Raw genomic sequence first — 72,089 nt, 5'->3', positions numbered from 1 at the left:
CTCCGAGGTGCGCCATTAGTATGCCTCCGAGGTGCCCCATTAGTATGCCTCCCAGGTGCACCATTAGTATGCCTCCCAGGTGCGCCATTAGTATGCCTCCGAGGTGCGCCATTAGTATGCCTCTCAGGTGTGCCATTAGTATAGCTCATGGTGCGCCACATGTTATACTACCAGCTCTAAAAATATTCAATTATTATCCTCACACCCACAAGAAGGTTCAAGATAAACACATATTACACCACAATGAAAATATGTTTATAAACATGCACATACATTGAACATAAGTTGACAAACAAATTAACCTAGAGGAAGCATAGTTTTGACCATCTTAACAATCATCTAGAACACACAAGTCACAAAAAGATAAGGACTATTGGTTACTATGAGAGACTTGAGATGGTCTAGAACACACAAGTTTGTATCTACATGCACAAAGTGCAAGCTCCAAATAACTTGAAACACCAAGTGGTCTACAAGACAATAAGGTCCATGATTACAGGTTGGTTGGTCCATAAACGCTAGAGAGTCATCATGTTCATGTGCATCAATAGGTTGAGTACCTAAAAACATTTTGCACAAATTTGTCAAGAAAGTGGAACCAGATCAAGTTGTTAAAATCTCATATGCGTATTAAAAATATTCAATCAAAAGATTATCATGATATCATAGTTAACAATATAGTTTCTATAAAAGTTATAATTATCTCACATGCTATTATATAGAACTATGTTCCAGTGCTTGTAGAACTATGCATTGAGCTATGCATTGAGCTATTATATAGAGTGATCTTGAACTATGCACTACAGATATAAATATTATGTGAAGTTGCTTCAGTTTTATTTGTCTTTACATGTGAAATGCATGAATTACATCAGAAAAAGTGTCCATTCATAAAGCAGAGCCATCCTAAAGTATACTGCTCACATAAGTATATTATGTGTTAATATGGAGATCGCACCAGAGTACTTGATGCAACAAATGACGCGCCAAATTTATGTGTGATCTCATTCCAGTCAAGCAACACTTCTTTCTTCTCCCGGTCTGAAATATAACTAAGGACCTACACCGGCTTAGCCCTCTAACAATCTTGCTCGCACTTGTATTGTTTGAGTGCTTGTGCACTTCAATTAAAAATCTCTAGAGAACACAAGTCATTCATAACTTTTTCATAGTAAAAGAAAGCTAGTAACAAACAAGCTCACCCTTATGGTTCAGTTTAATCCTTGATTGGTATGATCAATGGGAAAGAGAACTCAAATGATTTAAAATAGTTTGGTTGCAGATCACTTCTTTAATAAATCTACCTATGAAACATAGTAAGGAAACAATGTTACAGGAAGGAGCACACATGAGACTGGACCATGAAACACAAGGGTAGAAAACCCTAAGGGTGGATTTTTAACATGATAAGTATCAAATATCTATGTACTAAACATCATAGGCAAAAAAAAAGTTGCCATCTTGGTATGCATTCTAGTGCACTCATCATAAGCATGTAGAGCTGTTGGGGCGTACCTGAAAGGAACAATATTGAAAGACAAGCAGATAAACCAGGTGGAAACTGAAAACGAAAGATAAAAGGACACCTAATGTCATCAACCAGATTTGAAGTTGTGAAGGCATACATTTGTCCCGTCGATCCCATACTAAGATGATCTCCCCGATACAATTATCTGAGGATGTCTTTCTTTTCTTCATGGCGTGATGATCTTGTGAGCTTGCCGAGTTGCCATTATGGAGAAAATGAGTTGACCCACTTAGACTACCAACCATTTTCTGCGGTTTGAAGATTCACAATGAAAATCCTGATCTGCTCCAAACTGGACAAATCTGTAGACAAGGACAAAGATTAGAAGCAACAACACTTTTGTGTACACAATGCAATAAAGCAAGGTGGGCGAAACTAAATAAATTATAATGAAAAAAGACTTATAAAGTAACCAGAAAATTGAATGAACGTACTTAGTCAGAGGTCAGCTCGTCCCACCTCTCCATGTCACGAAGAGCGAAATTTCCAACTCTGGTCTGTCCATCTACACTCGTGAAGTAAGTAACATGATACCATAGCAAATATCAGGGTTATCAGCATGGATATAGAACAAGTAGAACAACATAACTAACCATTTGTGCATCATTGTGTTTGGTTCACAACTATGATAGATGAACGTGGACTTGTTCTTCTAGCTTATTGCATCAATGACCATATTGCTACTGAACTCATAGAGATAGAAGCCAGTGTAACATTGTCTTGCCATCCATGGTGGATGCAAAGTTTTTTTTGTAGGGAGTCCATGGATCCAGACACCAAGCTAGCTAGGACAAGATCAGCAATCCATCTCACTACAATTAGTTGGTTCCCTTCTTCAATTTTGCTTACCGTTAAGATCAGCAGATCATATCTACCTACTGAAACAATCATCCAGATTGTTTATAGGAAAGATAACTAACCCTCGATGAAGAACCACCAAGCATACTTGAAGAACCAAGAAACAACTAAAACCATGTTTGACGGAAGCTCGAGGAAGGAATCATTCAAGATCTGCACCATATGTGATAGTAAATGTGTATATCCACAAGGAAATCAGGACCAATAACATAAGAGGAATGAATTGACAGTACCTTCCTTTCAGGATTTTGAATTTTAACGCCATTCGTTGATTGAGCCATGAAACATTGACAAAAACTTGCTCCTCTGCGCCTACGACCACAGCATGCACGTCACACAACACAAGAGGAAACACCAAATCAAGCAGTCAGCAATCCATCTCACTACAATATACACATCCAATCCAATCCAATGGGCGCAACGAAGGATTCAAAACCCACTCTCTATGTCATCGCCATCAAACCTCCGAGAACCATTCGTAGAAGGACTTGCACTCCCAAAGACAGAAAAAGAGAACATCACCTAATTTGTACTTCCTGATTCTTGACTAAAGGTGACATTGATATATGACAACATTTTTTATTAGTAAAAGCAGGAACAACCTGCTGTAAGAGGGAATTGGGCTGCTGGGTTGGAAATAGCTTCTGATTGATGCCCGTTATATGAGAAGCGTTAAGAAGGTTGCCCTGCTGCTGCTGTACTTGTTGCAATCTTTGCAAGTACTTCTCCCTTTGGTCGGTTACCTCAGGTCTTCCACGAAATTAACCTTGAAAATGTGAACAAGTAAATGTCATATAATCCTATAATCCTATGAATATTTTATGACCTCGGTGGTAGATTAACACTCTAAATGAATAAAATCTACAATAGAGAAAACACAGTTATTTAGATGTTTCAGAATGACACTGGATCAAGATGAAACAACAAGAATTTAAGATTGGATGATGAAAATTTTCAAATAAATGCCCGTGTTGTTTGAATCAGTTGGAAGTTGAAAGGACTCAAAAGAACAGCATAAATGCTGAAGAACTCATACATCTGAAATGCCCATAAAGTTCTTATGATCAATAACAACATTTGCAAAAGCATAGTGGAATTCAGAAATAAAACTGGAGCAAAGGTACGTACAGTTTCACTTTGATTTTGGAAACTGGAGCAAACCCTCCACTGAGCCCCAGGAACAACAGGAGAAGAAAATACCCTTCCTCCAAGAACTGCACTTTCACTTGTGTTACTAGAATCAGAGCTAACTACATCGTTAGTCTTCAGAACTGGCTGTTGTTGAATTTTACTACCAAGAGGTGAAACCAACTATTGAGAAAGACCACCACCGTTAACCCTTTCATCAGTATTCGATATGTTTCGTTTGGACAAGTCATTTATTGCAGGAATTGCAGTTATGGACCCATTTCCTAGAACTGGACCTACACTTATAGGAGCAGCTAATGCCTGACTAGTTAACCCATGGGTAATACCCCTGCCAAGACCAATTTAAGTAACTGCGGGAGACGGTCTACGTGGAGGGAAGCTCATGCTTTCCTCATCCTTCACGGCCGTAGATAAGTTTGCAGGAGTTGAAGCAACTGCAGGCATGCTCTCTGGAGCATTTCGAACAGCAGTAGAAGCAGCAAATATTGTGGGTGCTGCAGCGGGAATAATTGGCCTCACTGGGCCTGGGGAACTAATGGCATCCGCCAAAACAGAAACAGCTGCACCAGTGGTACTAATGGAAGTGGGCACGGCTCGCACTGATGGTCCCAGATTTGGGATGGAAAGTTGTTCTGGAAATTTGATTTGCTGTCTTTGGCACCGGAACCCCTTCCGCAGCAAATCCTATTTTATTTCTCATCCAACTCCTACACCGTTGGACTGTACGTGGGGATTTTGTTTTGTTTTGTTTGGTTGATGAAATAGCGTAGGAATTAGATCATACTTTGTTAATTTTCATCTAGAAGTAGCAAATCGGGACTTTTCATTTTTGTAACGTAGTAAGCTCTGTCGAGGAGTGTCATATATTCTTGGGTTACTGAAGAAAAAAAAGGCGGTTTCAGCATTGCAATGTGGTGACATCTGACATGTCCTCAAATTGTTCCATGGAGAGCAAGCAAGCAAGCAAACAGGCAGCAGTGATGATGATGAGGAGCATGAAGGCGGGTGGTACCTGGAAGGCGGTCTCGAAGTACTCGCAGGGCACGGTCTCACAGCTCAGGTAGGCCTTCTTGGCGGCGGCCTCGTTGTAGGCCCCGGGGCACCCCTGAGATGGATGGATCGATCGGAGTTGTATTGCGTCAAGGTCAGAAACTCGAAATTACTCGTCATGGTGACTAGTTTTTGTAGAACAGAGAGAGAGAATGGGAAGAAGAAGAAGAAGCAGAACTGATAGGCGACCTTGAGGCCCTCGCCGCTGGCCTCCCCCATCAGATCCGCGCTGGTCAGCGGCCCTGCATTCGCAAACAAGCACACGCTCGTATTATGACCTGCAGAAGCGCCGCGAGCACCAAACAAACATGAACAGACTATCCCGAGAGGTCTCTGCCGGCCTTACGAGGCAGTGCGATGGCGGCGGCGCGGCAGAAGGGCACGGGCATGCCGGTGCGCCCGTTGGCACGGTCGCCGTCGCCCGGACCCGGCGCCTGCTGCGGGGAGGCGGAGGCGGAGACCGGGGAGCGGCGGGGGCGGACGGAGACGGAGTGGAATGGCAGCCGGAGCGGTCGTGCCCCCGCGGCGGGGTGGTGGGTTGGTGCTGGGATCCGGAGCGAGGAGGAGGAGGAGGCGGTCATGGTGGTGGTGCGGGTCGAGGTGTGCTGGATTGGTGGACCGAGTTGTGGAGCTTGGTGACGGCGGCGGTGGGACTAATGGCGCACTAGCTGTGGTGCGCCATTAGTAACACTGGTTACTAATGGCGCACTAGCTGTGGTGCGCCATTAGTAGTTTGCAAAAAAAAACGAATTTTTTTTTATAGTAGTAGCGCACTACCAAGAGATGCGCCATTAGTAACCCTGGTTACTAATGGCGCACCAGCTGCTGGTGCGCCATTAGTAGTTTTGCAAAAAAATATAAATAAAAAAAACATAGTAGTGGCGCACCGAGTGTGTGGTGCGCCATTAGTGTCCATCACACTAATGGCACACCTCACATGGTGCGCCACTACTATATAGTAGTGGTGCACTGCTTGTGTGGTGCGCCATTAGTAACTATATCATCTATAGCCCTTTTCCTAGTAGTGATGGTGGAATAAACAAGGCCGCTTCTTCATCGACCCCTTGTTGGTGGATCCTTTCATGGACTCTCAAAGTCGTTACCCTCTATGATTTGGTGTGTCCACTAACATGGACGTACGATAGAGCCACCTATGGGAACCACGCCAAAAATCGACGTGTTCATCTTTGTGTTTGTTCTTCCTAAACTCTACTCCTACTGCATGTGCAATGTCATCACATTCCGCTGCCATATATGTTAACTAGCATGTGTAGGGTGCACTAGACTTGTTAAATTACTAAAATCTGCCAATAAACTAATTTGGGAAAAGTCTAGGTTTTTAATTTATGCAAGTACTCTATTCACCCCCCTCTAGACACCCCTTCTAGCAATCCTACATCAACATAGAACAAGAGAAGTGTTGTGTTATTAGGGGTTCGTTTCGACGTATTTGTACATTAACTGAGTTTTCTACGGATTTATGTGCATAATTCAAATTTGAACTACAAGCACATGCTCCGGTGCATATAAATGAGGAACACGAGTGTCTTATTAAAATTTGTAACTTTTTGTGGTTCGTTTGGACATTTGTTATGCATTAACTATGTTTTCTAGGCATTTTATGTGCATAATTCAAATTTTAACTATGGGCACATGCTCTAATACACAAAAATGGGTTCAAAAGTCAAATGTGTGCCCTTGGGTGCATGATTAGGTCCCATGCAATAAATGGGAATGAACTTCAAACACCATGGCACCATGCCTTAGCCACAAACATTGAGATACTTGGTTTTAAAATTCTAGTAAATCCAAAACTTGTCTGAAATTCATGAAACTTGGCATGCTATCATTGAACGACATCAACATCTTGTGGTAAAAATTTTGGTCCCATTTGGGGCTGGTTTGGGTATAAGATTCTCATAAACCAGAGCTTCTCACAACAAGCCTCATGGTTCCAGTAGAATGTGTCTCCTTCGTGGATGAAACGATATTCGTTGCCTCTTCTTGCTTTCAATTATTTTCCTAGTGGCAACATAGAGCAACATGAGCGTCTTGTTAAAATTTGGTACTTTTTGGGATTCATTTGAACATGTTTATACATTAACTGAGTTTTTTAGGCATTTTATGTGCATAATTCAAATTTGAACTAGAGGCACATGCTCAATGCAGAAAAATGGGTCGAAAAATAAAATGTGTGTCCTTGGGTGCATGCTTAGGTCCCATGCAAGTAATGGATGGTGCATCAGCCGCAAACATTGATATACCTTGTTTTAAATTCTAGTTAATCCAGAACTCGTCTCAAATTCATGAAACTTGTCATGCTCTCACGGAATGGCACCTGACATGTTGTGGTATTTTTCATGTCCAATTTGAGAGAAGGCGCACTCGAATCAACAACCAACAAATGCATTTTGAAACAAATAATTATCACCTTATCATCTCAAACGCTTGTATAATTTAAATCGTGGGCGTTCTATTAATCATTCAAGTGATGCCATGTGTCACACTTTTATTGGCTATGAGGTACCATGCGGACAACTCCTTGAGTAGAAGGGAGGATTGCGAGAGAAAATGTGTCGCGCAGGATTTGTGCAGCTGTGTAGGATCAAAAGTATGTCTACGAGGGGGGTGATTAGAATAATTGACAAGATAAAAATTTAGCCTTCTCCCAATTTTAGTTGAGGGACAACTTTGGCAGTTAAGGCAAGTCAAGTACACCCTACACAAGCAGTTCTAAGAGTGTAGCAGCGGAAAGTAAAAACATGCAAGTGTAAAGTAAAGGAGTAAGGTAGGGAGATCAAATGAATGAGATTGACACCGTGATTTTTGGCATGGTTCCAATAGGTGGCGCTATCGTACGTCTATGTTAGTGGAGACTTCGACTCACAGAGGGTAATGGCTGTGAGAGTCCACCGAGGGCTCCACCCACAAAGGTTCCACAAAGAAGCGGCCTTCTCTATTCCACAACAGCTTCCGTCCATGGAGGACTAGCCTTACCCATGGTAGATCTTCACAAAGTAGGCGATCTTCTTGCCCTTACAAACATCTTTGTTCAACTCCACAACACGAAGTAGGAGGCTCCCAAGTGACACCTAACCAATCTAGGAAGCACCACCCTCCAAAAGGTAATATATGTGGTAGAACTATGAACTCCTTGCTCTTGTGCTTCTAAAGATTGTCTGCTCAACACAATATCACTCTCTCACAGAATATGCATGGGTAGGAGAGACTGATTTGGTGGTGAGCAGTTTGGGCAGGCTAGAGATCAACTTTAGTGAAATATCTTGGTCTCAAAACATGAGTACGTGGTTCTCTCTCAAAAAATGGATCTGGAGATGAAGTGTGTATTCTGAGTGCTTTTACCATGAATGTGTTGGAAATATGCCCTAGAGGCAATAATAAATTGGTTATTATTATATTTCCTTGTTCATGATAATCGTTTATTATCCATGCTAGAATTGTATTGATTGGAAACTCAAATACATGTGTGGATGCATAGACAACACACTATCTCGTTGATCAAAGTTGGACAAGGTTTCCTGGCCATAGACAAGTGTTGTCACTTGATGACGGGATCACATCATTAGGATAATGATGTGATGGACAAGATCCAAACTATGAACGTAGCATGGGATCGTGTCAGTTTATTGCTACTGTTTTCTGCATGTCAATGTATCTGTTCCTATGACGATGAGATCATGCAACTCCTGGACACCGGAGGAATACCTTGTGTGTTATCAAACGTCACAACATAACTGGGTGACTATAAAGGTGCTCTACAGGTATCTCCAAAGGTGTCTGTTGGGTTGACATGGATCAAGACTGGGATTTGACACTCCCTGTGACGGAGAGGTATCTCGGGGCCCACTCGGTAATACAACATCACAATAAGCCTTGCAAGCAATGTGACTAAGGAGTTAGCCACGGGATCTTGTATTATGGAACAAGTAAAGAGACTTGCCAGTAACGATATTGAACTAGGTACGGAGATACCGACGATCGAATCACGGGCAAGTAACATGCCGAAGGACAAAAGGAAAAACATACGTGATTAACTGATTCCTTGACATAGAGGTTCAACCGATAGAGATCTTCATAGAATATGTTGGATCCAATATGGACATCCAGGTCCCGCTATAGGTTATTAACCGGAGAGTGTCTCAGGTCATGTCTGCATAGTTCTCGAACCCGCGGGGTCTGCACACTTAAGGTTCGGTGACGTTTCGGTATAGTTAAGTTATATGTGTTGGTGACCGAAGTTTTGTTCGGAGTCCCGGATGAGATCCCGGATGTCACGAGGAGTTCCGGAATGGTCCGAAAATGAAGATTGATATAAAGGAAGTTGGTATTTGGATTCCGGAAGGTTTCTCACATTGCCGACAGTGTACCGGGAGTGACGAATGGGTTCCGGGCGCCCACTGGGTGGGCCCACCACGCCCCAAGGGGTCCACATGATTTTATTGGATGCGCAGTATGGCTTAATGGGCTGACAAATCATCCAAGGAAAGCCCATGAGGAAAAAGGTGGAAAATCCAAAATAGGTGGGCAATTTAGGCAGGAGACCTAATCCAAGTGGGATTGGAGGAGGACTCCTCCATCCTCCACTTCGGCTGATCCAAGAGGCTCTCCTTGAGCCTCAAGGCTAGACCCTCCCTCCTCCTATATATACCAGAGGGTTTAGGGCTTTTTGAGACACAACTTTGCATTGTGCAACCCTAAACCTCTACTTCGTAGTTCTTCCTCTAGATTGGATTTCTGCGGTGCTTAGGCGAAGCCCTGCAGGAATAGATCACCACCACCACGGGAGCACCTTCATGATGCCGGGGAACTCATCTACATCCCCGTCTCTCTTGCTGGATCAAGAAGGCGGAGATCATCATCGAGCTATACGTGTGCGGAACGCGGAGGTGTCGTCCATTCGGCACTTGATCGGGACGGATTGTGGGACGGATCGTGAGACGGTTCATGGGGAGGATCGTGGGACGGTTCGTGGGACAGATCGTGAAGACCTACCACTACATCAACCACGTTTATTAATGCTTCCGCTTAGCGATATACAAGTGTATGTGGATCCGATCTCCCTCTCATAGATGATCATCACCATGATAGGTCTTCGTGTGCGTAGGTAAATTTTTGTTTCACATGCAACGTTCCCCAACAGTGGCATCATGAGCTGGGTTCATGCATAGATGATATCTCGAGTAGAACACAAAAGTGTTTGTGGGCATTGATGTTCAAATTGCTGCCCTCCTTAGTCTTTTCTTGATTCTGTGGTATTGTTGGATTGAAGCGGCCCGGAACAAATTTACTCGTACGCTTACGAGAGACCGGTTTCATCGACTGACATGCAACTTGTTGCATGAAGATGACTGGCGGTGTCTATTTCTTCAACTTTAGTTAAATCGGATTTGACCGAGGCGGTCCTTGGAGAAGGTTAAATAGCAATTTGCATATCAGCGTTGTGGCTTTGTGTAAGTAAGATGCGATCATAATAGATACCCATAGCAGCCACGTAAAACATGCAACAACAAATTAGAGGACGTCTACGTTGTTTTTGCGTGGTATGCATGTGATGTGATATGGCCAAAGACATGATATGATATATTGGATGTATGAGATCATCATGTTGTAATAGTTCAATATCGACTTGCACGTCGATGCTATGGCAACCGGCAGGAGCCATAGGGTTGTCTTTAAACTAACGTTTGTGCTTGCAGATGCGTTTACTATGTTGCTAGGTAGTAGCTTTAGTAGTAATAGCATAGAAAGCACGATAACCTCGATGGAGGCACAATAATGGAGATCATGATGATGTAGATCATGGTGTGGCGCCGGTGACTATGAAGATCATGTCGGTGCTTTGGTGATGGAGATCAAGAAGCACAAGACATGGCCATGTCAAGATAAAATTGTGTTCTCCCCGACTGTGCACCGTTGCGACAGTTCGTTCTGTCGAGACACCACGTGATGATCGGGTGTGATAGACTAAACGTTCACATACAACGGGTGCAAAACAATTGCACACGCGGAACACTCGGGTTAAACTGGACGAGCCTAGCATGTACAGACATGGCCTTGGAACACAAGAGACCGAAAGGTCGAGCATGAGTCATATAGTTGATATGATCAACATGGAGATGTTCACCACTGAAACTATACTCAACTCATGTGATGATCGGAATTGAGTTAGTGGATTTGGATCATGCGCCACTCGACTGAGTAGAGGGATGTCTATTTTGAGTGGGAGTTATTAGTAATATGATTAGTTAAACTCAATCATCATGAACATAGTTAGAAGGTCTTTGCAAATAATGTTGTAGCTTGCGTTGTAGCTCTACTGTTTTTGATACGTTCCTAGAGAAAATTTAGTTGAAAGATGATAGTAGCAACTATGCGGACTGGGTCCGCAAACTGAGGATTGTCCTCATTGTTGCGGAGAAGGCTTATGTCTTTAATGCACCACCCGGTGTGCTGAACCTCGAGCGTTGTCTATGGATGTTGAGAACATTTGGCATACACGTTTTTGATGACTACGTGATAGTTCAGTGTGTAATGCTTAACGGCTTTGAATTGAGGCGCCAAAGATGTTTTGACGTCACGAAAAATATAAGATGTTCCAAGAGATGAAATTGAGATTTCATGCCCGTGCCCTTGTTAATAGGTATGAGACCTCCGACAAGATTCTTTGTCCACAAAGTAAGGGAGAAAAGCTCAATCATTGAGCATGTGCTCAAATTGTCTGAGTGCTACAATCGCTTGAATCGAGTCGGAGTTGATCTTCCAAATGAGATAGTGATGATTCTCCAAAGTCACTACCACCAAGCTACTAGAGCTTCGTGATGAACTATAACATGCCAAGGATAGAACTATAACATGCCAAGGATAGATATGATGATTCTTGAGATATTCGCGATGTTTGACACCGCGGAAGTAGAAATCAAAAGGGAGCATCAATTCTTGATGGTTAGCAAAACTACTAGTTTCAAGAAGGGCAAGGGCAAGAAGGGATAGTTCATGGAATGGCAAACCAGTTGTTGCTCTAGTGAAGAGACCCAAGGTTGATCCCAAACCCGAGACTAAGTGCTTCTGTTATGAGGGGAACGGTTACTAAGGCGGAACTACCATAGATACTTGGTAGATGAGAAGGCTGGCAAAGGCGACAAAAGATATTGGATATACCAGATATTGATGTGTACCTTACTAGTACTCGTAGTAGCACCAGGGTATTAGATATCGGTTCAGTTGTTAAGTGTTAGTAACTCGAAATTATAGCTTCGAATTAAATGGATACTAGCAAGGGTGAGTTGACGATGTGTGTTGGAAGTAATTCTAAGGTTCATGAGATCAAACATCGCACGCTCCCTCTACCATCGGGATTAGTGTTAAACCTAAATAATTGTTATTTGGTGTTTGCGTTGAGCATGAACATGATTAGATCGTGTTTATTGCACTACGATTATTCATTTAAAGATAATAATGGTTATTCTATTTGCTTGAATAAATATCTTCAATGGTTTATTGAATCTCAATCGTAGTTCTACACATGTTCATAATATTGATGCCAAAAGATACAAAGTAGTAATGATAGTACAAAAGATACTTGTGGCACTGCCGCTTAAGTCATGTTGGTACAAAATCATGAAGAAGCTACATGCAGATGGATCGTTTAGACTCACTTGATTTTGAATCACTTGAGACATGCAAATCATACCACATGGGCAAGATGACTGAAGGCCTCGTTTTCCAGAGAGATGGAACTAGAAAGTAACTTATTGGAAGTAATACATTTGGATGTATGAAGTCCAATGAGATGCCGAGGCAAGCAGTGGATATCGGTATGTTCTTACTTCACAGATGACTTGAGTAGATACTAGTGTATTTGCTTGATGAGACACACGTCTGAATTATTGAAAGGTTCAAGTAGTTTCAGAGTGAAGTTGAAGATCGTTGTGACAAGAGGATAACATGTCTACGATATGATCATAGAGATGAATATCTGAGTTGCGAGTTTGGTACATAATTAAGACAAATGTGAAAATTGTTTCACATCTCATGCCACCTAGAACACCATAGTATGATGGTGTGTCCGAACATCATAGCCGTGCCCTATTTGATATGGTGCATACTATGATGTCTCTTATTGAATTACCACTATCGTTTATATGGGTTATGCATTAGAGACAACCGCATTCACTTTAAATAGGGAACCACGGATTTCTGTTGATATGACACCGCATGAACTATGGTTTTGAAAAAACCTAAGCTGTTGTTTCTTAAAAGTTTGGGGTTGCGATGCTTATGTCGAAAAGTTTTAGCATGATAAGCTGGAACCCAAAGCGGATAAATGCATCTTCATAGGACACCCAAAACAGTTGGGTATACCTCCTATCTCAGATCCGGAACCAAAGTGTTTGTTTCAAGAAATGGGTCCTTTCTCGAGGAAAAGTTTCTCTCGAAAGAATTCAGTGGGAGGGTGGTGGAACTTGATGAGGTTATCTAAACGTCACTTCAACCAGTGTGTAGCAGGGCAAAGGAAGTTGTTCCTATGGCGCCTACACCAATTGAAGTGGAAGATGATGATAGTGATCGTGAAGCCTCCGATCAAGTTACTACAAACCTCGTAGGTTGACAAGGTCACGTACTGCTCCAGAATGGTACGGTAACCCTGTCTTGGAGGTCGTGTTGTTGAACAACAATGAACCTACGAGCTATGGAGAAGAGATGGTGGGCCCGGATTCCGACAAATGGCTTGAGGCCATAAAATCCGAGAGAGGATCCATGTATGAAAACAAAGTGTGGACTTTGAAAGAACTACTTGATGGTCGTAAGACTATTAAGTACAGATGGATCTTTAAAAGAAGACAGACAGTGATGGTGGAAGTCACCATTTAAGGAAGGTCGACTTGTTGCAAAGAGGTTTCCGACAAGTTCAAGGAGTTGACTGCAATGAGACTCTCTCACTCGTAGCGATGCGAAAAGTCTGTTGGAATTATGTTAGCAGTTGCTGCATCTTGCAGATGGATGTCAAAGCATTGTTTCCTCGACAGTTTCCTTGAGGAAAGGTTGTATGTGATACAAACAGAAGGTTTTGTCGATCCTAAGGATGTGTCGTGGTTTTGTCACAACAGATGTCCTTGTGAAAGGACTTGAAGATGGAGCCATCGCACCTTGGTGGCGACTCAAAGGGGGTGAGCGAAAGCGACACTCAGATTTACCCAGGTTCGGCCCCTCGTGAGGAGGTAAAAGCCTACGTCCTGCTTTGTGTAGATTGATGATGATTTCGATTACAAGGAGGGCGTAAGTCGCCTGACCTAGCTCTCGATTCTCTCTAACTCGCCTGACCCCTCCCTCGGACTCGCATTTATATACAGGTCGATACCCTAGGGTTTAAAAAGTCCTGCTATCCTACACTTGGTAGTTTTCCTCATCTCTAAGTCAGCGTGCTCCCCACGACCAAGAGCCTCCTTGAGATTCCATCATCCGCACGGTCTTCTTGAACCGCCCCGCAACTCCTGGGCCACTGGACACATTGCCAAAGGTGAGTCGCCCCTTTGGTGACCCGACCCATTAAGGGCGGGTTACCCACAGGTAACATCCCCAACATTAGGCCCCAGATTGTCATGAATTCATTCGTGTCAATAAACTCCCTTCAATCTTGGGGCGACTCTGCTTATTTCCAGCCTTCGGCGAACGATGAGCCGCCATTCGTGGCACTCTAACCTGAGTCGCCATACAACATTAAAGGGTGTTGCCTCATCTCCTTGATTCCAGTTCCCAAACATTGTAACTGTTAGCGAATCTTTCACCCATAATTGTTTATCCCGAAAATCTAGGCGCCATCATTGTGATTACTGACTTGTCGCCTCGATTCCTGCGTTGACAGGCTCGTTTCCCGTTCCCGCTCCTTAAATACCGAGGGAAATGGGGGGAAGAGGAACCTCGTCACCTACCCCATTCTCCCTTCGTCTTCGCCTTCGTTTCCGCGCACCGGCTTCTTGACATAGTCTCTGAGCTCCAGCGTCCCGGCGTCGTCCTCGGCTCCGGCGCCCGGCGTCATCCTCGGCTCCCGGAGTCTTTCTCCATCGATCGCGGCTCTCCCGGCGGCAAGGAACACGAAGGCCTGAGCCTCCTTTCCCGGCGGCGATCCCCTGTTACCAGGTACACTTCTTCCCTTTCTTAGGTGTAGACCAAGAACTCCATGATCATAGCTCTCAACTCAATAGCAGGATGAACACCTTGAGCCATTGTAGATCTGCTCCCCGTTGCCATGATTAGCTTCAGATTGCAATAGGCATCGCCCATTTTAATCTCGACCTCCCACTAGTTCAAACCCATGTCCTGTTTGACCAGCTCAGGAGCGGTACTATATGCGCAGTTCATCGCCATTACCTCGGAAAATATCTTCTTATTTTTTATCTGTCCGTAGATCCATAGCTTTCCGCCTATCTATAGAGACATGTTTTTCACCCATTGAGAATATCTCTAATGACAAGAATGTTTCCAAGAGTCGCCTTTTAGCTTCAACCTTCATTGGCGACTCAGTTTAATTACTGTAGTCAGGACACCCCTTTCTTTCAATCTGGTGGGCGAGTTACCAAACCTTTTTGTGAACACCATAGACCCGCACCAGCGGGTTAGAATACTTCTTAATCTTTGCTAAGTCGCCTTGCACTCTGATTTTTTTATAGTTATGACCATCACGAAGTGTGATTGGTTGCCAACCAAAGTCGATGATGCCACTCTCGAGAAATACATTGAGGCGGGTCTCCTTGACAGTAAAGAGATTATTGGTTGGAGAACCACCTCGGGCAAGTTGATTCCCAACCCGGGGCCAAGAGAAGTGGTGATCTTTACCGACTACCTCGAGCGTGGATTCAAGCCGCCTGGATCAAATTTCTTCTGAGACGTCCTACACTTGCTCAACCTTCATCCTCAAGACCTAGGACCCAATTCCATCACCAATCTATGACAATTCCAGGTTTTCCGCGAAGTGTACTTACAGAAAGAACCCTCGGTCCCTTTGTTCTGGATCTTCTTCCACTTATACTGCCAGACCGAGTTCTCCAACGGTCCCAACCATGAACTCGGAGGAGTCGACGTTCAAAGACACCGCAAGCATGGATTCCCGGCAGTTCTTTTGCCCAGTCTCCCCAAAGGATGTGCTGAGTCATGGTTCTACTTCTAGAACACTGCTCCACCAGGCGAGAACCCTCTTCCGGGTTTCAGAGCAGACCATTTGCCTATGGACTTCAAATTTCCTGACAAGCTTACTGAAGAAGAAGAGTTGGAGTTCATTCCACTCTTTTCAGATCTAAAATTCTTGTACAACAACGGGCTCATCGGGATCGACCTGTTCTGCTGCTGGATAGAGTGGAATATCCTTCCCTTCAGCCGCCGCGACGGGTTGATGTATGATTATGATGGCACTTTAGAGCATCCACACCGCGCCAGTCGCTGCCAACTTTCAGAGAGAGAAATCGTCAGCCATCGAGAGATTAACCGGCGAGCCTCTGGAAGAATGTGCCAAGATCGGTCTCAAAGGCTTCTGCCGTGCCAACTCGGTGCCTCAAGTAAGAATCTAAGTTGCCACTTGTCTTATTTATACTTAGGAACTTTCATGATTAAAGACCTGCCTTCGTTTGTCAGAAAACCAATGTGTTTTGGCGGAGGGGTCACAAAGCCGTCCCCCCAAAGTCCACCAAGGCGCCACCCAAGAAGAAGAAAATAGTGAATAGGAAGAAAACTGCCATCAAAGATTCATCCTTTGTTAGCGACTCTCATGCAGACGAGGCGAATTCAGAAGTAAGGCTTCTTTCTTGTCCCTTCTCTATATGTTCCGACTTAAGTTTATACCATATTTCTTTTCATGTAGGGTGATGATGATGAGAGCAAGAATGATGCAGTCGAGGTAATTTCCATTTCTTCCGACTCACCTTCTTCTTCCCCTAGACTAGCCAGGCGGATCTACGGAAAAGTTCCCATGTCTGATCCTCATGCTTATATGGACCCTGATTTCCTTTTGAAGAAAGAAAGATTCACCCCCTCTCACAAGACCCGCAGTCGCTCTGGCGACTTAGTCACTGGATTGCCTGAAAAGACAACCGGTCGCAAACGAACCAGTGAGGTAGGCCTGTCTTGCTGTATCTTTTGACGTGTGAAATATTTCCCGCCATTTTTGTGACTTTCAAACCTATGTCCTGTCAGACTTCTCCTCCCACATCTGGTGACTCGGCCATCTCTGCTCTCCCGCCGATGGTTCGCGTGCAAGGGTAAGTTTACACTGTTAACCCAGGCTTTTTAAACAATAACATGTGCTTTCAACCTTGGTGCTTTATCGTAGGGCACAAGCAAAGAAAAGGAAAACCGGCGACTCTCCTTCTACACAGCAAACATCTGATGCCTTAGGCGCGGGCACATCTATTCCCGAGGCTGAAGGGGCGCAAAAGGCGGCTTGCGACATTCCTGCAGGCAACATTCCCGATGCCCAAGATGACTCACCCGTCATTTGGAAAGAACCCGCTCGCCAGAGTAACCCGCCAAGCCCTCTCAAGGTGACTGACGATCCATACATTGTGGTTACCGGCTTTGGATACTCTATTCCTCCGGCTGCCATGCTCTCCAAACATACCTCGAAGGGAAGTCACCTTTCCCCTGATGGCGACTCAGAACATCTCCAACTTCCTCAATACGAGAAGCTGGAACTTGACCAGCTATGCTCTGGCTTCACAACTTACCTGGAGAAGGATTTTGAGATGAACAAAAGCCTGCTCCACCTTATGAAGACCAAACACGAGGTATGCAGATATATATTCCTATACTCATTAGCCTCCCAAGGGCCGAGTCATCTTTTTCAAGATGAGCCGGGTCTTTGCAGTAGAAGACTTCAACGTGTAGCCCCCAAGGGCCGGGTCATCTTTTTCAGAAGGTGAGCCGGGTCTTGTAAGAGAAAACTTCAACTTGTAGCCCCCAAGTGCCGGGTCATCTTTTTCATAAGATGAGCCGGGTCTTGTAAGGGAAAACTTAAACTTGTAGCCCCCAAGGGCCGGGTCATCTTTTTCAGAAGATGAGCCGGGTATTGTAAGAGAAAACTTCAACCTGTAGCCCCATGGGCCGGGTCATCTTTTTTGAAGATGAGCCAGGTCTTGTAATAGAAAACTTCAACATGTAGCCCCCAAGGGTCGGGTCATCTTTTTTGAAGATGAGCCGGGTCTTGTAATGGAAAACTTCAACCTGTAGCCCCAAGGGCCGGGTCATCTTTTTCAGAAGATGAGCTGGGTCTTGTATGTGGTATGACTTTTTGACAAAAAATCATACATTAGCCCCCAAGTGTCAGGAGTATTGCTTGCAAAAATTCTGAGACTTGTCTCCCCAAATTATCATATGCAGGAGTCTATTGCCTAGAGTGAGGCGGCGGTAGCCGACTTAAAGAAGAATTTGACTGGTCAACAGAATGCTTACTCTGGGCTGGATGCTAAATTCTGCTTGCTGCAGGCCGAGTTAGAGAAAATGAAGGCTGACCAGGAAATTTTTTAGAAAAAAGCCAACGCCAATCAAGCCGCCATCTTGAAGCGTGCTGAACAAGAGGAAGAAAAATTGGAAGTTGCCCAACAGGAGGTGACTGGCTTGAAAAAGCATGTATCCAACATGACAGTAGACATGTTTGGTAAGTTTGATTGTTGAATGCCTTTTGATTAACCATGTTGGGATCAAAAAATCTCCAAATACTTATGCCCATGTTGCAGGTGCCCAAGCCGTCAAGCTGCCAGACGACTGTATGACTAAATTGAGGGCCATATAGACCTTTGCTGAGCAGCTGTACATAGGAGGCGTGTTATCAAACAAGGCAGTGATGGGCAGTAAGGAGCCAACAATGACCATCAAGCACATGCTCGGCTTCATGTCCACGCTGCCTCCTCAAGTAGAAGAATTAAAGAGATCAGCCGCCCGAATAAGTGTGTTGAACACCCTAAGTCGGTGCCTTGCGTATGTCCCGAAACTCAAAACCGAGGAAATAGTCGCCGGCTACCCTGAGCTGAAGGTTGATGGCTCAGAATTCACCGAAGTGGATTATAAGCAAACCATCATAGAATCGCGCTATGCAGCGACTCAACTAGCGGCGAGTTTTGACCTGAAGAAGTATCAATCCGCCTATGATGAAAACAAAAAGAAAGTGACGCCTCCTTCTTATCAAATTGCCAGCCTGGTTCCCAGCCGCCCCAAGAATCCTTTCAATCTTGATTTGGACCTGTCTGAGTTCCTGGCTGAGGAAGATGAGTTCATCGCCTTATCCAAGTTTAACTGGAAGCTGGGAGATTTATGAATTGAAGGTGGAGAAAGCTCAAGGCAAGGCGACTCGGCGGCGGCTTAACTTGCTCAGGGATTCTTCCTTTGCTGGGGAGTGATAGCCCGTTTGGCCGTGAGAGCCATGTAATTATCTTGCTAGTGTGGGTGAAACACCAAACATGCCATATTGTCTTTTCGACGGAACCATTTGTAGTCGCTGAACCTTTTCGTGACTCGCCTACAACTTTTCATGAACCAAGCAATGGCTCCAAATTTGTCCTGGTCTGTTAGGAAAACAATAGCTTTATTTCAGCAAGTGTATGTCCAGGAATAAACCAGCCCCCGAAATCAGGGCGAGAGAGAAATCAGCCCCCAGGTTAGAAAAACATGAACCAGGGCGAGTTATAATCAAGACCAGTTCAAAAGAAAATTTTATCGACTCAATGAGTTTCTGTAGGATAAGACGAGTCTGCATAACTCTAGTGTTACCCTTAGGAAGCTTTTAAAAAAAAGCTTTGTAATTTTAGACCGGCTGATCAGGCGCGAGTCAAGCTTCTGTGAAGCGGGTTCAATGAACCAATGGTTTCTCTATTTTCCATGTGTGACTCTGGCTGGTACCTTTTATGTTTTAACCAAGACGAGTTCAGGGTCCAAATAACAGATTGACTCGCCTTGAGTACATAGGTCCATGTGGCGACTTGTTCAACACATAGTCGAGTATAACCATTTCTAATGCGGTAACTTTTTGCTAGCCAAGAGGGTATTCAGGCTAAAATCAATGAGTGGAAGCCCCCAAGTGACCTACGGTTTAGGAAGAAACGAGGCATAGGATTACAGAAGCGTATACGCTCTTACTGCAAAATGACTTGGGGACTAGTAGCCCCCAAGTAAGCCGGTTTACTTCTCAAAAAACCATATAAGGCGCCTATGTTTGAACCATGCGACATGGCAACTTTTGGTCCTCTTTGGCTTGCCACCATCCAGTTTTGAAATAAGTGCAGCATGGCGACTTATGCTCTCTGATGCTGATAGCGTCCATGTTTGGGCGAATTATAGAACAATAAAGACTCATGCTTTCAAAAGCTGAAACGACAAAGGACCCCAAAATTCGTGGGTGCCGACTTTATTGCTTTCATAATTCATGGATTACAAAAACTTGATAAAAGAGAAAAAGGGAGTTCATGGCTCTATGTGTAATAAGGCCGCAGATGGGCTATATTCTAGGGGCGAGTAGTCTCAACCTCCGTGGTTGGTCGATCTGGACAAAGATCCATCATATAGTAGGAGTCGTTCCGAAGATTCTTGCTGATGACAAACGGTCCCTCCCATGGAGGTGACAACTTGTGCATACCGGTATGATCTTGAATCAAACGGAGCACTAAGTCGACTTCTTGGAAAGCTCGGGTCTTGACCCGGTGGCTATGATAACGGCGTAAATCCTATTGGTAAATCGCCGACCGTGATGCAGCCAAGTCACGTTCCTCCTCCAAGGCGTGCAGCGAGTCTTGCCGTGCTGACTCGTTGTCCTGCTCCACGTAAGAGGTGACTCACGGAGAATCATGTTTGATGTCGCTTGGTAACACCGCCTCCGCCCCATAGACCAGGAAGAAGGGAGTAAAACCCGTGGAGCGATTTGGAGTCGTCCTGATACTCCATAGAACTGATGGCAATTCCTCTACCCAACATCCTGGCGTGCGTTCCAAGGGCACCATGAGTCGGGGCTTAATCCCTCGTAATATTTCCTGATTCGCCCTCTCTGCCTGTCCATTAGACTGTGGGTGCGCCACCGCAGAAACATGAAGTCCGATATGCTCCCGGGAGCAGAACTCTTGCATTGCACCTTTGGAAAGGTTGGTACCATTATCTGTAATGATACTATGTGGATACCCAAACCGGAAAATTAGCCTTTTCAAGAATTTGACAACTATTTCGGCGTCGCAACTGCTAACAGGTTCTGCGTCCACCCATTTGGTAAACTTGTCAACCGCCACCAACAGATGAGTCTTTTTATTAGACGACATTTTGAAAGAGCCGACCATATCAAGCCCCCAAACTGCAAACGTCCAAGTGATTGGTATCATCCGCAATTCCTGAGCCGGCACATGTGTCTGTCGCCCAAACTTTTGGCAGCCATCACATCGGCGAACGATTTCCTCCGCGTCTGCGTGAGCCATCAACCAATATAACCCATGCCGGAAGGCTTTAAAAACCAAGGATCGGAATCCAGCATGATGACCACAGTCGCCCGCATGAATCTCATTTAGGATCATACAGCCTTCCTCAGAAGAAACACATCTTTGAAACACTCTTGAGGTGCTACGCTTATGGAACTCACCATTATGTAGGATCATAGATTTGCACCGGCGGATAACTTGGCGGGCTAGCAACTCGTCGGCAGGTAACTCGCCTTTGGTGTGATACACCATATAGGGAATCGCCCAATCCGGAGTAGCGCGAAGAGCCGCCACGAGTTGAGATTCAGGGTCTGGTACCGCCAGGTCTTCTTCCGAAGGCAGTTTTACTGACGGGTTATATAATATATCCAAAAAGACATTGGGAGGAACCGGCTTACGCTGTGAACCGAGGCAGGAAAGAGCGTCCGCTTCTTTGTTAAGAAGTCGATCGATGTGATCCACTTGGTAGCCACTGAAATGACTCACCACATCCGACACAGCCCGTCTGTACGCCACCATTAAAGGGTCTCGTGAATCCCAAGTGCAAGAAACCTACTGCGCCACCAGATCGGAATCGCCCAAGCATCTCACTCTCGTGAGGTTCATCTCCTTGGCGAGTCGCAAACCATGAAGCAAAGCTTTGTATTCTGCTGCATTGTTAGTACATGGAAACATGAGTAGGAGGATATAGCAAAACTTGTCACCGTGAGGCGAAGTTATCACCACGCCAGCCCCCGAACCTTCCAACTGTCTGGACCCATCAAAGTAGATGGTCCAATATGTAAGATCTGGTCTTTCCTCAGGGATTTGTAACTCGGTCCAATCATTGATGAAGTCCACGAGCACTTGAGACTTGATAGCCGTCCGAGGTGTATACCGAATCTGATGAGGACCCAGCTCGATGGCCCATTTGGCAATCTGTCCAGTGGCCTCTCGGTTATGTATGATGTCGCCGAGGGGAGCGGAGCTGACAACCGTGACGGGGTGTTCCTGAAAGTAATGCTTCAACTTTCGACTCGCCATGAACACCCCAAAAGCCAGCTTTTGCCAATGCGGGTAATGTTGCTTGGAGAGGGTAAGGACTTCGCTGATGAAATACACCGGCCTTTGAACAGGGTACTCCTTCCCTTCCTCCTTTCGCTCAACAACTATTGCCACGCTGACAGCTCTGGAATTGGCTGCAATGTAGAGGAGCATAGGCTCTTTGTTTGCCGGAGCCGCTAGCACCGGCGGGTTAGCTAATTGTTGTTTCAAGGCTTCGAAAGCATCATTCGCCTCATCAGTCCACATGAAACGATCGGTGTTCTTGAGTAGCTGATAGAGAGGGATGGCCTTCTCCCCAAGGCGACTTATGAAACGGCTCAAAGCCGCGATTCGACCCGCCAGGCGCTGTACTTGGTTGACATTGGCTGGTTTCCCAAGCGAAGTAATCGCAGCAATCTTCTCTGGGTTGGCCTCGATTCCTCGTTCTGACACTAAGAAACCCAACAGCTTCCCTGCCGGGACACCAAATAGGCACTTGGTGGGGTTAAGCCTCATCTGGTAAACACACAGGTTATCGAATGTTTCTTTGAGATCCTCCAATAGCGGCTCCTTGCGATGAGATCTGACCACGATGTCGTCTATGTAAGCCTGGATGTTACAGCCTATCTAGGTGTGTAGGCAGTTCTGGATGCAGCGCTGGTAAGTCGCCCCCGCACTCTTAAGCCCAAATGGCATGGACACATAACAGAAAGCTCTGAAAGGGGTTATGAAGGATGTCTTTTCCTGATTCACGACCACCATTTTTATCTGGTGGTATCCTGAGTAAGCGTCCAAGAAGCATAGACGTTCGCAACCCGCCGTCGAGTCAATGATTTGGTCAATGCGAGGAAGGGCAAACGGATCCTTTTGGGTAGGCTCTATTAAGGTCCGTGTAATCGATGCACATGCGGGAAGTGCTGTTATTCTTGAGTACCAAGACCGAGTTAGCCAGCCACTACGTGTGAAAAACCTCGATAATGAACCCGGCGGTAAGAAGCCGGACCACTTCTTCTCCAATTGCCTTACGGCGCTCTTCGTTAAACCGATGGAGGTACTGCCACACCAGCTTAACCTTGGGGTCAGTATTGAGATGGTGCTCAACGAATTCTCTCGGCACACCCGACATGTCACAAGGTTTCCATGCAAAGATGTCCCGATTCTCACGGATGAATTCGATGAGCGCGCTTTCCTATTTGGGGTCAAGACCCGCCCCAATAGTGAACTGCTTGGTTGAGTCGCCCGGCGTGAAATCAATGACCTTCATATCGTCTGCTGGTTTGAACTTGAGGAGCGGCTCAGAATCGATAGTCGACTTTTTAAGTGGCGTCATGTCTGCCGGGTCAACGCGGGATAGGTGAAACTTAAGCTCCTCGGCCGCGCAAGCTCACTCGGCATAGGCGACATCTCCTTCCTCACATTCTTGGGCTATTTTCCTGTCGCTATGGATGGTGATGGGACCCTTGGGTCCAGGCATCTTGAGCTTGAGATAAACATAACATGGGCGGGCCATGAACTTGGCGTAAGCCGGTCGTCCAAGCAGCGCATGGTAGGGGCTCTTGATCTTGACCACCTCGAACAAGAGAGACTCGCTCGTGTAGTTTGATTCCTTGCCAAAAGCCACATTAAGTTTGATCCGCCCAATGGGGTATGCCGACTTACCAGGCACAATACCGTGGAAAACCGTGGATGATGGCATCAGGTCCTTCTCGAGGAGGTTCATCCGCCGGAAAGTGTCGAAGTATAAGATGTTGATGCTGCTGCCCCCGTCCATAAGGACTTTGGAGAGGGTATATCCTCCGACTTGAGGAGCCACGACCAAGGCTAAGTCGCCAGGGTTGTCGAGTCGGGGCGATGGTCTTCCCGGCTCCACGTTATGGGTTGCTTCGACCAATGAAGGTATCGAGGAAGTGTCGGCTCAGCTACGAAAGTTCTGTCCTTTACCTTGCGATCCCGTTTACACGTGTTAGTGGTGAACACGTGGTACTGCTCGCTATTCAACTGCTTGGGGTTGTTTTGGAACCCGCCCCGGTCCTCCTGTCGCTGGGGGTCTCCTTACGGGGGAGGTTGTTGGAATATTCCCGGTGGGTGATATTGCTGGTTATGAACTTGGTATTGACCGACATTATATTGCGACCCGCCCTGCGGTCCTTGGTTGGGGAAACCCCCGAATGTGACCTGTCGTGACCCGGACGGGCCGGGTTGCTCCTGCCGCTGACCCTGCTCGCCACCTTGGCTCATTTTGAGCGCCTCAGCCCGGAACTCTTGCATCACATAACAGTCCTCCCATGAGTGAGTCACCAGAACATCAGCCGTGGCGTGCTGTGGGCACGGGCCCTTAAGCATTTCATGGTAGTTGCGCGGTTTCTTCCCATTGAAGCCCCGTTTCTTCTGACGCGGGTTTCGATTGCCAGTATTAGTATTAGCTACAAATTCCACAGGACCCTCCTCCTGCCTCTTCTTGCCATACCCGCCATGGTGGTTATTTCCCCGGTTCTGGAACTGGCATTGGCCCTTTTGTAACTCGCCCTTGCGGGTATGTCCGGTTTTATCATCGCCCTCCCCGGGATCCTTAGTGTCATCCGACTCAGCATATCTAGTAAGGGCGTCCATCAGTTCGCCCATGTCCTGTACCTTTCTCTTGAGTCTCCCTAGATTCAGCACCTGAGGCTCATAGTGGCAATTTTTCTCCAGGATCAACACCGCCTGAGCTGCCGAAATACCTTCCGATGAATGAATAACTTCTGCAACTCGCCGGGTCCAGTGGTGTGCCGACTCATCCGGCCGCTCAACGCAGTGTTGTAAGTCGAAGATGGTCATCGGGCGTTTGCAGGTCCCTCTGAAGTTCTTGATGAAGCGCTCCTTTAGTTCCGCCCAGGTGTTGATAGAGTTGGGTGGCATATTTTTCAACCAAGTGCGTGCGTCCCTTGGAGCATCATGGTGAAGTACTTCGCGCAAACCTCCTCGCTAACATCCAACATATCCATTGCGAGCTCATAGCTCTCGATCAATGACCCGGGCTCGAGATCTGGCGAGTAATTGGGAACCTTCCAGGGTCCTTTGAAGTCCATTGGCATGCGTTCGTTGCGCAAAGCCGACGCGAGACACGACACTCTGATGTGCTTGCCTCCTCCATCGAGGGGCGCGGGCGTCGGTGGTACAGAGGCCGGATAGACCTGACCCGCCATGGCCGTTGGGTCATGTGCCGCGCGACTCGTGCTATGCCCACAATATCCTGGGCTCGTGTGTCTGACATTCCAAGAATATCATGCTGGGGGAGCCGCCGCGGCCCGCTGGTCACTGCAGGGACATCCTCATGGCAACTCCTGGTGTGACTTGCCTGAGGCGTAGACTGGAGCCGATCAAGGCTATGAGAATGCTGCGCGTGCTGGACCACGGCTGTTTTCAGCATCTCGATGCGTTTCTAGCTTCTATCTCGGCCGGGGTGTTTCTGTAAATAGGAAGAGACTCGAGGTGGCGGGTTGCGGCCAGCACGTTGTCGACGGGGTTTGAGAAGTGACCCCGTGGTGTCTGGAATCGAGTCGCATGAGCGTCCATGGGCTGATCCGGCGGTGGATTGGGTGGTGGAATCGTTCCTCCCCTCGGGGCCGGTTGCAGAGGCCGATCAGGACCCGCTCCAGGCTGTGGGGGGTGTCGGAGAGGCGAGTGGGGTGTAAGTAGGCCGGGACACGTCCGCCATGTCTTCTTTGGTGGATGGCATCGGACACGCGTTGCTGTATCCCGAGCCGCCAGCCTTCGGTGTTCAGCCAATCGTTCGCTGCGGCGACCGGAGCTCGCTGTGTCTCCATCCTGGCGGCTTCTGCTTCCATGTCGCGCTGTGCTTTGGCCATTGCCTCCTGTAGCTTGGCCAGCTCAGCATTGATCGACTCCTAATTCTCAGACGTGACCGGGGTTGCCATAAGGTTGGCTATCTTTGTTGCCAGTTCCGTCATGGTTTGCGCTGGACGTTTGGACGTTCCTCTGGTCTTGTTGTTGCCAGTCGGGTTCTGAGGAGGCTGTGCCGATCCCGCCATGTAGATGGCGATTTGCTGGCGAGATCTCTCGAGGACTTCGGGATCCATTGCCAGTGATAGCCCCCTGAGCTGCCCTTCCTCAAGGGGGTGGATCAATGCTGTCTCGCCCATGGATGACTTGCCATCAGAATTGATGGGGTGACGTCCTGGCCCGCCTCTTCATCTTGCAAGTCGCCTCCCTGCGTCAAGCCAACGAAAACCTGGCGGCTCTTGTTCCGCCGTGCAACGGGGAGGACGTACCTGGCCGGCTCGACGATGTCGATGGAGGTGTCCGGCTCGGGAACACGCGTCCCGATCATGCCGATGAAGATGTTTAAAAGCACCGGCCCACCCCACCAGCCCGTCACCCACTACTAACCGCGCCACTCACCAACCCCGCGCCCAACCGCTCCCACTGATGCTGGGCCCGACTCTGCCCGACCCCACTTTCGCAGCGCCCCACCCCCTCCTTTCCTTTCTTCTCCACCCCGCGAATCTCTCTCTTTCATTTCCCTCTCACTGCCGCAGCTCCATGGCCGAATTTCCCGGAGGCCGCCGATCCCTTTCCCCCTCGGCTACCCCCTCCCCTATAAAAAGTAGACCCCCGAGCCTCCCTCGCCCCGTTCCGCACCCCGCCGCCCCTGCCCAGCCACCTTGCCGCGCCCGCACGAGCTTGCCGGAGCTCGGCCCTGCTCGAGCTAGCAGGGATCCCCTGCTGCCTCACCCCGTCGCCCCGGACGCCTCCCCTGCGGAGCCGACCACCCCGACGCCCCCGAGCCGACCGCCCATCCTCCGTCACCCCCACCTCCGCCGGTGACCACCCCCCCCCCCCCCCCGCTGGAGCTGCTTCCCCACCTCGTCAGAGTAGCGCCTCGCCGGCCAACCTCTCTATAAGTCTCCACTCCCCCTCTGTAGCCGTTAGATCGTAGATCTACGCTTCATATTAGAACCCCGTACCCCTTCGGTTTATAGTTAAAAACCGAGCCGGTTTTTACCTCACTTACTTTTAGCCGAGAGATTTTCTCTAAATAGCGGCCGTTTGCTAGATAGCACCGCAGAAAACACCCATAGACCAATCAGAGAGCGCCACGTGTACCCCTGTCCGATTAGATTAATTTTTATTTTATGTTTTAATTCCAAAAACAGAGAAAGTTCCAATCTTGTTTTGATCATAACTTGTGATAGAGAACTCCAATGGAGTATAAACTTGTTCGAGTAGATCACAATTTTTCTGTAGTTTTTAAAAACATATATTTTGTCTATGTTTGAAATTTTAAAATTTGAATTAGATCAGATTTAGTTTAAACCTTGTTTTGCTTATTCTGGGAGTTTAAAAATAGCTTTTAATTTAATTCTTTTTTCTGCTGATCACTAGTGATCTTATTTATCAGTGGTAAAAGTTTCAGAATTGTTTGAGTACGTTAGCTCATTGTTTCTTGTGAAACAATTTGTGTTTCACCTCTTTTAGGATTGTGACTAATTTCCTTTCTTTAGTTGTTTTTAAATTTTTTTCTTTTATACTTCAGAAAGATTATGTTTTGTTTCTGTTAGTTAACAATAGGTTTGCAACAAGTTTTGATTTTTATTTTTATATGTTATCATGAAATCAATTCTAGTTCTCTAATAACTTGCAATTGGTTTCTCCACTGTTTCAAATCCCGTTTGGAAATACTTTCAAAAGGTTTTGTGAAAAATACTTTATTTTATCTTATTAAATTTATATCTTAGTTCCCTGTTATTATTTTCTGTTACACAAAAACTATTTAGTGTTTGATGTAGTGGAAGACTCCCTAGTCTTATTTGAAGTTTCTTTCGGATTCTTAATTCACTCTCTCTTTTGTTTTGATTGCTAGAATGATTGCTAGTATGAGTGCTTATGTGAATGATATGTTTGTTATATAGATTTCATCAAAGAGTGACGAGTAGTCTATCAAGTTATTTCTCGAGAAATTCTTCTTCGTCAACATCACCAGGCAAGTCATTTGACCATGTATCACCTATGTTTTATTGCATCGTAGTTCTACCATCCTACAATTTGCATTCTGAGTAGGTACTTGGAAATTATGGTTACATATTGTAGTATCATGTGGTAGGCACCCAACAACCCCGTTACTTGGCCCGAGACAACAAATTTCATATTGCTATGCTTGAGTAGACGGGATTCTGGTTGAGAGTTTATCACGAGTGATGCGAGAATAATTTAGTAACCAAGACCGGTTAAGTCAAGACTTTTCAAGACCTCGTGATGCAATGCAACTCTGGGTGAAGGACGGTTGATCGGCTCCCTGGAGAAACCAGTGGATGACCCGGGATGCTAGACATGACCATGACATCTTCCGGAAAGCTTCACCCAGGCTCAAAGAGACGGACGGATATTTTCAAGACCCAAGGCTTACCTGCACAGCCACAAGTCATTATGGGCTCTGGCTTGGTTGGACAACGCTGCGACTCTGGACAGGCGGTGCTAGCAGATGTAGAAGAACGGTAGGATTGGATGGGCACCGACAGGGATTCAGAGGGACCCGTTGAAAGACCATGTTTTGATCATCCGGTCTTCAAACACCCTGAAGTGCGAGGACATACACGGAGGCAATCAAATCTTGTGGGGAACGTGTGCAAAACTCTGCAGAGTACTCAAACCTAATCGATTAGCCGTGTCCACGGTCATGGACAACTTGAGCCAAAGGAACTGAAGTTATCTGAAATTCTCAACACCATTATAAATACTTGATGAGGGTAATATTGATAACTTGGATATGAGAACTGGTTGGCGGAACCATCTCATTAACAACCAACAGCGTAGTAAAATTTTGCTTTTAGCCCCTCTTGTTGTAGGAGAAAATTTGCTTTATGCTAAAACTTACAACCCCACCTGCCATATATGCATATAGTATAGATGACATTTTACCCCCTCTATTATGTGACTTGCCGGCATATTCAATATGCTGACCTACACGGCTGCAACGTCTTATGTTGCAGATATTTTTCTTTGACGAGTAAGAGTACGATTCAGGGTTACGGTCTACACTCAACTTGCCGTTGGTGTTTATTGGGACTCCCCTCCCTTGACTGCTTCCGCTGAGATATTTAAGGTATATATCAGTTTTACGCTATTTACATGTGATTGCACTTTGATATATACATTGATTAACTGTGTGTGCCAGCATACTGATCCAGGGATGGCACAGATAAACAGAGGCTTGACTTGTTTTGAGTCGGGTCGCTACAGAAATAGTATCAGAGCACATGTTGACTGTAGGACGTGACCCTAGAAATTGGAAATTTCTTAGGATAGGATCTCTCAAAAATCTTCTTTTCGAGAACACCTTTTACTTATCATCTCTTCTGATTTCATCAAACGTTCTCTCTCACCTCACATAATTAGACAATGCCCTTTCCCCTTTGACCACGTGAAGGATCAACCGACTCCCACTTCAAAGTAAAGAGGATTTCATCATGCAGTTGAAGCTGCACCAATTGAAGACTCTCAAGACCCGAATAATTCGAAGTCCGTGAAGCGTTCGAATATTTATATGACCATTAGAAGTCCAAACCCATGTTATATACCCACGTTAGATATGATGATTTGTGAGCCGTCATTGGTGTGTGTTTTTCGACGGCCACAAATAAAACCTATTCTCAAAAATACTGTTTGTATTGTGTGTATCTCCCTCCCTCTCTTACCCGTCTCATCCCCAAAACCTCAACCCTACCTGATGGAGTATGAAGCTGGACTTGTAGTCTCTGGACCAATGACCCAGCTGGAGGCTGAAATATGGATTCAGAACATGGAGAACCACTTCGGGAGTACCTTGATCACAAGGAAGTATGAAGTGGAACACGCTCTTCAGTACTTTACACAAAGTGCTGCAATCTGGTGGAAAATGCACCATGCCATCCAAGGATTTAGTGGAGCAGAAACTTGGGACGAATTCAAGAACACTCTGTTAAGATCCCGACTTATTTAGAAGTGCTATGACAATCCGAAGGAGAAGACTTGTGCATGCAAGATCTGTGGAGAAATAGGACACACCCAAGGAAGAACACAAGGATGGATGCACTCATTGTGAAGAAAATCACCCAATTGAGGAATGCCCAAGTAGTCAGGTGACTTGTTTCCTTTGTGAAGGGACCACCCACTACCTAGCTCAATGTCACATTTACCCCAAGGTACAACAAGTTGTCCAGCAGCAGAAAGAAGCAATGAAGGAAACACTCAAGAAGAAGATTCTAGAAGAGCCGGTGATGAACGAAAATATTGAAGACCCTGATGGACAAGGTCTAACCAGATTTTTCTCCAATGCATGCTACTCATGTGGAGAAGAAGGACATTATTCACAGGATTGCACGAAGGGAAGCCAAGAGTATCTGGGAAACTTCCCGACGGAAAAAGTGGAGATTGATCCACTTGAAATAGAAGAACTGGCCAAAATAAAGGAGTCCAGAAAGAAGAAAAAGTACCCTCGGAAGAGCCAAATTTCTGTAGATATAGACCTGAGTCATGTCAGATGTTACAAGTGTATGGAATTTGGCCACCACAAATACATGTGCTCAGGAAGGAAGTCGGAAATCCAAGGAGCAAAAGCGAACACTAAGACGCCTCGAGACTTGTCAGAACTCATTTACTTTCGTTGCAAGGAAGCATGACATTTTGCTAGCGATTGTCCACAAAGGAAGAAAGCTAAAAAGGAGTAGTTAAGTTTTGACCGCGGCAATTAGTGTAATCTGAAGAACTCTTGTTTTTCATGAGATCATGGAGTGAATTTTTTTTGTAATAGAAGTCCCTGAGATTGTAATAACATCATGAATAAATGGAATTTATTGTCTCATGATTGCCTATGTTGAAATTGTATGCGTTGTTTCTCTTCGAACAAAGATCTCTGAACAATTATGAGGATATGAGGAAATATGGTCTATGCAGGCATGAGTATAATTCATTTTAAGTGTGATAGTAATCGATAAACCCACAGGATCCACTGTGTAGGAATGTGCCATAACTACCAAGGAGACATCTACATTCCTCTGAGTACCTATTTACTGACACGTGCAGATGACAACTCTCTACGAGTCATTCCTCAAGGGCCCAGAAACGATCATGACCCTGACCAGTGATCATGATTACCCGAAAATCCTGCAGGACATGATGAAGCACATTCATCTTGAAGGAGATGCAGTCTACAAGGGCTACCCATTCATGGAAAGTGGAGTAGAACTTTGGTATGTGGAAGTACACCTCCACCGCGTGAAAGGAGTTTGTCCAAAGACTATGGGGCAATACTTTTTCATTTCACGTGTACCACGAGCAACCTTCTTTGATGTTGTTCGTGAAGCTGTCATGGAAGCCATACGTCAGATTGGAGAAATGCTTGAAGCAAGACTCCGTCATACCCAGGAATACCTGAGTGAGGTACGTGCGGAGATGATTGAGATGCAGCTCATGACCACCATGATGAAGCAAAAGATGGATGATTTCAAGGAGCACATTGGAAAGTTCGAGTGGAACTAAAGTACCTCCAAGAGAGACGAATGAATAATGTTGGCATAAATGCTCGACCATACCGAACAATGTGGGTGGCAGCATTGTGATAGAGTACTTTTGAATTGAAGTTTTTGAGAAGAAATTAAGGATGTAATAAAGGATTGATTATTAAATGAATATGATTTATGGATGAACCAATACCTTTTCATGGTAAACACACCAATGGAAAGTATCCCACAGAGTGGAGTGTGTACCAAAAATAAGTCTGAGGACTATTTTTATGATGGTTACCCCAAGAGTATGATGGAATCAAACACTATGGAAATTTAAAGGCGGAGTAATCCCAAGTATGCGTGAAACCCACAGACCCCGGGACTAACAAGGATCAAGTACTATCTTTTTGGAGAAGGAAACTTGTTTCAGCAAACGTTTTCTTAGGAGCATACAAAAACCTGAGAGTTGTGAAGTTACGATAGATGTTTTGTTCCGCATGCAGAACCAATTGATTATTCGAACTTCGTTCGTGGACAAGAGGAATTCTGCAATGCTTGTGAGGATGCCCAAGTGTTAGAATACGAGATTCACTAAGCCTTATACAAGGTAATGATTTCAGTGCGACATGGCTTGGCCACCATGACGACTTACTATTATCATTCTCTTGCTATTTGGAACGGTAAATCTGAGAGACTTACCCACAGTGAGAGACGACGTTCTTTGAAGCTTTTGTTTAAGCCTTAGAATGGTATGATGAAAGCCCCATGTACATGGAATTTGTTGTCACGCGTAGGAAATATTACGGTGAGGACGAAGACAAGACCCCTCTCTCTGCGGGATAACCACAAATGGTAGACCACCATGAGAACCATCGATATGTTATTTAGAATTGGCCACGAAACTGTGAGTTAAAGAAGACCCAGTAACGGAAGAAGCTTATATCCACAGACGAACCCTCGATTTTGATGGAAACGTTATGAATATAACGGGAGAGCATCACCAAAGAATTTAATATGAAGACTGTGCGAAGTCAGTTGCCAAAACCCCAGAGGATCGTTAAAACATTTTGAGGGACCAGTAATCTTCATTTTAAGTGTGGTAGCATCCCACTTTGCCGGAAGTTGGATTTGTTAGAAGACCCCCAAACCCTAACCTTTCTTTCTAGCATCTTCGAATCTCGAGGACGAGATTCATTTTAAGTGTGGTAGGTTTGTAACATCCCAAATTTTGGAATGTTAATATAATTATTATATTGTTTGTTTGTTTGCTTGAGTGATTGAAACTTGAGTGAAATTTGAAACTTTTCAGAAACTTTTGAATGAGAGGGAATAAAATGACTTTCCCCTTCTCCGATAAATTCAAATTCAGCCAGTTAAAAGCAATGAGAGAAGATGACATGACTTCTTCAACTATAAAGAATTTGAATGGATTTTGCATTTGAATTCTTTCAAATTTTTCTTTTGCATTTCTATTTGTTTTCTTCGTGCAAGAAGTGCCGGGAAATAATTTCTTGCAAGCAAGAAAGAGCGGAGGAAAATGACCCTCCCAAAATCAGGGGCATTTTGGAAATATTTTTGAGCCAAGAAAACCAGATCTTTATTGAGAAAATAATTTCAAAAAGAAAATAAAGCATTTAAAAAAATAATTTGTAGGGGTTTTTCTGAAAAAAACATTTTAAAAAATTATTTTGGTTTTGGAAAAATGATAATCAATTAAGAAATATTTTTCTGATCGATTTGGTATATAATACCCCATACAAATTATTTTTATTTTGTTTCCTTTTATTCCCGTTTAAGTTTCTGTTTTTGAAAAATCTAAATCTGGAATATTTTTTTTAAAAAGGCAAGCGCCAGCCGGCGCTTAATAGCACCGGCCCACCCAACCAGCCCGTCACCCCCTCCTAACCGCGCCACTCACCCACCCCGCGCCCAACCCCTCCCACTGACGCTGGGCCCGACTCTGCCCGACCCCACTTCCGCAGCGCCCCACCCCCTCCTTTCCTTTCTTCTCCACCGTGCGAATCTCTGTCTTTCCTTTCCCTCTCACCGCCATAGCGCCATGGCCGAATTTCCCGGAGGCCGAGGGTCCCTTTCCCGCTCGGCTACCCCCCTCCCCTATAAAAACCAGACCCCCGAGCCTCCCTCGCCCCGTTCTGCACCCCGCCGCCCCTGCCCACCCACCTCGCCGCGCCCGCACGAGCTCGCCGGAGCTCGGCCCTGCTCGAGCTAGCAGGGAGCCCTTGCTACCTCACCTCGTCGCCCCGGACGCCTCCCGTGCGGAGCCGACCACCCCGACGCCCCCGGAGCCGACCGCCCCCTCCTCCATCACCCCCACCTCCGCCGTTGACCCCCCCCCCCCCCCGCCGGAGCTGCTTTCCCACCTCGCCGGAGTAGCGCCTCGCCGGCCGACCTCTTTGAAAGTCTCCACTCCCCATCTGTAGCCGTTAGATCGTAGATCTACGCTTGAGATTAGAACCCCGTACCCCTTCGGTTTATAGTTAAAAACCGAGCCGGTTTTTACCTCACTTACTTTTAGCCGAGAGATTTTATCTAAATAGCGGCCGTTTGCTAGATAGCACCGCAGCAAACACCCGTAGACCAATCAGAGAGCGCCACGTGTACCCCTGTCCGATTAGATTCATTTTTATTTTCTGTTTTAATTCCAAAAACAGAGAAAGTTCCAATCTTGTTTTGATCATAACTTTTGATCTAGAACTCCAATAGAGTGGAAACTTGTTCCACTAGATCACAAACTTTCTGTAGTTTTTTAAAACATATAATTTGCCTCTGTTTGAAATTTTTAATTTGAATTAGATCAGATTTAGTTTAAACCTTGTTTTGCTTATTCTGGGAGTTTAAAAATAGCTTTTAATTTAATTATTCTTGCTACTGATTACTAGTGATCTTATTTATCACTGGTAAAAATTTCAGAATTGTTTGAATATTTTAGCTTATTGTTTCTTGTGAAACAATTTCTGTTTCACCTCTTTTAGGATTGTGACTAATTTCCTTTCTTTAGTTGTTTTTAATATGTTTTCTTTTATATTTCAGAAAGATTATGTTTTGTTTCTGTTAGTTAACAGTAGGTTTGCAACAAGTTTTGATTTTTATTTTTATATGTTATCATGAAATCAATTCTAGTTCTCTAATAACTTGCAATTGGTTTCTCCACTGTTTCAAATCCCGTTTGGAAATACTTTCAAAAAGTATTGTGAAAAATATTTATTTTATCTTAGTTAAATTTATATCTTAGTTCCCTGTTATTATTTTCTGTTAGACAAAAACTATTTAGTGTTTGATGTAGTAGAAGACTCCCTAGTCTTATTTGAAGTTTCTTTCGGATTCTTAATTCACTCTCTCTTTTGTTTTGATTGCTAGAATGATTGCTAGAATGATTGCTAGTATGAGTGCTTATGTGAATGATATGTTTGTTATATAGATTTCATAGGAGAGTGAGGAGTAGCCTATCAAGTTATTTCTCGAGAAATTCTTCTTCGGCAACATCACCAGGCAAGTCATTTGATCATGTATCACCTATGTTTTATTGCATCGTAGTTCTACCATCCTATGCCCAATTTGCATGTTGAGTAGCTACTTGGAAATTATGGTTACATATTGTAGTATCATGTGGTAGGCATCCAACAACCCCGTTACTTGGCCCGGGACGAGAAATTTCATATTGCTATGCTTGAGTAGACGGGATTCTGGTTGAGAGCTTATCACGAGTGATGCGAGAATAATTTAATAACCAAGACCGGTTAAGTTAAGACTTTTCAAGACCTCGTGATGCAATGCAACTCTGGGTGAAGGACGGTTGATCGGCTCCCTGGAGAAACCAGTGGATGACCCGGGATGTTGGAGACGGCCATGACATCTTGCAGAAAGCTTCACCCAGGCTCAAAGAGACGGACGGATATTCTCAAGACCCAAGGCTTACCTGCACAGCCACGAGGCATTATGGGCTCTGGCTTGGTTGGACAACGTGGCGACTCTGGACAGGCGGTGCTAGCAGATGTAGAAGAACGGTAGGATTGAATGGGCACCGACTGGGATTCAGAGGGACCCGTTGAAAGACCATGTTTTGATCATCCGGTCTTCAAACACCCTGAAGTGCGAGGACATACACGGAGGCGATCAAATCTTGTGGGGCACGTGTGCAAAACTCTACAGAGTACTCAAACCTAATCGATTAGCCGTGTCCATGGTCATGGACAACTTGAGCCAAAGGAACTGAAGTTATCTAAAATTCTCAACAGCAGTATAAATACTTGATGAGGGTAATATTGATAACTTGGGTATGAGAACTGGTTGGCGGAACCATCTCATTAACAACCAACAGCGTAGTAAAATTTTGCTTTTAGCCCCTCTTGTTGTAGGAGAAAATTTGCTTTACGCTAAAACTTACAACCCCACCTGCCATATATGCATATAGTATAGATGACATTTTACCACCTCTCATATATGACTTGCCGGGCATATTCAATATGCTGACCTACACGGCTGCAACGTCTTTTGCAGATATTTTTCTTCGACGAGTAAGAGTATGATTTAGGGTTACGGTCTACACTCAACTTGCCTTTGGTGTTTATTGGGACTCCACTCCCTTGACTGCTTCCGCTGAGATATTTAAGGTATATATCAGTTTTACGCTATTTACATGTGATTGCACTTTGATATATACATTGATGTACTGTGTGTGCCAGCATACTGATCCAAGGATGGCACAGATACACAGAGGCTTGACTTGTTTTGAGTCGGGTCGCTACAATAGGCAACACACAAAATCCAACCGTTACATCCAAAGTGGAAAACTCAGTGACACCGAAGTGGGAAACTCGGTGGTAGATATGCACTAAAGGCAGCAACTTTTGAATCTCGGTGAGACCGATATATGCTACTCGATGGCACCAAAAAAGTGACTAACGGTCATATGAGAAAACTCAGTAACACCTATACTCAAAATCGGAATTTCCAATTTTTTGTATCGAGGCAACCGAAAGTTGGTCACGCAAACTCGGTAGCACCGGTATGGTTTTCCGTTGCACTGATTTGGTGGAAGTATCTAGGGTTTTTGTGTGAGGTCAAACTCGGTGGGTCCGAAATATGAAATTTGGTGGCGCCGAATTTTATTATGTGGAGTTGGACAAAATGGTGATGTGGGAAAAATGACTGAGTATTTTGGTGGCTAACTTAGATCACTTAAGCAACTAGTTCATTTTAATACCTCACCCCCTTCTAATAGTATTGGATTTCCTATGGACTCAAAGATGATTTGTGACAAATACAAAATGAAGAGTCTTATAGCTTGAAGCTTGATACAATCCTATTCCTTTCTAGCATCAAGGGGCATCTCCACATAACCCTTTAGCCAAAGCATCTTTTGAACTTTTCTAAAATATACTTGGATAAACATATTAGTCCAATGATGCATATGTTGTGATCAATTATCAAAACCACCCAAGGGAGCTGATATGTTTCCATCGTATCTACTTTTCCAAACTCTTTTGCCCTTGGTTTGGACTCTAATTTGCATGATTTGAATGGAACTAACCTGGACTGATGCTGTTTTCAGCAGAATTGCCTTGGTCTTATTTTGTGCAGAAATCAAAATTCTCCAAACGTCCTAAAAATTTACGGGGAGCATGTTTGGAAAATATAAAAAATATCTGCGCCAAGTTCCACCTGAGGGGGTGAGCCAGTGGGCCACAAGCCCTGGCTCCGCCACCCCCTCGTGGCGGTGGGCAGGCTTGTGGGGCCCACACGGCTCTGCCGCCCCCAACCTCAGGTCTATAAGTTCCCTTTCATCCCAGAAAAATTAAAAAGAGAAGTTTTCGTCGCGTTTGCGAAACGGAGGCGCCGCCACAACCTGTTATTCATCTGGAGGGCAGATCTGGAGTCCGTCTTGGGCTCCGGAGAGGGGAAATCGTCGCCATCGTCATCATCAACCTTCTTGCGTCTCCAATTCCATGAAGCTCTTCGTCGTTCGTGAGTAATCTATTCGTAGGCTCACTGGGCGGTGATGAGTAGGATGAGATCTATCATGTAATCGAGTTAGTTTTGATGGGGATTGATCCCTAGTATCCGCTATGTTCTGAGATTGATGTTGCTACTACTTTGCCAGGCTTAATGCTTTTCACTAGGGCCCGAGTGCCATGATTTCAGATCTGAAATTGTTATGTTGTCACCAATATATGTGTGTTTTAGATCCGATCTTGCAAGTTGTAGTTACCTACTATGTGTTATGATCCAGCAACTCCGGAGTGACAATAACCGGAACCATTCCCGGTGATGACCATAGTTTGAGGAGTTCATGTGTTCACCAAGTGCTAATGCGTTGGTCCGGTTCTTTATTAAAAGGAGAACCTTAATATCCCGTAGTTTTCTTTTGGACCCCGCTGCCACGGGAGGGATGGACAATAGATTTCATGCAAATTATTTTCCCTAAGCATGTATGACGACACACAGAATGCGTGCCTACATCACATTAACGAACGGGAGCTAGCCACATATCTCTCCGTGTTATAACTGTTGCATGATGGATATCATCCAAACGAATCACCGACCCATTTCCTACGAGTTTGTCCTACGGCTGCTGTTACTTGTCTTGCTCTACTGTTGCTACTACTGTCACTTACTACTGCTGCTACTTGCTACTGCTGTCACTACTGCTGTTTCTGCTGCTAGTTGTTCCAATTTTGGTTCCCTGGTCGTTGACGGGAACTAACAATTTCCGTCAACGAGGCAACTTGGCGCCATTGATACAATCGTTAGGAATAGTCTGCCGTCAACAGATCGTTTCTGACACCGTTGTTATCATACTACTTTGCTGTTACTACTTTGCTTGCAGATACTAATCTTTCAGATGTGGTTGAATCTGACAAATTCAGCTACTAATACTCGAGAGTATTCTCTCAACTCCTGTTTTGGGATCAACAAATTTGGGTTGAATAATCTACCCTCGAAAACTGCTACAATCTCACGCGCTGGTGGACGGAGAGTGCTGGCAGCATTCTTCTGGTGTCGTTGCAAGGGGAAGCACAGCTGACGTCAACCATTTTTCTAGCGCCGTTGCGGGGGAGGTATTGCTATATTCTCTGAGTCACTTGGGATTTATATCTGCTGATCACTATGAAGAATCTGAAGGATCCGAAGAACAAAGTCTTGCCGTCAACTACGAGGGGAGGTAAGGAATTGCCATCTAGCTCTGCACTTGATTCACCTTCAGTTATGAGTAAGTTTGTGACATCACCTCCTGCTAGAAATCTTGATATGTCGCATGTGCTTGATGATGGTTATGATGCTACTGCTAGAGATGCTATGCTTGATACTATGCCTGATGATGCTATGCTTGATACTACTAGAGATACTATGCCTGATACTGCTTTGCCTGATATTGCTAGAGATGCTACGCTTGATACTATGCTTGATACTCTGCCTGATGATGCTATGCTTGATATTGCTAGAGATGCTACTTTGCCTAATGTTCCACTAGGGGTGTTCCTTGATGCTCATATTGCTCGAGTTACTGCCAATGCTCGTGATGCTTCTAAAACTGCCGATACTATTGAGATAGAACCTGCTTTTGCTCCTGTTAGATCTAGCTCTCCTAGATATGAATTGCCTGATATACCTGAGGGTTATGTTATGGAGGGAGAGATAGCTGAGGATTTTCTTGCGTGTAAAGATGCCTATAAACGCTGAGAAATTACTTGTCAAGTGGAAGGAAAAATCTCTGAAAGCTAAGATGAAATATGACCCGAAGTTTGCCACTTCACCTATATGTATCACCGATAAGGATTATGAATTATGTGTCGATCCTGAGATAATCTCTCTAGTCGAATCTGGTCCTTTTCACGGTTATGAGTCTGAGACGGTCGTAGGCCATCTTGCCAAACTACACGATATAGCCACCGTTTTCACTAATGAGGAGAAGATCCGTCACTATTATATCCTTAAGCTATTTCCTTTCTCTCTAAAGGATGACGCTAAAGCCTCGTTCACCTCTCTTGCTCCTGGATGTGTGAGTAGTCCCCAGGAGATGGTCTATTACTTTTGTGAGAAATATTTCCCTGCCCATAAGAAGCAAGTTTCCTTGCAGAAAATATACAACTTTGTTCAACTCCAAGAACAGAGTCTTCCACAAGCTTGGGGGAGGCTCGTCCAGCTACAGAATGCTTTGCCTGATCACCCTCTTAAGAAGAACGAGATACTTGATATCCTCTATAACGGACTTACCAATGCCTCTAGAGACCACCTAGATAGTTGTGTCGGTTGTGTTTTTAGGGAACGAACTATAGAACAAGCTGAGACCCTACTGAATAACATCTTGATCAACGATAATGCTTGGACTATTAATGAACCACCTCCTAAGCCAACTCCGAAGAAAAGAGGTATTCTATTCCTTAGTCCCGAAGATATGCAAGAATCCAAGAAATCTATGAAAGAGAAAGGCATTAGATCTGAAGATGTCAAAAATCTACCACCTATCGAAGAGATCCATGGTCTCGATAACCCGATACAGGTAGTAGAAGTGAATTCTCTGCGTAGGTTTGATAAGAGTGATATTCCTTTTGATAAACCTGCTAGCCTATGCTTTGATGAATTTGACAACTTTGTTGCCAAACAACAAAGATTCAATGATTATGTTACCAGACATTTGGAACAAAGTACTCGTATGCTTAGCCATTTAAGTGCTTGTGTAGACAGAAATGTCAATGATCTGAAGCTTCTAAGTAAACATGCCTCTATGATTACTACTCAGGTAGAACAAGTACTTAAAGCTCAAAATGACTTGCTCAATGAATTAAATGACAACTCTGTCAGAGTCATTACTAGAGGAGGCAAAATGACTCAGGAAACTTTGTATCCTGGAGGTCATCCTAAGAGAATTGATCAAGATTCTCAAGGAATCAATGCTAATACACCCAGTCATCCTAAGGAGAAGAAGAAGGATGATAGAAACCTACATGTCAGTTCCCCAAATACTGTCACACCTGAAGAACCTAATGATATTTTTGCGTCTGATGCAGAAACACAATCTGGTGATGAACATGAACCTGGTGACAATATGGACAGTGATGTTCATAATAATGCTCAACCTAGCAATGATGAGGATGTGGAGATTGAACCTACAATTAATCCTGATAACCCACAACCTAAGAAATATGATAAGAATGACTTCACTGCTAGGAATCATGGTAAAGAAAGGGAGCCATGGGTTAAGAGACCTATGCCCTTCCCTTTTAAGCCATACAAGAAAAAGGATGATGAGGATTTTGAGCGTTTCGTTGAGATGATAAGACCCATCTTTCTGCAGATGCGCTTAACTGATATGCTCAAGATGTCTCCATATGCCAAGTACATGAAAGATATCATGACTAATAAACAGAAGATACCAGATCTTGAGATCTCCACTATGCTTGCCAATTACACTTTCAAAGGAGGAACTCCTAAGAAACTTGGTGATCCCGGAGTGCCCACTATACCTTGCTCCATTAAAGGAAACTACGTAAGAACTCCCTTATGTGACCTTGGAGCCGGTGTTAGTGTTATGCCGCTCTCTCTTTATCGTAGACTTGAATTGGATAAGTTGACACGCACTGAAATTTCTCTGCAAATGGCCAACAAATCAACTGCTTTTCCTATCGGCATTTGCGAGGATGTGCCTGTTGTGGTTGCTAACACCACTATCTTAACATACTTTGTTATCTTGGATATTTCCAAGGACGATGCCATGGCTGTCATCCTCGGAAGACCCTTTTTTAACGCGGCACGGGTTGTTATAGATTGCAACAGAGGCAATGTCACTTTCCATGTCAACGGTAATGAGCACATAGTGCACTTTCCAAAGAAACGATATCAAGTACATTGCATCAATGCTATCGAAAAGACTTCATCGATTCTCATTGGGAGCTTTGAATGCCCTATTCCTCGTGTCAAGATGATGTATGATTTACTTGTTGGGGAGATACATATCCCCACTGAGGTGACTTAGTGGCTATTCAAAAATTCTCCGTTCTCTCTTGCGATTCGAGAAGGTTTTGTCATAAGGATTTGATCAACCCCATTGACGGATTTCTTTCGATGACCATGAAATGAACGAATCAAAGAGTCACATACCTCTATTTTAAGCTTTCATTTTCTGTTGCTCAGAAGAAAAATGATAGAATTAGTTTAGTTTTCCCTGTTTTCTGTTTTACCGTCCCGGAGAAAAATACCTCGAAAATAAAAGTTCTCCGATGGTCCTGAAAATCTAGTATGATTTTTTCTGGAATTTTTGAAAATTAAAGAGCGTCACAGCTGGCCTGGGGGCCAGACCAGTGGGCCACAAGCCCTGCCACCGCCACCCACTGCCCTGGTGGCAAAGTGCAAGCTTGTGGGGCTCACAGGGACCCCCTCCACTCAGTCCAGCTCCCAGCCTCTTCTTCCACCTCCAGAAAAAATTGTTTCGTAGCTCAAACCCGTGTTCTTGATCATTTGGCTGTGATTTTCGATCTCCTTGCTCAAAGCACCATTCTCCGAACCGTTTTGGGGAAATTAGTCCTTGGTAAGTGACTCCTCCATTGGTCTAATTAGTTTTTGCTCTAGTGCTTTATCCTTCGTGTATTCTTGCTCCCTTGGTGACCCTGTTCTTGAGCTAGAAATGTTGATTTTAGCTGGTTGCAAGTAGTTTTAGCGCGTGATACGGTCTCTAGGCACTAGTAGAATTAGTTGCTACAAGGTGTGGTGGGTCTTCATTCACTTTTCTCTTGAACTTCAAAAATTTCAGCAAAAGGAAATTATGTTCATGAGGAAGTTTCATGGTGGTTCCTCAAGTAAGAAGGGTCCCCGTCTTTCTTTTCGGGAGCCCGAACCTTTTCAACTAAGGGACGCACCGGTACAACCATGTGAATGGCCTTCCGATGAGTTCATGATCGAAGCAGGTTTCAAGGATGAGTTTGATACACTTGTCCGCAATGCCGGGTTAGAAGAATTCCTCTCACATAAATGTGAACAGTATGCTACGCTCACTGCCTCTTTCGTGCGTAGATTTAAATTTTCAGTTGGCCGTGACTCATCCATACTGTTTGAGCTATACGATAAATCCTATACCGTGGATTTGGAGGATTTCAATAGGATTTGCAAGATACCCGACGGGGGTAGTATTAATGATCCTTCTAAGTATTCGGTCAGAGACTTTGTCTCCAGTGTAACTGTTGGAGAAACCAGAGATATCACGCAAGCCACCATAGGAAGCATCCATTTCCCTGCCTTGCACTACCTTGCCCTCTTCATAGGTAGGTGCATTAACGGCAAGGGTGCACATTGTCACCTATGCGCTTCCGACCTAAGTATCCTTAAGAGCACCGTAACAGGTGACAGGAGCTTCAATATGGGAGCTATAATAGCAAGGAGGCTGAATAAAAATGCTAGTGAGGGGGATTTCTTTGGTGGAGTTTATGCTACACGCTTAGCAAATTCTCTTGAAGTATCCATCCATCCAGAAGACCCTCCTCTCCATACAACCTACCTTGATCGTCTCGCTCTAACGCGCTACCAATTCCTTGAGAGAGATCATGGATCCCTCCTATACCGCTTGATGTTTAACCGATAGCGTGTTTTCCATATTACCCTTCCTGCTCCTTCTTTCTTTGACTTTCAGGTAAAACGAAGATACTACATAACCATAGGAGAGGCAAAGGAGTATGAGAGGGAGGCGACTACTGCTCGACTTCGTGAGGCAGCTATTCAGGCAGTGGCTGCAGCACTCCCGTATAACACCCATTATGACTTTGGGTTTCGCCAGGACCATCCATGGGAGTAGTCGAAGCTAGGCCAAAAGCCTAAGCTTGGGGGAGTACGTGTTCTCACCGACTTTACATTCATGCTTATGCTTTCGCTTTGTTAGCCGATGTTTACACTTTACCACTGTATTATCCATGCTAGTTTATTTTTGTTTTCTTGTTTTCTTGTTTTGTGTCCTTTTAAGAAAACCCAAAAAGATTTTTCTTTCTTCTTTTGCTTGTTGGGAGCTTTCTTGTGTAAATAGCTTTCTTTTTCTTGGTGTCAAGGTAGAAGATATCGGTTACAATGTTTATTGGTTCTAGCATGCATACCTGTTTAGCTTTCAAAGAGCCATATTACTTTGTCTTCTCCTTTGTGTTTGCCTGCAGATTCAGCTTAGTCCAATGCGCTTATTATTTTTCACATCGTTCGATCGTGCAAGTGAAAGACAATAATGATGATATATGATGAAGTGAGTGAGACTGAAAAGCTGGTATTAACTCTATCTATTTTGTTTTTGTAAATATGGCTAGCTTGTCGACCCAGATTTAGCTTTGTTGTGAGACAACCATGTTTGTAATGACAACTTAGAGATCATAGTTTCTGATGCCTTGCTTATTTAGCTGAGAGCTTATAATGGTTTGTCTTGATTGCCAACATAGATTTTGAGATGACTATGATGTAGTATGATAGGATGGTATTCTCCTTTGAATGTTTCAAGTGGCTTGACTTGGCACATGTTCATGCATGTAGTTGAAACAAAATCAACATAGCCTCTATGATGTCCGTGTTCATGGTGATTTATATCCTGTTCATGCTTGCATTTAGTGTTAGTGAAACTCATTGCATCTTGATGACTGTTGTCGCTCTCTAGTTGGTCGCTTCCCAGTCTTTTGCTAGCCTTCACTTGTATTAAGAGGAATACTGCTTGTGCATCCACTCCCATAAACCCAAAAGTTTTTCCATGAGAGTCCACCATACCTACCTATTTGCGGTATCTACCTGTCGTTCCAAGTAAATTTGCATGTGCCATTCTCTAAACCTTCAAGAAATAATCTGTTTTGCATGCCCGAACCGCTCATGTGGTGACAGGGGGCTATTGGTATCTTCCATGCTAGGAGTGTTATCCTCAACATGTGTTTATTCACTGTCATTCACGAGAAAGGGGCCCGTAATTGGAATGCCCAGTTCCACGCTTAAATCGAAAACATAACTGTAAAACAAGACTCCCCCCGGATTGATGTTAGTATGGACGGTACCCGAGGATTCGGCTAGCCGTGGAGTGTGACTGATTGGTGGTGGGGGAGTTAAAACTTTACTTTTCTGTTTGGGAACCGCCTATAGCATGAGTAGCATGGAAGATATTGAGAACTCTTGGTCATTGCCTTGACAATGAAAGCATGCCACACAAAATTATAATCTCTGTTTTCAAAGCTTGAACCCTGGCACCTCTGCAAATCAATGCTTCCCTCTGCGAACGGTCTGTCTATTTATTTTCCTGTTGAGTCATCCTCTTCTTATATAAGCACCAATTAGAGAGCACCTCTGTCATTTTTATGCTTTGCTTTTGATTGATATTGAGTATGACTATGACTGGACCTTCGTTGCTATGAATTACAATGTTTAGTCAGCCCTTGATCTTTGAAAGTGCTCTGCATTTATGTTTTGCGGTCTCAGAAAGTGCTAGCGAGATACCACCTATTCATATTGCTTCACGCTTGTTTTGATTGAAGTGTTGTATTTGAAACTCATTATTATTTGCTCGTTACCTGATTATGCCATTGATATTAGTTTATCGTGAGACCTTTGTGTCATTTGCTTATGTGGTTAACTTGTGATCTTGCTGAAATTCTGGTTATGAGTTAGACATAGTTGCAACAACAAGATCAAACAGAGTTTGTCAAAGTTTTTGTTTCTCTCTCAGTTTGTCAACTGAGTTGCTTGAGGACAAGCAAGGTTTTAAGCTTGGGGAGTTGATACGTCTCCATCCTATCTACTTTTCCAAACTCTTTTGTCCTTGTTTTGGACTCTAATTTGCATGATTTGAATGGAACTAACCTGGACTGATGCTATTTTCAGCGGAATTGCCTTGGTGTTATTTTTGTGTAGAAATAAAAGTTCTCCAAACGTCCTGAAAATTTACGGGGAGCATTTTTGGAAAATATGAAAAATATCTGCGCCAAGTTCCACCTGAGGGGGTGGGCCAGTGGGCACAAGCCCTCGCTCCGCCACCCCCCAGGTAGCGGTGGGCAGGCTTGTGGGGCCCACACGGCTCTGCCGCCCCCAACCTCAGGTGTATAAGTTCCCTTTCGTCCCAGAAAAAATAAAAAAAGAAGTTTTCGCCGCGTTTGCGATACGGAGGCGCCGCCACAACCTGATCTTCATCTGGAGGGAAGATCTGGAGTCCGTCTTGGGCTCCGGAGAGGGGAAATTGTCGCCATCGTCATCATCAACCTTCTTCCCTCTCCAATTCCATGACGATCTTCGTCGTTCGTGAGTAATCTATTCGTAGGCTCGCAGGGCGGTGATGAGTAGGATGAGATCTATCATGTAATCGAGTTAGTTTTGATGGGGATTGATCCCTAGTATCCACTATGTTCTGAGATTGATGTTGCTACTACTTTGCCATGCTTAATGCTTGTCACTAGGGCCCGAGTGCCATGATTTCAGATCTAAAATTATTATGTTGTCACCAATATATGTGTGTTTTAGATCCGATCTTGCAAGTTCTAGTTACCTACCATGTGTTATGATCCAGCAACCCCGGAGTGACAATAACCGGAACCACTCCCGGTGATCACCATAGTTTGAGGAGTTCATGTGTTCACCAAGTGCTAATGAGTTGGTCCGGTTCTTTATTAAAAGGAGAACCTTAATATCAAGTAGTTTCCTTTTGGACCCCGCTGCCACGGGAGGGATGGACAATAGATGTCATGCAAGTTCTTTTCCCTAAGCACGTATGACGACACACGGATTGCATGCCTACATCACATTGACGAACGGGAGATAGCCACATATCTGTCCGTGTTATAACTGTTGCATGATGAATATCATCCAAACAAATCACCGACCCATTGCCTACGAGTTTGTCCTAGTGCTGCTGTTACTTGTCTTGCTCTACTGTTGCTACTACTGTCACTTGCTACTGCTGCTACTTGCTACTGCTATCACTACTGATGTTCCTTGCCACTTCTATTGCTCGTTACACTGCTGCTACCTGTTACAATTTTGGTTCGCTGGTTGCTGACGGGAACTGACAATTTCGTCAACGAGGCAACTTGGCGCCATTGATACAATCGCTAGGAATAGTGTGCAGTCAACAGATCGTTTCTAACACCGTTGTTATCATACTACGTTCCTGTTACTACTTTGCTTGCAGATACTAATCTTTCAGGTGTGGTTGAATCTGACAAATTCAGCTCCTAATACTCGAGAGTATTCTCTCACCTCATGTTTTGGTGATCAACAAATTTGGGTCGAATACTCTACCCTCGGAAACTGCTACGATCCCATGCGCTGGTGGGCCATCAACAACGTTCTTCTAGTTTCGATTGCCGGAGAGTGCTAGCAGCATTCTTCTGGTGCCGTTGCAAGGGGAAGCACAGCTGACATCAGGAGCAATTGTGCTTTCAATCTCCCCCTAATTGGTAATTGATGACAACATATACATCAAAGCTTCAACAAAATATATAGTCAATGATTAGCATCAACGCTTTGAGAAGTATCGGAAAAGCAAGAGCATCCCCTAAATTTGTGCATTATTTAAAATTTGCGTTTGAATGAAAATGCACAATCAATTAGGATCATGGGTAACTCTTCCAAGTCACATACATCTTGGTCGTGCGCAAACAGTATAAGAATGAATAGTAAGCAGATGACACCAACAAGATAGGTGAATGATCATCACATGGATAGCTAAAAGATAATAATGTAGCATCACACAAGATAAAGCATATGATCAAGCAGAGATACTGGATAAATTCATCCAAAAGATCAAAGTTTGTAATATTAAATGAGATCAAATAAAGTCAAAAGCTCTCTCTCACTCGAAGCCCTATTACCTATACGTTTCTCCTCTTTGGCAACAAGTTACCAGAAAGTTCAAAAGTATAGAGCTAATCATCTCTCTGGGAAGCTGATGATGGAGTCGACAGAAGAGTGTCCACGAAGTCTTCTACACAGTGTCCTGAAGATGGAGGAGTCGATACTCGAGGTGCTTGAGCTGGGACTAGAGCTGAATGTGCAAATGCTTGAGCTGATGAAGTAGGCCTTGTCTCCGGAGTAGGTACAATAGCTGATCTAGGCTTGGTGCTGAACTGGGTGGTAGCGCGAGGAGGTGACTCTTCATCATCATCATGACTATCATCATCATTATCATCTGAGCATGGAATCTTCACTGAGTCAACTTCATGTTGAAGCTATTCGACTATAGTGTTCAATTCCATAATCTTCACATACATGTCATGAAATTTTGTTTCCATGACCAGCTCTAGGATTTTCTAATTTTACAGAATATTTGTAATTTTCTTCTCCATGCTTTGGACAAAGCTAACTAGAAATACCATTTTCTCAGCTTGACTTCTGAGTTGTGGAGCTGGTGGTGGCACATTCCTAGCAGCCTCACCTTCTGCTTCCTCTACTGCCATGCAGGCTGCAACAGAGCTGGGATCATTGACATCCTTCACCACTTCATTGTCTTCAAACTCTGACTGAAGAGGTAAATGGGGACGATCAAGGATATATACATGCTTCCCTAGCTTGGCATTGGTAAGCATATGAATGTAAGGGGCATATCCACATGAACTCTTCTGATCAGCAGAAGTCCTTCGGATAGTCTCTACTATCAAGTCCATCACTCTGAATCTGGTGTGAGTGTCCAAAAGGTGAAGCAAGTTGATGGAGTGACCTCTGATCATCTTATCATCACCTGATTTAGGCATCAAGGTGTGTCTCGGAATGGTGTTAGTGGTGGGTATTCCTGCTTGCAAGAAGAACACAAAGCCCATCTTGTGAGTTGCCAAATACTTGTGAGGAATTGGCTTGTACGTGTTGGGCTTAGAGTTGTGACTCTTCTTTTCTTCATAATACACATCAACCTGACTCTCTTTGTGCTTAGGGACACCAATGATAGTGGCCCACTCATCAACAGTTGACTCATATTTGTGACCATCTATCATCTAGACAATAGAACCATATCCATAGTAGTGTACAGTTGAATGGAATGCCATGGTCAGCTCATAGTTCCATGGGGTCATCTCCTTTCCAACAAAATCTTCAATATCCACAAACTTGAAGTTGTCTTGCACATGGGGAAATAAGTCATCATTGTCCTTGATGTAAGGCCAGTCAACATATCTCATATCGCTAACAGCTAAAAATTTGTCATATAAAATAGTCTCATAGAAATCTTGTTGTTCCTTTCTATGAAACCTTGGATCAACAAGAGTCCTTCTCCTAATAGCATATGCATAAGCAACTCTCCACTTTCTCAAACCTGGATCTTTTCTCTTCTTCATGTCTTCAGCTAATGGATGAGCATCATTATGAAGAGACGGATGTGGTCAGAGCTCTCTGAGAATGGTTGCATTCTTATCTTCTTCTTCCTCTGTAGCAAAGGCACTGGAAGTAGGGCCTTTCTCCTCAGCATCTACACGAATGTCCTTTGTGGTTTTCTTGTGAGCTAAAGTCTTCTTAGCCTTATGAGGAGGCTTAGAAGCAAACTTCTTGGGCATAGCATCAGCCATAAGCTTCTTCTTCTTAGGAGGAGGAGGAGGAGGAGGAGGGGCATCAGCTGGGATCTCATCTTCTCTAGCAGCATCTTCTGGGTCCTCATACATGTAAGTAGGTCTTCCAACAACACGAATCAGCCTCTTCCTTGCTTTCTTTGCACCAGCCTTCTTAGGAGGATCATCAATGGAAATTGATGTCCTTTTCCTTAGATAAGCACGTGCTCTTAGATCAGCAGGATTAGCAGACTCCTTTCTGAGAGTCTTCCTTGGAGACTTTGGAGGAGATCAGGATTCCTCCAATACAAAATCTTAGTCTTCTTCATCTGAGTTGAGTTTCTTCCTCCACCTGGGGACTGCCTTGGGCAAGCCATGGGATCTGTAGGAACCAGGGTCAGAGTCAATCTTCTCAGGACTAGTGCTTGAGTCCATCTCAACACTTGGTTGTGTGAAATCATTCTGGCTATCTTCTGATACAAACATCTTCACACACAAGCAAGCAACCAGAAGACCAATAGACAAGCAGACCTGTGAAGCAGATATAGAAGAGAAGAAAGGTTGTGCATCACAAAACACAAAAGGATTTTTCAAAATTTGAAGTATGAAAGTAAGGGTATTATCTTCTGTAGTATGTAAACCGGTGGCACCGAGTTGGTAGTTTCGAAGTCACCAAGAAGGCTTACTCGCTAAACAGAAACTTGGCAGTGTGTTTCGCTGGGACCAGAAAGATCTGCTCGGTCTCACCGAGTTGCTTCTCAGGAACGCTAGGAGGAAAATTGATGGAACCGATGTTGCAAACTCGGTCTCACCGAGTTGCATGCTGCAGCAGATCAGATCCGAAATTTCGATTTCCTATATGATACAATATTTTTTGGTGGAAGAGAGGGGTTTGCACATGGTGGTTTGTAGATGAACTTTCCCATTGTGTAAGAATCATATGGGGAACGCAGAAGGAGATTGGAACCATACCCTAACTTGGCGGTTGTCCGGCTACGGCGACGACGGCGGTGAAGAATTCGTCAACGGCGGTGATTCCCAATGGCGGAGGCGGACAGGGAGGCAAAGGCGATGACCACGGGTCTTGGGGCATCTTAGGGTTTTGAGGCGAAGGGTTTTTAAAGGTCTGAATTCAAAGAACCCATCCCCTTGAATATATACCTGTCGTTGTTGGTGTCACCGAGATTACAATATCGATGTCACCGAGTTCCTCTACTGTCAGTTGACAGGGAAACTCGATGTAACCAAGTTTGTGATTTTTGTGGTACTGATATTAAAACCCAGATCAACTTTGGAATTCGGTCGGACCGAGTTTGTGGAGTTGGTTTCACCGAGATTCACAAAGTGGTTTTGGAAGGCAGCCTTTGATGATACTGAACTCCAAGTGCTCCTTCACACAGAGGGATCGACAAGTGCTTGTTCAACTTTTGTGATGAAGCATGAATAGAACATGAGATGAGAAAGCATAGATAGCTAGAGGAGGGTCCTATACATTCTTGTCCATCCAATTGGAAAAATATAAATCAAGAGCCAAATAACAACAATTGGTTGTCCTCCAATGATCAAGAGTATGCATACCAACATGCTCACACAATAAGAGGATAGATAAAATATGGGGAACATGAAGAAGCATCCTAGCATCTATCAAGCACCTGGGTGATGACAAAGTCATCTATATATGATTATATTTACATAGGAGCCAAGTAGGAATACTTGACCATAGGTCACACTCATCGTTAAGCACAAATGGGGTTACCACTTTTACATAAGCATTAATGTGTTCATATCCTTAGGAGTTCCTATACTCAAGATTTAGAGTAAAGCTCCCCCTTGATATGACACCCCCTAAGAGGGACAAACTAACCTTGGGTTTTGTCCTAGAAGACTTCAAGTACGTGAATTAGTGGTGGATGCTCAATGTTGATGAAGACCATCTTGAGCTGGGAGCAAGCCTTGTTGTTTCTTACTCTTCTCACCTACATGGGTTAGTCCCAAAGCACGAGGAACATATGCAAGAATATCTATGGACATGGAGTGAAACACAAATGGGATGATGTCCAAATATGCATTAATTACCTTGTTCCTTGCTTACCTTTGAGGGAATGTGTGAGTCCTTGAACTAGTGCATATGGCTGAGATTGATTGCAAATAGTTCTGTCCAAAATGAATGAGAGTGAATTTCATTGACAGAGTAACCCAGCAAGAACTTTCTAGTTCTTCCTCTTGGGAATCCATATCAACTTGATGGGGATCCTTGGAGTTGTGGTAGCACTAGATGAGGTAGTGCTAGAAGTGTCCTTGGGAATCCACTTGACCTTGACTTGGGGTTCCTCTTCAAATAAGTCAATGTCTTCTTGAAGCTTTCCCTTGCCCTTCAGGTCTTGTGGTGGAAGGTCATCTTGTGAGCTTGTTCCCTTGGGAGGAGTAGGATCATACTTCTTCTCTTGAGGAACAAACTTAGGAATGGGATATGGACCTTCTTCCCAATCATCTCTGTTGATGTTGAAGTAGCCAACACCTTGTTTCTTTCGCTGTCCTCCTTGCTTGCGTACAATTTCCTCAAATTGTTTACTTCCGACATGACTCTTGAAGACACCTCTCTCTATAATCCCTTTCAATAAATCGTTTTCTTGCTCAAGTGTAACTTGGCTAAGAGAATCATTAGTGGAATGAACAGAGATACTAGCAACAACATCATTAGATTTAGCTTTAGCAAGGTTGTTACAAGATGAAGAAACTTTCTTGCCTTTGTTAGTAGTGTTCTTAGTTTTAGCTTGTGGAACAGAAGTGGAAAAGAGTAATCGTTTGGCTAGATAAGAAGAACTCTTCTTTCGAAGAGCATCATTGATCACTTTTAGGAACTCATGCTCTTGCTCCAAATTGAGCTTCTCAAAGTGTAGCTTCTTATGAGTTCTTGCAAGCTCTCTATGATATTATAGAGTAGTTTCATGAGCTAACTTAAGAGTATTTAATTCTTGAGTTAGTCTTTCAATCTCTCACTTATCATCATCATTCGATTTCTCTTGACTAGCATGATAATTAGCAAGTTTATTTTCAGTGCAATCAATATTTTTATCAAAGAGCAAGTCATCTTCTCCTAACAAGTCATCCTCATCACTATTGAAATCAACATACTCAGGGTGTGATACCTTGGGGACTTTATCCACGAAGCAGTTTCCGAACCCCTCATTTGGAGAATCAAATAAGTCATAGGAGTTGGAGGAAACAAGTGCAATTCCGGCAACACCTTCATGTTGACTATAGTCAGAGTTTGAGTGGTAGATTCTCTCATAGCACACACCCATTCACCAACATGAGCTTGATGTCTTCTTCTTGAGCTGCTCTTGGTGCATTTATCCTTCTTCTTCGAATCCTTGCCTCTCCGTGAGTGTCTTCATTCATAACGATCTTCTCTCTCTGTGAGGTGACTCATCTCTTGATCTTTGTCTTCTAGGTGACTCTTCTCTTCGTTTGTACGGAGTTGAGCACTTATTGGATTAGTGTCCAGGTGTCCCACAGTTGTAGCAGTTTCGGTCACAACTGGACGAACGCTTCTAATCATATGTTGAGCTTGATCTTTTCTCTTTGCCTCTACTCTTGTAGAACTTTTCGAATTTTCTGACCATGAGGCTTATCTATTCATTAGTGACAAGATTGTACTTTGAAGTAGCGGGAGCATCACACGAAGCTTTGTAAGAACCGCTCGACTTGTTGTGCAGCTCATCTTTATCCTTGAGTGACATCTGATTAGCAACAATCCTACCAATGACTTCAGTTGTCTTGAGACCTTTGTAGTTTGGCATCATTTGAATCAACGTGCACACACTGTCATACTTCCGAGCGACAAGTATCTTCTTGATGATGAATTTGTCGTTCATCTCTTCGCTTTCTAAGCCTAGAGTATATTTCAACAACACGTTCACCATCCTTCATCTTGAACTTTTCAAGCTGACTTTGAAGCACATCCAACTTAGATGGTCTGACAGAATCAGTACATTCGTGCCTATCGATCAAAGTATCCCAAATTTCTTTTGCATTCTCAAGGCGGGTGATTTTTCTTTGAATTTTTAAGGACATAGAGAGTTGAAGATGATGTCACAGGCTTGTGCGTTGAGTTGCAACATCTTCAGTTCATCAGGTGTCGCATCACGATCTGGTTCACACCCTTCTTCGACGAAATCACCTTGCACACCAACACGAATGACAACCCAAACATGAGGAGTAAAGGCAAGGAGATGCATTTTAATGTTATGCTTCCAACTAAGAAAATTAGAGCCATCGAAGTATGGACCTCTATGGTGATTATTTCCCTCACTAGATGCCATAGTCTCCTAGGTTGTGAAACCAATGTAATGGATACCAAAGCTCTGATACCACTTGTAGGATCAAAATTATGTCTAGAGATGGTGATTAGACTACTTGAAAAGGTAAAACATTAGCCTTTTCCCAATTTTAGTTGAGGGGAAGCTTTGGCAGTTAAGGCAAGTCAAGTACACCCTACACATGCAGTTCTAAGAGTGTAGCAGCGGAAAGTAAAACATGCAAGTGTAAAGTAAAGGAGTAAGTTAGGGAGATCAAACACATGAGGTTGACACGATGATTTTTGGGATAGTTCCGATAGTTGGTGCTATCGTACGTCCATGTTAGTGTAGACTTCAACCCACGAAGGGTAACCGCTGCGAGACTACACGGAGGGCTCCACCCATGAAGGGTCCACAAAGAAGCGGCATTGTCTATTCCACCACGGCTCCCGTCCATGGAGGACTAGCCTTACTCATGGTAGATCTTCACGAAGTAGGCGATCTCCTTGCCCTTACAAACATCTTGGTTCAACTCCACAACACGAAGTAGGAGGCCCCCAAGCGACACCTATCCAATCTAGGAGGCACCACCCTCTAAAAGGTAATAGATTTGGTTGAACTATGAACTACTTACTCTTGTGCTTCTAAGGATAGTGTCCTCAACACAAAATCACTCTCTCACAGAATAGGAATGGGTAGGAGAGATTGATTTGGTGGAAAGCAGTTTGGGGAGGCTAGAGGTCAAGTTTCAAATGATTTGAGTGAAATATCTTGGTCTCAACACATGAGTAGGTGGTTCTCTCTCAGAAAATGGGTCTGGATATGAAGTGTATGGTCTGAGTGCTTCTCCTACAATTGAGACGTGGGTTAAGGGGTATATATAGGCAGCACACAAAATCCAGCCGTTACACCCAAAGTGGCAAACTCGATGACACAGGAGTGGGAAACTCGGTGGTACCGACATGCACTAAAGGCAGCAACTTTTGAATCTCGGTGAGATCAATATATGAAGCTCGGTGGCACCAAAAAAGTGACTAATGGTCAGATGAGAAAACTCGATGACACCGATACTCCAACTCAGAAATTCCGATTTTGTAAATCGAGGCAACCGAAAGTTGGTCACCCAAACTCGGTAGCACCGATATGGTTTTCGGTTGCACCGATTTGGTGGAAGTGGCTAGGTTTTTGTCTAAGGTCGAACTCGATTGGTCAGAAATATGAAAGTTGGTGGCACCGAATTTGAGTATGTGGAATTGGACAGAATGGTTATGTGGGAAAAATGACTCAGTATTTTGGTGGCTAACTTAGAGAACTTGAGTAACCAGTTCATTTTAATACCTCACCCCCTTTTAATTGTATTGGATTTTCTATGACTCAAATGTGATTTCTCACAAATAGAAAATGAAGAGTCTTCTAGCTTCAAGCTTGAGCCAATCCTATTCCTTTCTTGGATCAAGGGGCATCTCCACATAAGCCTTTAGCCAAAGCATCTTTTGAACTTTTCTGAAATATACTTGGATAAACATAATAGTCCAATGATGCATATGTTGTGATCAATTATCAAAACCACCCTAGGGAGCAAATGTGCTTTCAAGCTATTCATTGCAAATGTTTAATATAGACCACCCGTATGCAAAGCAAGAGCTATAGTCTATCTCAGTAAGCCAAGGGAAAATTTGCCACGCAGGATTTGTGCATCTCTTCATCACAAACAGTTTAGATTGAAGACGGTATGCAAAGCGGCAGCTATGGTTTATTCGCCACTAAGCCAAGAGAAAATCTAGCACGGAGGATTTGTATATCCCTTAAATGCAAATGATTTCTTTGGATGACCCATGTGCAACCATGTACAGACAATTTTGCAAGATTTACATCTGTCATATTGGGTATATTGACATTTGTGGAACTGGAAACATTGACATTTGTCGATCTTGTAACATTGCCCATATTCAACATTGTAATACTGTTGTTTGTCAAAATTTGCAGCTAAAAATCACTAGCACTATCTAATTTTTCCAACTAAAGTTCAGTCAGCATAGATTTCATTCATAGATTAAGCAGTCCTTCTTTATACAAATAGTTCAACTCAACAGCTGAACCGACCAAACTTTTCCCCAATTATTGCCAACCACATCGTTAAATACCTAGTTCATCTATATATACTAGCTAATTTCAAGTACATTGTACACTTCAACAACATCTATAGTCAGATGAACTGAACGAAATAGCCCCCAAATACTACTACTATGGAGGGGCTTTGTACTACTTCCAGTAGCCTCTCCTCTGTTGAGCGCTCTTAGTAAGAGGGACAGGAGGAGGAGCCTACTGACGAGATGGACTGGAATACGGTGTATGTCGCTGTTGCACCTTTCGTGACACTCACCTCGAACGCCCTTTGCCGCTCCAAACGACCCATCTTGAAGCGGTAGGACTCCTTGTAGATCTCCTCATTCTGCACCTCTGCGGCTGCGTGTGTTGCGCCACGATGGTGGTAAGACTCTTTTGCATGCTCGACCAAGCGCTCCTCGTCCTCCCGTAGGAACTCGATGTAGCACGCAAGGTCATTGACGCACATGCGGAGCTCCACCTCCACCTCCATCCTTCGGGCGATGGTGGCGGAGCGGCTGATGACCCCGACGGTCGACGGTGGGATGGAGGTCACGACGACCGACGATGGGGTGGCAGCCACGACCGCCACGTCCCGCCTCCGGGCCGTGGTTGTACAGCAGGTGATGGCCACTGTGCGTGACTGTGGTGTGGCAGCCACGGCGTCCACCTCCCACGTTCGGGCCACGGTGGTGGAGCATGTGATTGCTTGGCTTTCAACGGTGGTGTGGCTGCCACGATGACAAAAGGTGGGGTGGCGACAAAAGCGGCCGACAATAGCTAACGATAAGGAGTGGCTGCAGAGCGTATGGTGGATGTTGCACGCGCACCCAACAGGAACGCCACGTGCACTACACTACGTCGGAGACTGTGCCGCCACCTTGGTGTAGCCTCCTAGGTGGAGTTGTCGTGTGATGACGTCTCACATGATTCCTCCGGCTCGCAACCGTCGGCCGTTTTGTAGACGGACATTCCCAGCGTGTTCTACTTATCTATGTGTGTGGTTTCCCTTTCGTGAGCACCATATTCCACACGCCCTGATGAATTGTAAGCAATAGGAGTTTTGTAACCTGACCCATAGCAAGATGCAGGTGGATGCCTATAGCCGTGAATTTGGACGCCTTGTGCATTATGGGCCCAAAGAAGTATCCACAGATGCCAAGAAGCAAGCAAGGTTTAGGAAAGGTCTCAACCCAGAGCTATGTCATGACCTCAACTTGCATGAGTTCGCTACCTTACAGATTCTTCTGAACAATCTTCAATCTCCATATCTCAGAGGCGTAGGATATGGATTTCGAACACCGCTCTCCCTCCGGGATATGCACCAAGGCCACCCTATGTGGTGCCTCATCTACCTATGACATGTGTTCCCTAGAAGAACCCCGTCAATCATATAATCAACTTAGATCCATGTCCCATTCATGCGACATGGTTCAAGTGTAGACAATCTAGACACTACTCAAAGAATTATCCTTTACATGCTAATGTTCCACCCTCTTCAAGAAATGGTGTCGGTCGTGGCAAGCCCCCAATAAACAAGCTTAATGTCAGGTCAATTTCATTATACATGTGGTTGGTGAATCATGTATCTACACAAGAAGCTCAAGCTGATGCTGGCATTGTGCTTAAGACGCTTCTTGTCAATTCTCATCCAGCTTTAGTTATGTTTGACTCTTGAGCATCCCACTCTTTCATTTATGAAAGGTATGCCCTGTCGAATGATATGTCCTTCGATATTATGCCCACTCCTTCGGAAATTCAAACTCCACGTTCTAGATGGAAAACTGCTTGAGTGAGCCATGGATATGAAATTCTCGTTGATGGTTTGGTATTGCTTACTTCTGTGATATCTCTCAAGTCTTCGGACATCAATATCATTTTGGGGATGGAATCGATGAGAGTTCATCATGCAAAAAATGATTGTTTAACTAGGTATGTTCAGCTTACCCATCCCTCTGGTTAGATAGTCAATGTCCAAACCAATATTCTAGAAGGCCGGATTTATTCTCTCAATGCCAATCCTCTTGCAGACCTCGAAGACATACCGGTAGTCTGTGACTTTCCAAATGTCTTTCCAGAAGAACTGTCGCGTCTTCAACCTAACAGAGAAGTACAATTTGTCATAGACCTTATTCGAGGAACTGCTCCAATTGCTAGAAGACCCTGTAAGATGTGCCCTCAAGAGATAGCCGAGCTTAAAATCCAACTCGATGAATATTTGAAGAAAGGTTTCATCCATCCTAGTTCTTTTCCATGGGCTTATTGTGTCCTCTTTGTTAAGAAGAAGGATGGCACGGATTGAATGGTTGCAGATTATCGACCAGTTAATCTGGTCACAATAAAGAACACATATCCGCTCCCCGGGATCAATGATCTATATATCAACTTGCTGGATCTGCAGTCTTTTCCAAAATGGATTTGCGATTAGGTTATCAACAAATCAAACTTAGGAACGAGAACATTCCCAAGACGACTTTTGTTACTTATGGCCAATACGAGTACATCGTCATGTTCTTCGGACTAACCAATTCCACAGCTACCTTCTCCTGCGTAATGAATTTGATCTTCATGGAGTATTTGGAAAAATTCATCATGGTTTACCTTGATGATATCCTGATTTACTCGGAGAACGAAGAAGAACCTTATGAGCATCTTAGGCTGGTATTGATAGAACTTCGAGATCACCGCCTTTAGGCCAAATACTCCAAGTGTGACTTCTCGTTGCCATAAGTGACCTATCTAGGTGACGTAATATCTTCATAAGATATTGAAGTCAATCCCGAGAGAGTTCAAGTTGTTCTTCATTGGACTTTACTTGAATCGTTGAAGCATGTTAGGAGTTTCCTTGGCTTAGCAAGGTACTGTCGTTGCTTCGTTGAAAACTTCTCCAAAGTTTCCAAACCTCTAACTGAACTCCTCAAGAAATATAAGAAGTTTGAGTGGACCCCACAATGTCAGGAAAGTTTTCAGGAGTTTAAAAGACGACTGACTACTGCCCTGGTATTGTGCCCCTTGATTTCACAAAGGACTCTATTATCTACTGTGATGCCTCGGGACAAGGACTAGGTTACATTATTGTGCAAGATCGTCATGTGTTTGCCTAGACTTCTCGATAATTGTCTCCACATGAGGAGAATTATCCAACACATGATTTGGAACTTGCCGTTGTAGTTCATGCACTTTTAACTTGGCGGCATTACCTTATGGGTAATCGTTGCGAATTATTCACTCATCACCAGAGTCTCAAGTATATATTCACCCAACCGGATTTGAATCTCACGCAAAGACATTGGGTCGAGTTGATTATGGATTACGACTTAGGAATATCTTACACCCCAGGCAAACCCAATGTCATGGCTGATGCACTAAGTCATGAATCCTATTGTAACAACCTCATATTGCTACAAAGTCAACCTTTTCTCCATGAGGAATTTCGTAGGATTAATATTCACATTATTCCTCGAGGATTCCTTTCTACCTTGGTGGTGAAACCGACTCGTGAGGATCATATCATAGATGCCTAGAAGCAAGATACGGGAATTTCTCGAATCAAGAGCAATCTTAGCAAGGGAGTTGTTGGACGTTTTTTGGTAGATGATCAAGGTGTCGTATTCTTTGAGAACTGCTTGGTGGTTCCCAAGAAGCAACATCTACGAGAGATGGTCCTTATAGAAGCTCATGAATCTCCTCTCACAATTCATCTCGGTAGCACTAATATGTATCAGGACCTACGCCAGAGATTCTGGTGGACTAGGATGAAGAGATAAATTGATAAATTCATTACTAAGTGTAACGTTTGTCATCCCATTAAGGCAGAGTACCAAAGGCCTTCTGGCACCCTTCATTCATTGGCTATTCCCGTGTGGAAATGGGACAAGGTCGGTATGGATTTCATCGCCGACTTTCCAATGACTAAGAAATGGAATGATGTCATCTCCGTGGTCATCGATCGCCTTTCCAAAGTTGCTCATTTCCTTCCAGTTCGAGAAAGTATAACTGTTATTCAGTTGGCAGACTTGTATGTTTCTCGAATAATATCTCTTCATGGTGTTCCTCTAGAGATCAATTCATACCATGGAAGTCTTTTCACCACCCGATTTTGGGAAAGTTTCCAGAAAGCTATGGGAACCCATCTCTCCTTTAGCACCACTTATCACCCTCAGTCAAGTGGTCAAGTAGAAAGAGTCAATCAAATTCTCGAACATATGCTCAGAGCCTCTGTTATCTCATTCGAAATGAGTTGGGAGAAATGTCTTCCATTCACCGAATTTCCTTTATAACAATAGCTTCCAATCTAGTCTGGGCAAAGCACCTTTCAAATTTCTATATGGATCAAGATGTCGAATGCAATTAAAATGTTGAGAACCTGATGAAAGAAATTATTTTGGATCGAATATGATTCAGGAGGTAGAAGAGCAAGTTTATATCATTTGTGAAAATTTGAAAAAACCACCCAATCACATCAAAAGAGTCAATATGACTGTTGTGATAAGGACGGAAGGTATGAAGTTGACGAGAAGCCTTATCTTCCGGTTACACCTCTTAAGGTTTCCCATCGCTTCGGTATGAAAGGCAAATTGGCTCTTCATTACACTAGTCCTTTTTGTGTTCTTGCTAAATGAGGAGAGGTTGCCTACCAATTAGAACTAATCCCGCTACTTTCAAAAGTTCATGATGTCTTCCACTCAGGCATTGCTTCTACGATCCTATTCGCGAAGTGGACCACAAAATGATTGATCTCCAAGATAACCTTTCATATCGAAAATATCATGTTCCTATTCTCAATGAAGCCAAGCGCATCATTCGACGTTGAAACATCAAGTTTCTCAAGGTTCAGTGGCCACATCATTCCGAGATGAAGCAACACCTAGGAGAGAGAAGGTCATCTTCGACTGGAGTACCCCGTCCTCTTCCCGACTAGCCATGAATCTCGGGACGAGATTCTTGTTTATTGGGGGTGAGTTGTCACAGCCCTAGCCTTGACTTTGCTTGTTAGTGCATTCATGCATGCATTCTTTTTTCAAATGAATATGAAATTTGGAATTATCAAGCCTCAGAAATAACTTTGTCAAAATAAGAAAGATAAAAACTGCTTCAAATAAGTCCAAGAAAATGTTCCTGTTGTTTTGTGAAAATATTGGCAAGGGTTATAAATCAAACCAATATTTTTGGGACCAGAGAAATATATATTGTGGGCACTTGAGTTAATCCAACATTATTTGATCGGGCATGTAATTGATATCTCTGTCCCAAAATAACTATCTCAACTTTGTACTAGAGCTAGTACAAAGTTATATTAGCTTAAGACACTTATTTTGGGACGGAGGGAGTATATACATAAAATATATGGCCAAAAATATTAAAATACTGAGATTATTGCGTGGCTTTGGACAAGTCCATTTTGTTCACATATATTTTTCTTAGGTTTTATAAAATGGTTTGATATTTTTACGAGACCAAAACATATTGCAGAAAATAGAAAAGAAACAAAATGGAAAAAGGGAAGTTACGTGTGCCACTTACGTGTGAAGATTAGGCCTAACCCACACGGACAACCTGATCTTCTACCTCCATCCAGTAGGCACAGGAGAAGCATGGCGCATGCCTGAGGGCCCTCGGCCACCTCCTGCTTCCACCTGGGTGTCTTGGGCCTTCCTACCTCTCCATCATCACGGCCAGGGCGAGCTGATCCCATTCCGCCTCTCCCTTTTTTCCCTCTCCCTCGCCTCTTCTCTCTCTCAGTCGTGCAAAGAGTGTGCCATCGTCGGTGTTTGCTGTGGCCACCGGCATCGGCTCGCCCCGGAGCTTGCCCATGAGCTCCGACGTTCCGCACTTCCTCTCCACGACAACAGAATCGACCTCGAACGGACTCCTTCACCGCCATAGACTCGTCTTCCCCGTCCATGGTCATCGGAGGCCGCCCTCTGATTGGTTTTTGTCCCTGCTTCCCCGAGATCATCGTCAATGCAATCGAACCCACCGTGAGCCACCGCATCATTTCCCTCTCTTTCCCGGCTTCCCCGCGTTCCCTCGACCATAGCTCCACCGCGGACAAGCTCCGGCCGCCGCCACGGGCTTGCCCTCGACGAGCTCCGGTGACCCCAGGGCCTCCCCCCCCCCCCCGATGCGCACGGGCGAGGGCTACGCCCTGGTGCCCTCAGCGTGCTAACCCTCTGCCGGCAGCGCAAGTCCAGCGTGCCTTCCCCATGCGGAATGGCTCCTGCCGGCCACACTCCAGCATGCTAACCTGGCCGGCCTAGTTAGCCACTAACCACCACCATGGGTCAGTGACAATGGGCCCCGCATTGCTAATTAACCCGTGGCTAATTTAGTTTAGGTTAAATGAAATTAGTTTTGTCACTGTGTCTATGATAGGCGGGTCCCGTCTGTCAGGTCTGGGCTGGGCATGGCACGCTTGACTTGCTGATGCTAGCATGACATAGTGATGATGAAGTAATCCATTTATGAATTTGTTTAATTTCACAAAATATCATAAACTTCAAAAAATCCATAAAAACGCAACCATAACTCAGATTGAAATAAGTTATATACGAAAATTTATGAGACAAATCTAAAGAATTTGATGGTATCATTTTCATGCTTGTTTGAACAACCAAAAGTTGGTGGATAGTAAAATTCACTTAAAGGTATTTAAATGCTTTATACGTGGAGTTTGAATTTGATCTATATTGATCAAATGAACTTCATTTAATTGTGGATAGTGGTTTTATCTCAAGCCAGCAACATGTTAACATGTCATTACCATGCATCATTGTGAAGCATTGTCGTGCTTAAATTATTCCTTGTTTGCCTTGTTGATAGACTTGCGAGACGTAGTTATTGAAGACATCAAAGAACAACCATGTTTTTACGATCTTCCACACAAGCAAACTCCCTTGAGCATTCTGATACAATCCCTCTCTCTCGCTCTTACTCTCATTTGAATGCATTAGGACAACACGATTCAACTATTATTTGTGTTCCGGTAGTTGAACCCATTCCTTTTCACGACTTGTCATTGTCACAGTAAAAAGCTAAACCTTCCTAGCATGATTATGAATTGCTTGAGCTGTGTTGTGATATGTTCCAAGCCATGCATGCTATTCCTAGAATTGTGTCGTGTTTGATCCATCGGGGTGATGAATTCTAATGATCATGTTGTGATGACGAGAGTTAAGTGTGTGAATCGTACTAGTAAAGGTAGCGTTGAGAGGCCATCTAGGAGTACATGGTGTGTTGTCTCATTACAACTGCTCTTAGGACCTGAGATCTTGTGTTTGTGTTCTAAGGCTAGCTACTATCGCACATTGGCCTCTGGTAACTTGAGCTCTCTCAGCATATTAACCTACCCTCTTCTCTGCCAAAGATTTGAAGTAGTTCGAAACACTGATAGGATGTGGCCGGGTGTGCAAAGTGGATGAACGAGCCAACCGGGACCGTCTTGGGGCCCTACACATAACTTTTCAGTCTAAATCGTGAAACACGCCGAGTCTTAATTGTGGTAACCAACTCAGTTAGGCGACTTCCTTGGGCTATAGTCTTTGTAAGTTAACGTCTGTGGCCTACTCCCTCGCTAGGCTTTCGCTTGAAGGTTGCCGATGTTCCTTAATATGTGCACATGGCTGAAAGTGCGTTATATCGACTAGAGGGGGTGAATAGCAGATTTTATAATTTCACAACTGAGGAAATTCCTAGTGAGGAAAGTCCACGGTAATGAACTGAGTGTGGCGGAAATAGTACATGGTCAGCTGTGCAAAAACGTCTACAACAAAGTAATCGATGAGATTTCAGAGATTTAGTTTGCACAGTTCGCAAGTACAGAGTAAGCAGGTGAAGATTAACTCAAGTGAAGAATTTGACGTTGAGGAAATTCAGAGAAAGTCTTCAGACAAATTCTTCAAACAGTACAGATGAAAGTCTTCAACATACAATTGAGGAAATGAGAAGGTTGAAGAAATAGAACCCGTAGTTTGATGAAGACAGTTATTGATGACCCAGTTCTAACTACAGTGACAGTTGTATGTCTGTTTCTGAGCGGCTTGGTATTGAAACCAAAGGACACACAGTCCCTACCGTATTCTCCTTGAGCTAAGGACACACACTCCTCCCCCAACACTCGTGGTAAGTCTTTAGGGTAGACTTTGAAACCCTCACAAACTCAGTCACCCGGCGATCCACAATTAGCTGCTGGGTGCTCTAGACCATGATGCCTAACCGTCTGGAGCATACATAGTCCTGAAAGGTAACAAGCATCGGTTCCACACAAGAACAACTTCTTGAGTGATTCTCAATCACTTGGGATTTTGGTTTGGGTTTGGTATTTGGGTTATTTCCTCACTTGATGATTTTCTCTCGAAGACTCTGAGGAATTTGGGTTGCTCTAAATGACAAGTGTGAGTTTCTCTCGGAGCAGTCAACGAGCAAGTGGTTGTGGGGGAGGCTATTTATAGCCTGAGAGCATCCCAACATGATTTGACATAAATGCCCTTTAATAATATGACCGTTGGGTGGATAAGATCAGTGAGGTGGCGCATGGCATGGCAACAGTAGGAACTTTCAAATGTGAAAGTCCTCATGTCTCTCATATTCCTCAATTTGAGGCTTTGGTAGATTTAGGCTTGGGTTGAGCATCATGAGGAAAATGATTCCATAGTTTTACCTCGACCCCCTCTAATGGTACGTGTTCCTATGACTCAAGTGTAAAGAAAATGAAATAGAAAGATTAAATATTCACGCTTCAAAGTCTTTAGAGTGTTTTCTTCAGGACAAACATAATTTCTAGAATCGGAGGAGGAAGTATGGTTTGGTACCTTTGAACCTTTTGCCATGAAGCAATAGGTTGGAGCGAAGTCATCAACATTTTCATCAGTGTAGATAGTGTTGTCATCTTCTTCAAGGTTGAAGATTGACTTGCTAGCGAATGTCGTGGCCAGTGCAAGACTTGCCATACCAGACTCTGACTCCACTTCAGAACCTTCCTCTTCATCACATTCCTCATATTCTTCTTCAGAATCCATTTCCTTGCCAATGAGTACCCGAGCCTTTCTGAAACTGGTCTTCTTGTGCAATGAGGACTTTGAAGATGAGGATTTTGAAGATTTCTTCTTTTTCTTCGAGTCATTAGAACTTTCATACTTCTAATTCTTCTTCCATGATTCTTTCACCGAGCGAGGACAATCAGTAATGTAGTGACCAGATTTCTTGCATTTGTGGCAGGTTCTTTTCGTGTAGTCTCCAGATGAAGATTCTGATTTACTCATATCTTTTCTTGAAGATTTTCCGAACTAGCCACGTTTAGTGAACTTCTCGAATTTCCTCACGAGCATTGCAAGTTCTTGTCCAAGTTTTTCAGGGTTTAGGAGAGGACATTTGTATTGTTGATTTTTCCACAAGTCCTCAACCAGCCACATGCTTACTAACAAAAACCTCAAAAGGCTCGCTATGACATTGACGACTTAGTCATGAAGGCATGAGGAATTTGCACACGCTAGCGAAGAAGAAGCATGTCATTGGCATCGAATCCGTCAAATTCCTCAAGGACCATCTCTGGGGTGCTTGTGAGTCTAGAATATTAACCATATCCAAACACCCCTCGAAGACTATCATGACTACTACTCGTCCATTTGAATTGCTTCACATGGATCTATATGGACCTACTCATTATGCTACTCTAACAAATGCAACATCTTTATATGGCTTTGTCATCGCTGATGACTATTCTCGCTATACTTGGGTACACATCATTCTGTATAAAACAGAAGTGCAGGAAGTCTTCAAACGATTTTCTTCAAGGGCCTCGACGAACTCCGACGTCAAGATCAAACAGATCACGAGTGATAATGGGACAGAATTAAAAAATATTGGTCTTGATAATTATCTTAATGAACTTGGTATTACTCACGAATTGTCTGCTCCTTATACTCTTCAACAAAATGGTGTCGTTGAACGCAAGAACAGGACTCTAGTTGAAAGGGCATGGGCTATGCTTGAAGAATACCTGACTCCTCGTTGCTTTTGGCCTAAAGCAATCAACACTGCTTGCCACATCATCAACAGGGTATATCTTCACAAATTCCTCAAGAAAACCTCATATGAACTCCTCACTGACAAGAAACCCAATGTAAGTTATTTCAAAGTGTTCGATGCAAGATGCTGGATTAGAGATCCTCGCCATAGCTCAAAGTTTGCACCTAAACCACATGACGGTTTTATGCTTGGTTACGAAAAGGACTCGCACACCTACAGAGTCTTCAACACCTATCACAACAAGGTTGTTGAAACTGTAGATGTGCGGTTCGATGAAACAAACGGCCCGTTGAAAGAGCAACTTCCTCCCGTGCCAGATAAATTACCTCCTGAGGAAGCCATCAAGCTCAAGGCAACTGAATATATCATTCCTACTGAGGAACAACCCCTTGTTGAAGAATTCGTCCCCAATACTAAGGAAATTCAAGCAGGTGCACTGATACATCTCCAACATATCCATAATTTTTGATGGTTTCATGCTATTATCTTGTCAAACTTTGGATGTTTTGCATGCCTTATATATATTTTTTGGGACTAACTTATTAACTCAATGCCAAGTGCCACAGTTCTTGTTTTTTCCATGTTTTTGACCCCTTTTAGAGGAGAATTTGAAACGAAGTCCAAACGGAAGAAAATCCCCGAAAAGATTATTTCCTGAACGGAAGAAGATCGGTAAGCTTGGGAGCCAAGGCAGGGGAGCCTCAGGGGCCCCACAAGCCCCCACCCCGCGACCAGGGGGTAGGTCGCGGCCCATAGGCTTGTGGGCCCCCTGAGCGCCCTCTGACCTAGGGGTTGTGTCTATAAATTCCCTAAATATCCCAAAAAATCAGGAGATCATCGAAATCTCTTTTCCACCGCCGCAAGTTTCTGTCTCCACAAGATCCCATCTGGGGCACGTTCTGGAGCCCTGCCGGAGGGGGGATTCGGACACGGAGGGCTTCTCCATCAACACCATGACCTCTCCGATGATGCGTGAGTAGTTCACAATAGAACTATGGGTCCATAGCTAGTAACTAGATGGCTTCTTCTCTCTCTTGGATCTTCAATACAAAGTTCTCCATGATCTTCATGGAGATCTATCCAATGTAATTTTCATTTGCGGTGTGTTTGTCGAGATACGATGAATTGTGGATTTATGATAAGATTATCTATGAATCTTATTTGAGTTTCTTCTGATCTCTCTTATGCATGATTTCATATCCTTGTAATTCTCTTCGAGTTCTGGGTTTTGTTTGGCCAACTAGATCTATGATTCTTGCAATGGGAGAAGTGCTTGGTTTTGGGTTCATACCGTGCAGTGACCTCACCCAGTGACAGAAGGGGTAGCAAGGCACGCATCGTGTTGTTGCCATCAAGGGTAAAGAGATGGGGTTTTCATCATTGGGTTGAGATTATCCCTCTACATCATGTCATCTTGCTTAAGGCGTTACTCTGTTCCTCATGAACTCAATACACTAGATGCATGCTGGATAGTGGTTGATGTGTGGAGTAATAGTAGTAGATGCAGAAAGTATCGGTCTACTTGTCTTGGACGTGATGCCTATATCTATGATCATTGCCTTAGATATCGTCATGACTTTGCGCGGTTCTATCAATTGCTCGACAGTAATTTGTTCACCCACCGTGATATTTGCTATTATGAGAGAAGCCTTTAGTGAACACTATGGCCCCCAGGGTGTACTCCACACCATATTTTCAGCCTTACACTTTTTACTTCATTGCACTTTCCGCCTTCAGATCTCACTTTGCAAACAATCTTGAAGGGATTGACAACCCCTTTGAAGCGTTGGGTCCAAGCTTGTTTGTGTTTGCGCAAGTACTTTGGACTTGACGAGGCCCTCCTTCTGGATCGATACCTTGGTTCTCAAACTGAGGGAAATACTTACTGCTCTTGTGCTGCATCACCCTTTCCTCTTCAAGGGAAAAACCGACGCAAACCAGAGAAGTAACAAGAAGAATTCCTAGCGCCAAGGAAGGACTTTTGTTGCCGCAGCATGCACCTGGGGAAAATGCTACACATCAAATTCCTCAGCCCAACCAAAGTCTTCAACCAACTCATCCAAGGATTGCAAATGAAGTGGAACTTGACAAATCCTTGATGACATCAATGCGCCAGGCACTCTCACTCGCTCAAAAGCATCACATTTAGTTAACTTTTGTGGGCATTCCTCTTTTGTGTCTATCACAAAACCCTCGAAAGTTGTTGAAGCCTTGATGGAACCTGAGTGATTCAAGCCATGCAAGATGAACTTCTTCAATTCAAGCTAAATGACGTATGGAACTCGTCAAAACACCAGATCCTCGCAAGCACAATATCATCAACACCAAGTGGATCTATCGAAACAAGCAAGATGAGGATGGTCAGGTTGTGAGGAACAAGGCACGGCTTGTATCCCAAGGCTACACAGGTTGAAGGAATTAACTTTGATGAAACTTTTGCACCTGTAGCTAGACTTGAAGCTATTTGACTATTACTTTCTTATGCTAACCATCACAATATTACTCTATATCAAATGGATGTGAAAAATGCATTCCTCAATGGTAAGCTTCGGGAATAAGTATATGTTGCTCAGCCCCCAGGTGTTGAAGACCTGAAGCATCCTGACAAAGTCTTCAGATTCAAAAAGGCACTCTATGGCCTCAAGCAAGCCCCTCGGGCGTGCTATGATACATTGAAGGAATTCCTCATGAAGAAAGGCTACAAACCAGGTTCACTTGATCCTATGACAATGTACTATTTGTGCCCAAATATATGTCGACGACATTATTTTTGGTTGTACTCACAAATGTTACACTGATGAATTTGCCTACATGATGGGTGAAGAATATCAAATGTCCATGATGGGGGAGCTGAAATTCTCCTTAGGTCTGCAAATTCGTCAACAACACAATGGCATCTTCATATCCTAGGAGAAATACCTCAAGGATGTTTTGAGGAAATTTGGCATGCATGAATGCAAAGGCGTCAAGATTCCTATGCCTACCAACGGCCACCTTTGCATTGACGAAAATGGTAAAGATTTCGTTCAACACGTATATCGTTCTATGATTGGCTCTTTATTGTACCTATGTGCATCTAGGCCAGATATTATGCTTATGTTTGTATGTGTGCTCGTTTTCAAGAAAAACCGAAGGAATCACACCATAAAGCTGTGAAACATATTCTTCGATATCTAGCTCACACTCCAACACAAGGATTATGGTACGCCAAGGGATCAAATCTTCACCTCGTTGGATATTCTTATTCTGGTTATGCTGGTGACCGTGTGGATTGCAAGCCAACATTACGCACATGCCATTTCCTCGGAAGATCATTAGTCTGCTGGTCCTCAAAGAAGAAGAACTGTGTATCACTCTCCACTGCCGAAGTTGAATACATTGCTGCTGGATCTTGTTGTGCTCAACTACTATAGACGAAGCAAACCCTCAGAGACTACGACATCAACATGAAGAATGTGCCCCTCTACTACGACAATGAGAGTGCAATCATGATCGCTTACAACCCAGTACAACACTCGAAGACAAAGCACATCCAGATTCGTCATCATTTTCTTTGAGACCATGTACTCAAGGGTAATAACATCATTGACCATGTGAAGACTGATGATCGACTAGCAGATATCTTCACAAAGCCCTTGGATGAGAGAAGGTTTTAAAAGTAGCGGTGTGAGCTAAAATCCTAGTATTTCTTGTAAACATGCACACATCCTGACACTTATGCAAAATTGATGACTTAGATGTGCAACACATGAAGTAACTATTTTCTTCAATCAATGAAGAATAACACTCAGAGTGTGAAGAAATTAATGAAGAATTTGGTTCTCAGGGCCCTACGACAATTGTACGCGGCGCCTGAAATCATCATTCTTATACCATGGGTCATGTCACCACCCAACTTTGAAATTCTTCAAGTTGGAAATTCTTCAAAGTTGAAATTCTTCAATCTGAGTCTTTTTTTACAAATTCCTCATACATTTTCAAAGTCTTCACATTCTTCAAAACTTTTGTGATGTCCTCAACATCATTCACTTATTTCTTAGTCTTCAATTCGGTATTTCTTCTAAGTGAATGTTAGGCTAAGCTCAACCTAGTCTATTCTCAATTCTTTATATGCATTCTGTTTGACGCTTGTTCAAAATCCTCACCGAGTCCTTGTCAGCTGATGACTTTGCATCAAAATCCTCAAAATCCAAAATTTTATTTTAACGTTACCACAGTAACCGCACCCACTACTCACAAACGGATAACCACGATCTCCACCGCTTCGATCATGGTTAGCACGTGTCATGTGGAGACGAAGGGGCAAGGGCAGTTCGATCCGAAAGTTTCGGCCCGTACCGTTTTTCATCTGAGCTATAAATAGCCCCTTACCCCCCGCAGTCAAAACTCTTCACTTCCTCTCGTATTCTCCACTCGAGCTCAAACTCTAGCGCCGCTGCTAGCATCTTCGTCGTCGGTGAGGGAAATCTTCACTGCCTTGCCCTCGTCGCCGCCGAACTCACGCCGACTGCGGAACATATTCTTCCGCCGCCGTCGTAGCTGTGTTCAGTCGCCAAGTTAGGGCACTGAAGATCTAGACCGAAAAACTTCTTCTTTTATTGCTTCAGTTCATCGTCTTCTTCGCACACGGTAAATAAAATCCTATTTTACGGCCCCTGTTGATTTTTACTGCAACAAAAGACCTTCCAACGGCGCGAGAAACAAGCGTGCTGACGGGTTATTATTCTTGTCTTGATACTCCTCAGCAACGGCACCAGGAATCCTTCTGCTACGGCTACGCCTTTAGGGACTTCCTTTGCAAATATGCAAAGGATTCCCCTGTGGCCTTGGAGCCTTGCATTGGTGTTCCCTCGAAGCGGAAAGGGTGATGTAGCACAGCGGCGGTAAGTATTTCCCTCAGTTTTGAGAACCAAGGTATCGATCCAGTGAAGGATTATCACAAGTACCCGCACAAACACAAAGAGCTTGCACCCAACGCTATGAAGGGGTTGTCAATCCCTTATAGATTGTTTGCGAAGTGAGAAACGAAAGCAACAAAGAAACAAAGCAAAGTAAAAGCGAAAGTGGAAACAATAGGTGTGAATAGACCCGGGGGTCGTAGTGTTCACTAGTGGCTTCTCTCATTAAAGCAGCAAGTAGACGCTGGGTGAACGAATTATTGTCGAGCAATTGATAGAACCGCGCAAAGTCGTGATGTTATCTATGGCAATGATTATATCTATAGGCATCACGTCCAAAACAAGTAGACCGATATTTTCTGCATCTACTACTATTATTCCACACGTCGACCGCTATCCAGCATGCATCTAGTGTATTAAGTTCATGAGAACAGAGTAATGCCTTAAGCAAGATGACATGATGTAGATGGATGATGACCCACAAGTATAGGGGATCAATCGTAGTCCTTTCGATAAGTAAGAGTGTCGAACCCAACGAGGAGCAGAAGGCTCTGATAAATGGTATTCAGCAAGGTAATAACTGCAAGCACTGAAAGTAGCGGTAACAAGTGATTGTGTAGCGAGGTGAAATGTAGCAAGAAAAAAGTAACATGTAACAAGTAGTAGCAACGATGCAGCAAGTGGCCCAATCCCTTTTGTAGCAACGGACAAGCCTGAACAAAGTCTTATAGGAGGAAAAACGCTCCCGAGGACACACGGGAATTTCTGTCATGCAAGTTTCATCATGCTCATATGATTCGCGTTCGTTACTTTAATAGTTTGATATGTGGGCGGACCGGCGCTTGGGTAGTTTCCTTACTTGGACAAGCATCCCGATTATGATTAACCTCCCCCGCAAGCATCCGCAACTACAAAAGAAGAGTTAAGACAAAGTCTAACCATAGCATTAAACTAGTGGATCCAAATCAGTCCCTCACGAAGCAACGCATAAACTGCGGTTTAAGCTTCTGTCACTCCAGCAACCCATCATCTACTTACTACTTCCCAATGTCTTCCTATAGGCCCAAATATGGTGAAGTGTTATGTAGTCGACGTTCACATAACACCACTAGAGGAAAAGACAACATACAGCATATCAAAATACCGAACGAATATCAAATTCACATGACTATTATCAGCATGACTTATCCCATGTCCTCGGGAACAAAAGTAACTACTCACAAAGCATAATCATAATCATGATCAGAGGTGTAATGAATAGCATCAAGGATCTGAACATAAACTCTTCCATCAAGTAATCCAACTAGCATCAACTACAAAGAGTAATCAACACTACTAGCAACAGTACAAGTACCAATCGGAGTTGTGAGACGAAGATTGGTTACAAGAGATGAACTAGGGATTGGAGAAGAGATGGTGCTGATGAAGATGTTGATGAAGATGCGTCCCCTCCGATGAGAGGAGTGTTGGTGATGACGATGGCGATGATTTCCCCCTCTGGGAGGGAAGTTTCCCCGGCAGGATCGTCCTGCCGTAGCTCTAGATTTGATCTGCTCAAGTTCCGCCTCGTGGCGGCGGCAAAACCATGAAAAAGCTCTCGAATGATTTTTTATCTAGACCAAGACCGTTCATATAGCAAAAGAGGGGGGCTAGTGGGCCGTCAGGCAGCCCACAAGCTTGCCCTCCACCACCAGGGGGTGGCGGTGGCAGGGATTGTGGAGCCCT

This window comes from Hordeum vulgare, chromosome 6H (assembly GCF_904849725.1).
Source record: "Hordeum vulgare subsp. vulgare chromosome 6H, MorexV3_pseudomolecules_assembly, whole genome shotgun sequence".
In the NCBI taxonomy this organism is placed as follows: domain Eukaryota; kingdom Viridiplantae; phylum Streptophyta; class Magnoliopsida; order Poales; family Poaceae; genus Hordeum; species Hordeum vulgare.
Note: the sequence above shows the minus strand (reverse complement) of the source record.